This window comes from Corvus kubaryi, unplaced genomic scaffold, assembly GCF_017639235.1.
Source record: "Corvus kubaryi isolate FWS band 111438036 unplaced genomic scaffold, C.kubaryi_AGA036_p1.0 37397, whole genome shotgun sequence".
NCBI classification, from domain to species: Eukaryota; Metazoa; Chordata; class Aves; order Passeriformes; family Corvidae; genus Corvus; species Corvus kubaryi.
In genome coordinates, this window is record NW_024581136.1 from 3,115,278 (window position 1) to 3,187,366 (window position 72,089).

At 37.8% G+C, this 72,089-nt stretch overlaps 1 long non-coding RNA gene across 2 annotated transcripts; it reads left to right on the plus strand.

The window, feature by feature from the left end:
• The first annotated feature begins 16,194 nt into the window (after positions 1-16,194).
• Positions 16,195-29,563, plus strand: LOC121671167. Of its 2 annotated transcripts, none has more exons than XR_006018409.1 (2): positions 16,195-16,910; positions 24,892-29,563. It is a non-coding gene; the product is annotated as an uncharacterized LOC121671167 (long non-coding RNA). The 2 variants fall into 2 exon arrangements; XR_006018408.1 differs by lacking the exon at positions 16,195-16,910 and adding an exon at positions 20,083-22,958.
• The last annotated feature ends 42,526 nt before the right edge of the window (positions 29,564-72,089 follow it).

The following is a 72,089-nucleotide window of genomic DNA, read 5'->3' on the forward strand; positions in this document are numbered from 1 at the left end:
TGATTTGTTTGGTTAAGTTTACAGGTATAGATTGTATGCACTCCAGATGTTTGCACACATTCCCAGAGTCCTAGGGCCCTTTGTTTCTTCTGAATCCACTCTGAATACTCCAAACACATCCAGTCAGTAGGCAGTTGTTGTCAATGAGTTACTAAAAGGGCTCATCTGTTATATTTATGTGCTTTTCATCCAAGAATGAGTAGTTTTTGCTGTGCTGTTTCCAATCCCAGATACAAGGAAATATGCCAGAGCACAAGCTGCTTGCTTTGTTTACAGCTACATTTTTGGTTCTGACTTTTAGTATATGGGATGACAAAATGTATCTATTCCTCTTTCTTGGTATTGAACCTTTACCTGGATTTTTACCACAGATCTATGTATCTATAACAATACACATCTATTTCTGTCTTCTCATGTGATCTCTGACACACTTCACACACATGTTCTGGGAGGAGAGGAGGTGCTATTATCCCTGTCTGAGAGATGAGGAGATGAAGCACAGAGAAGGAAAATTAAAAATCTTCTTTAAGATCCCACACAAAGCTTATGGTGAGTTTGGGATAGAACAGAAGTCTGTTGGAAATTCACTGTGATTCTGGCTTTGGATACTTCTCAAGCTCAAGAGTTCAAACCTGCCACTCAAGTCCTGCTGGTGGGAGTGGTTTTATCATCAGTCTTGGGGAGGGTATGGTACATGCATGAAAATTTAAAAGCATCCTTGCCCAGGTTTTTCAGCATCCCATTGTGTGCTTTGGGTCCTAAAGTTTGCTCTGTGGTGGTATTCCTGATACTGTGATTACTTTGGCACAGGTGGATTAAGGATGTGACCCTGCAGTTTTTTGTGTTTTCTCCATGGTACACCAATACATGTAGAAATATCAGCCCACAGTGGAGGGCAGTGGTGTGTATCACAATATTTATTTTGACACTTTCATACCCTTGAATAAAAAAATGTGTTCAGAAAGCTTCTTTAACTAGCTTTATAAATGTGACAGGCTGAGGGTTGTGATGTACCTGTCTACTAATATAATATCTCAATTGCCTAAATATTGGGTTGCTTCTCTTTGTAGCATATGAAATCTCAGCTGGCTCATATAAAGATCAAGATTGACTCAGATTTTGCAGAGTATGAACAGAAAAAAAACCACCACAGGAACAATTGCACTAATTTATTGTCACAAAGTGATAGTTAACTCTGTAGATTTCTAGGATTCTCCTTTCCACCTACTTCCAATGTATGAGATTCTGAATAATCATCAGAAATGTCACTTGATACTGGGGAACCCCCAGTTCTACTTTTCTAGACTCCATGAATCCCAGATGAAATGTCCGTAGTTTGGTGGAGTATCATTTATTGAAATGATCTCCGTTGCTTAACAGCAGCATGATTTGTCAGCTGTATTAGAAAATTATACTTTATGTGAATTTAGTAGAAATGTGTTAGAAATATTAAATCTCACTATGGAAATGGAAATTAGTGTGTGAAGGTTCACATGGGGGGCAGGATGATATAATAATGCTTTACTAAGCCAAATTAGCTTCTCACACTTTGTAGAAGGTTTTTACAGTTAAAGGATTATTCAATATTCTGCAAACTAAAGTCTCTTCAGGGCTAAGATGTCAAACCTAGAATGAATTTGTATCACCAAAAAGAAGATTTAAAATCAACAAAAACCAGGGAAGTAGAAATTAAAGTTTGAATTCATTTTGACATTATTTGAGTAGTTCACTGCAAAGGAATTTCTGTGAACAATTACCACTATTCAATAACTAAGTTAAGATTTGAAAATAACCTTAAAAATAATTTATTTTTTCAAATTATTTGTGTTGGAGTGGGTAGAATATCTCATACATAAATAAAATGTGTATCAGAAGAGTTTAATTCTGCCAGTAAATGCTGCTCAAAAAGAGAAATGGAGCATTATTTTTCACACTAATTGGTACTTAGAGGTCTAAACCTGAACTTTAATTTACATAAGTGACACTCTTTTGCAAATGATAAACATAAGCAAAATCAGTCTTATAGATTTTTTTTTCCATAGAAATGAAGATTTATGACATTATACTGTTTGTGAGTGAATATAGGAAGAGATGTCTCAGATATCTTTGCCTTAAGAACTTTTGCCCTTTTAGCTGATCCCAGACAATCAGGTCTCAGAAATGCAGCAAACGTTGTGGAATGAAAGTATTTGATAGAGAGGGATATCTCCAGTGTATCCTATTTGGGAAAATGTAAGAGTATGTGTTCAGTCCTTATTAAGCTTGAGACAGCCTTTACTGATGTCTAAACAATGGGAAAATCTCTTTGGAGCTTTTACTGATTGGTTGCACATTCTTAGCAAATTCAGTCAACCTTCACCTGTTCTGCTTCTTATAAAGCTTCTTATTTCTCTTTGGATGTTATTTGAGCACAAATATTCCATGTTCCTCTTAAACTCTAGGCAGACCTGTTGGCAGCTGTGTGTATCTCACCCTGGCATTGTGCTTTCAGAGGAAGAAAAATAGGAAGAACTGGTAAGAAAGGATATTCAGTTCTCTGCACAATAATCAATACAGACACCTTGGATATGAAGCAATTGTTAAATAAGAGCCAACATAGGCCTTGTTTTTCTAAAGAACCTTTAGTCTGCAATGTCAATTGAATACCAACTTGTAGATGAATACTGAAAAGCACTGAGACTGGTCTGAGCTATAAACAAGACCTGAATTCTGCACAATTTTTATCACTTGTCCAGTCAACAGCAAAAAAAGTTATATGAGTCAGGTGGTCATTAGGAACCAACATATTCATTTTTACACATTTAAAATTTGATTGAACATTGTAGGATATTTGGTTGATTCAGTTATTACTGGATTCACATTCTCTTAGAAGGGGCTGGAAAGAATGACTACAGGAAGATGTGAATAAGGAGGGGGGAATTCTTATTTTAGCAGTCATGGATCTCAGTCATGCATATCAGACAGCAGCAAATAATGCACTGCCATAAGTATCTATGGAAAGACAGCAGTTGTATAATTGGAAAATTTGCTCAAAACCTGCAAATTGCAATTGGACAATTTTTTATTTAAAAACAAGCAAAACAAAGTAAGAAAGTATTCTGTTTCTTAAATTGTTTTGGGACATCTTCTTGAAGTCCAATTTGTTCTTTTTGAATTTAGATATGCATCATAGGATTTTATGTATGTGCCTTGCAAATCATTGTCCTAGGACAATTTATTCCTGAATGTAGCCACCAAAAGACCCCTCTAAGAGAGAGAGCTGCACCTCATATTTTTTTACTGTACTTAGTATTTTAGAAGCTCTGTTTGCTCAAATAGAAGGGCATCCCTCAAATATAATTTCAAAAAGGGCTTATAGGATTTTTCTTTCTGCTTCATTACAATTGTAGTCTGCAACCACGTAGAAAATGTCACTTGAAGTGTAAAAGGAGGAAATATTGTCTTGAACAAGAAGATGCATTGAGCAGGCTCTCAAAGCCAGTCCTCCTTCAAACCTGAATAATTTGACTGAAGAGATTTAGAATTGATTTTCTCTCTTTTTCTTCTCTCCTACTTTAATTTTCAGTGTTGTAGAGTGCATTCATGTTCCTCTAAATGGCACAGCAGTCTTGGGCTCCATGCTTTTGTCTTAGATAGTTGCTAGTAAAACAGGTACTTTTTTTGTTTAGGGATCTGCTGAGCTAATCCCTGAACTGATCAGTGGGAGACAAAACGTGGGGGCCCCGGAGGGAAAGACTGAAGGTGTGGGATGTGGAAAGCAAGGAGATGTCCACAGAGACAAGGAAGAGGGAAATGCTTCCAGCTGTTTCCATTGCTAAAGGAGGGATATTCTGTGAAAGATGACCTTAGAAACAAACAATTGCTGAGACACCAAAAATTGTGTCCTGCCTTCACAGCTGCCTGTACCTGTGGGTGGCAAGGAAGGATGGAGGTAGCTCCTTGTTCTTTGCTGTGTCCCAGAGGTCAATTTGGCAGTGATAAGACTGTCAGCAGTCACTGATGTATTGCAGAACAGCAATAATGCATTACCATAAGTATCTATTGAAAGGTAGAATTTATATAATTGGAAAATTTGCTCAAAGTCTGATAATTGCAATTTTTTCACTGAAAACATTGCATTGAGGGCATAAAATCATGGATTAGAAGCTCTTAAATCTCTAGCTGCCTTGATTAACAGAGAGGCATATCAATGTATTTTCAGATTTTATAAAAATCACTAGATATTTTTTAGTTTCAGGGAGCTTGAAGGAATTTTTAAATACATTTCAAATCCTGTTTAAAGTATTTTAGACTAAATAAAAATATTTGCATTTTATTTTAGCTTCATTTTCCTAATAGAAGAGATTAATATAGTGAATTTTTGTTCATCCTGTGCTTGTTTACTTGTTACAACCAAGTTTGACAGCAGTATATTTTAAATTAATAATTACTTTGAGGATAAAGAGACAGTAAAGGCTAAAATTTCACTATGATGCGAGTTCAAGTCAGCTATTCCTCATGGCCTGCCTGTCACAGAGCAGGCAGAAGGACAAACAGGAAAGAAGCTGAGAAGACGAGGAGGCTTTGGAGGATGTATTGAGATCCTGTTGAAGAATGGAAAGGTGAATTCCTGGGTGTAAATAGAGCCTACTGCTAAAGCAGAGGAGTGTGGGGATTTCAGGCACAAAGCCACAGAACTGAGGTCTCACAAGTTAAATACAAATACTTGCTTGCATAAACACAGAAACAACACTCCTGTGTTTGAATGGGAACCTGTTCAGCTGGCCTTTAAGTCCTGAAGTTAAAACTGGCTGATTTGTTGCCCAAGGGAGTGAAAAATAATAACACCCAAATACTAAAGTCTTCATGGAAGAAAAAAAATTGTCTCCATCAATAATACAATGAGTAGCAATGTAGCAAGGAAATCAGAACAAACCTCTTCTTCTTTTGTCCATATTTTCAGCCTTACAAAGAGTAGCTTTCCTAACAAGTCTGCAGAAATCCTGCTGTGAGGAGAGGGTGAGCACCGAAAAGTTAGGGCCAGTGTGTCCTTCTGAGTTACAGAAAGGCAGATTTATGAGTTGGGTCTGTCCTTATCAGGTAGATCTGTTTTTTAGCTTGAGTATTAAAATTACTTGCTCTGGACAAATCCTTACTTTTCTGAGAACATTAAAATGTCAGAGAGTTTAATATAGAGTAATTGGAGAGAACCCTACTAGAGAAAGAGATAAAGTGAAATTCTTAAAACAGATTTTAAGACTGCTGTGAACCCTTTTTGTCTGTCTTGAATAAGTGTGTTCTGCTTTAATGAGATTATTTTGAGGCTCCCATCATGTTTTATGCACAATTTTCTGCTGGTTTTCCAACAAAGGCTTCTTTCTGTTTTTCAATAGAATTTCCTTTCTATTGGGTTAACAGTAATGTCTTTATAGCTGATCAAAAGCAGTCAAGTTAACTGACACGCAAATTATTAAAAGCAGTTATTGTTCTGATTCATACATTTTCACATTTATTTATTTAAATTTATATACATATCTCAATTATGTCAATATTTATTTTGTTCTTTGGCTGCCTAATCTAATGCTTGCAAGAGCATTTCCTTTCCCCGTCTCAGGGTAGATGCAGTTGTACATTTTAGGAGTATTATTTCCCTGCTGTTTCCTATGTGAGGAAAAAGGAATGAGAAAGCATTCAGGAGGAAGGCAAAAAAGAGAGGGGTAAAGGCAACCTACAGATTAGCATCATTTGCATACCCCATGAAATTTAATTCAACCAAGTCCACTCCCTGTTGTTATGAAAGAAAAATAACACACATCTTAATTTTGTACTTCAGCCTTTGTTTCTCCCTAGAGAAAGGGGGTTATTGTAATTCCAGCTTAGTGGAAATATGTAAGGCTTTTACTCATCTTGTGCATAAAACTGATAACCCATGCAGTTGGGACTGCTTATTTATTTCTTATTAATTCATTTCAGTTTTTATAAGTCAACCGAGCATTCAGCATTTGTAAAGTGATTCTGGAAAATTATTTTGCATAAGTAATAGTAAACACTGGCATTGCTTCCTGGCAGGGAGTGAAAATGATTCATGCAATTCCCAGTGGCCTAATGAGCAGAAACAGGGACTGGAGCCATGAATAGCTCATTGGCTGAAGTTTGGCAGAAGAAAAAGCCACATTGATCAGCTGTGCCTTCACCAGCAGGCATCTCCTGAATCAGTGGGAATTGCTCACTGTGAGGCATAGAGGGGCACAGAGGGAAGATTTGGCACACAAATGTGGAGCAGGGGGAGATGGAGAAAGAAGAAAACCTCATACCTGGAAAAGAAAATTAGTTGTGAACAGTGTTCTGTTTTCTCCTATTAATTTATCAAGATTTGTAGCAATTCCAAAAAGTTTTATATTCTGTGGAGCACTCCAGCAAGCTTCCAAAGTACGCCTAAGATTTTACAGCCTACGCAAATTCAGTTCTCCTAGGTCTGCCAAGTTCTTGGTATTTAAATGGGACCCCATTACTTCAAACAATTTTGCTGTCAGCCATTACACGGGAAATTCTTCCTCTTTCTCTTGTTTGTTTTTAAGCAAATCCAGTTTCAACTTAATTGTGATTTAGACTTTTATCTTTAAAAATCAGCAAGTGAGCCAATGAAAGCACTCTATAAAAACATAAATAACAGAGGTAATCAGATACTGAAAATAAAATACATGAAACAAAATCTCATCAAGTAATGAACTGACACAATTTTCTTATTTCTCTTTTTGTTTCACAACAGCTAGATTGTCAGATGACTCATCTGCTTTGATTTAAAATAAGATCTGTTTCTGTAGAGTCACTCGTATCACTGCCTTTTGTCAGTGAGAATTAGGGAGATTTTCACAAAGCTGTACAATTTAGAACAGTTTACAGTTGCACTGTTGAGATATTTTGTTTTCTTCACATCGAGTGTTATTGTTTCAGTATTTGTGCTGTGATGCAAAAGTCGTTGCAGAGAATGTGTTTCCATTGACAGCAGGAAACTTTCTGTCAGTCTTTCAGATTGCTTTGGCTCATTCTGCCAACTTCAGACCCAGAACTGGGCTCTTTTACCCCTGCTATATATCCTGTTTGTGGTATCTACAGAATCTCTTAATTTAGATCCAAAAGAAAACAAATAAATGCTGATGCTTAAGCACTTGAGTAAGGGGAGGGCTCTGGATACACAAGGTATTTCTGTTACCTGGGGCAGATTTGGTTCCCTCTAATCCTCAGAAAAATAACGATGCAAAGAAATAATTTTTGCATAAATTATTGCATCATTTCAAAGGGAAATGTCAGTCACATTGTGGGTAATTTGAAGGGCTAATGAGCCTTAATGAAATAAGGAATGGAAACAAATAAACTGAACACGATATTATGAAAATAAAAATATGGAATAGACTGGATAATGGGAATAAGCAGTGAATAACATAGAGTAAGGAGAAATAAAACATTAATGTAGAAATTTTTAGACTGCCCTGCAGCCCAGGTGGTTGTTTCATGTAACTCTGTAGGGTTTTTTACCAGTAAAAATGAACAACTGTACTATAAAATGTATGGCTGTGCACATAACTACCACAAAAGCTACAGGAAAGACCATTAGTAATTATTATGAACATTAAAAAAATCCAAAACACCAAAAAACCCCTATGCTTTTGCTATCTGCACATGGTAGTCATCTTGGCTCAGTGAGCTCATTAGAAAAACAAAATGGTTTTGTTTGTTCATGATGTGAATGATACTCTACAGGGACTCCAGCAAGTGCTCACTAAGCCAAAGCCAGTGTGTGAAGCCCATGTTCTTCTCATAGGGTGGGAAAACAAAAATTAAAAAATCACAGCACTTTATATACCACACCTTCCAGTTTGTCACTTTTTAATGTTGCAGTGTGGAAACAGTTACTCAGAACAAGATAACTGCAAGTGTGTGTTCGCAGATTAATTTTTACAATGGAGTTATCTTGATTTATTGGGAAGACAATTATGTTTAGCTGGGTCCATTAATAATTAAACACTTCCATTGGTTTTCCCAATCATTGCCAAACAAATGTGGAGGCTTTTAATTTTCCTAACTTAAATGACTGCTTTGCTGTTCCCAAAGGAGTTCTTTGCAGCTTTCTTGGACTTCTCAGGATCTTATTCTTCAGGTTTTTTTTTCCTTTTACCATAGTCTGCTCTGTAAGACTGCCTGTTAGTTTATAACCCCCAGAAATTGAAAATGCTGCAAATAACCAAGCTAAACATTTGAGACCACAAAGAGATCAGTAACATTTGAAGCAAGTTATCAAGATTAAACCAGCATGAGGTCATGTAAAATTGCTTAGAAAATCATAATTTATCAATGTTAAAACAGAAGGTGGTGCTGAGAAGCATTTCAATGGTTCAATTTCTATTCTGCCTATAAAATTATTTGATAATAGCAGTAAAGATGTAGATCAAGTAGAGATACATGGGTTGTGTTTGCTAAATCTGTATAGACACCAAGCAGGCAGTGAGTGCAATTTGCTGTGTTGCTACAGAGAAAATGCACCATGGATTGTTTAGGTCCTTTTTGATTCTTTGATTACCTTTTGAGGAGAAAAGGTCTGGACACAATTTTAGGTCATGCCCTACAGTGAGCTTTGTATTGAATAACGTGTTTACAAATGAAGTCAAACCCAGCAGTGAACAATGGTTACCAAAAATAAAGTAAAATATCTTATCTTTCTCATGAAGTAAAGCTGCTCAGGTGGACCAGAAAGGTGTGCTCCTTCCCTTTAGAGGAATATTGAAAATCTGCATGATATTTATTGATTGCTGAGCTGGCAAAAGTTATAGCTAGCAGTGTGCTGGAGACTACACATGAGGTCAGGGACATTTATGCTAACTTTAACTTGTGGGGTCACTGGGTGCATCTTTAAAATAACACCTACTGTCCAGACCTTGTCTGTATTACAGCACAGAATCTTGGCTTCTTAAAATGCAGGGTCGATCTGTCTGAACCACAGGGTAAATTGTAGTTAAAAAACTTTAAATATTTGCATTGTGAACCTAACTCTGGTCTCATTCAATTTGTTGAATGTATTTTATCACAGCAGAAATACTTTTAAGGATCAATACCAAATTGCCTCACTAAGGAAATATTATTCTCTTTCTTGGTGTCTCTAAATTCATTATCAGGAGTATTTTATGGGCAACAAGGATTATATCCAATAGCCCCAGAAAGCAAAACAAACCCAAGTCTGAAATGGTTCCGGATAATATAGTCAGCAAAACCTGTTTGAGATTTCTGCACTATAATCATACCTTTGCAGCCAAGCCATTTAAAACCAAAATCTGTTATTGCTTTGCTTTGTTTTTGTTCAGGAGAACACAGCCATGTAGATCAAACTTCAGCTTCTTAATTTTATCTCCATCCTCATATTTCAGTGGAAATTAACTGTTCCCCTGTTCATTTGAATAACTTAGGGATTTTATTCCCCTTTCTATAATCTTCTCTTTTTATAAATATTATTTTGTTTATTAAATAGCTAAGCTAATATAACAAAATAGCACACAGAGAGAGAGCTGAAGAATTTTAAACAGAGAATGATTAGGAGATCAATAAACAGTTCAGTAATTCTGAGATGACTTTGAAGTGACCTTCCAGAATGAAAGAAGCTCAAAGCCGTAGGACACACAAATCTTAAATGATAGTTACTGTGCCAAGAAAACTTGAGTAGGTTGGTAACGTTGATTTAGCTGTCATAATTGTGTTGAGCACTGCAAGTCATAGAATAAAAGAGCAGTGGTGAGAACAAAAGAAGCACACACAGTAAAGAAATACTCGTGGAAAAAGAGAATGAAAGAAACAGTGAAAGTGAAATAATAAAATGAAGTAAGGGGGTAAGGACTGAACACGATAAACTAACATCATGGCAATGTTCAGCTAAAGCCTCCTCCATAATTCCAGGTGAAATGGAATTCCATTCTGAAGCACAGCATTTTAGCTGCCTGTATCACTTGTAATGAGGCTCAAAGCCAGAACTCTTTCATAATGATGTGAGAAATGATGCCTTCAGCCCCTCCAGTATAAACTTCCCCTATGAAGCTGTGTGATTTTTTATTTATTTTGTTGTATTTTGAGGTCAGTTGTGTACAGAAAAAATTCTTGTGCTTTCATTTAATTTTCCTGTAACATTTAATGTTTCCCCAAGACTGGCAGAAATATTGCTTGATTTTCTTTATATTTTGATGTTTCAAGAAACTCAGTCTCACACATGCAGAAAGGGCTTTCACTACACTTACAGTATTTAGTATATAATGTCCCAAAAGATCTTGTTTTATGGAACATACAAAACTGTGGGAGATGACAGTGGAGTGCTGCAACATATACAGAGCCATGTTCATGTTTCTTGTCAAATTCTTAATGCTATTGAAATGTAGATCTTTGTTCAGACACTGCTGCTCAGACAGGTCTACTTTCCTTTATTCTGGAAAAACTTTATTTTATGAGGAAATTGCTATTCTTCTTTTTGACAAATAGTTGAGAAGTAGAGACAAAAGGCTTTTTAAAATTTTTTTTGATAAGTCTAAGCTTCTCCAGCGAAACCACTTCAATTAGGGAATCTCAGCATGCATGTCAAATCAGCTCCAGCTTGAACTTCCAGGTAGGAATAGCCTTCAGGAGGCAGCTTAATTGCTACTGTTTCACAGTGTGTGGCTGGGAGTTGGCATTGTTTGACTAGGTAAGCTGTTTTAAAAATTGCTTACAACACAGATATTTGGGAAAGTCATGAACCGTTTGGCAACCGAATGGAAACAAGAGACCAAGTGACTGAATTATGTTTCATTTCTAATTGTTTTCTAGTGATAAGTTTGAAGAAACCTTCTCAGCAGAAAAAAACCCCAAGGGATTAGGAAGATTATATCAGCCTAGAAAAAAAAAAAAAGAAATTGGTAAAGGTTTGCTTGTTTTTTCTTTTTGTCTTAGGAAAATAATACTGGGCGACCACTACTGTGTTTCCAACTTCACACCCCAGTGAAACAGCACATTTCTTTTCATGTCAGATGACATTTTCTGTTAAGCCCATGACAGTTTAATTTCAGTTAACCACTGCTAACAGCATGAACATACAAAGAAAGGAGACAGTCCCACAGTCATTGACTGTATATGTAAATTAAGTAATCCATTGTGTTGGGTCATTGGGGAGGTTGTTGATTATTAAAAACTAAAAAAAAAGTTCTTCCCCCATCCTTGTGACAACCTTTCTGCCTGACTGACACTTATAAAACATTTTGTCTATAGATATGCAAAACTACCTGCAATAAATTGAAATGGTAGAAGAATGAAATATTAAGCCATAATCTTGTTGTTGATTTAGTGTTCCAAGTGTATGTCTGTTAAGTGACTCTCTTCTTAGGTTAACTATCTTTTTAATGTCCCTTTCATTTTTTTCCTTTTCAGATGATAACATTAACAGTGTTAGTGTTATTGAAACACATTGTAATTACCGTCTTATTGTTTTTGGAGGTGGATAGGATGTTCTGTATGGTGCTAGAAAACAGGAGATTCTGGAATGCAATGCACTCCTGAAAATCCTGTTGTGCTATAGGAATGGTCAATTTTTACATCTTTTTAATTACTATCATTTTAAGTGCTTTATCCAATATTCATCTCATAGAAATGTCAGTAGCTGTCCTCTCTACTTATGGGTAGAGTCAAGCACAATTTCCTCCTGAAATCCTGTCAGTGTGAGATCCTCTGTAACTTCTAAGAGACTTATTGATCATAAATAGCTTCCAAGACCTGTAATAATTTATCATTGGTGGAAACATACAGATAATTTCCACAAATATTGAATATAGAATTAAATAGGGATACTGTGTGTTGATTTGGTTTTGCTGCTGATCTCAATTGTAGTCATGATTCCATAAATGCTCTCTAATTTGCACTTAGGCAAAGAAACTGTAATATAAAATTTCTCTATAGGTTAATGTAAGATAATGACTTTCTACTGGCAAACATTATTATTTATAGATAAGGAAAGGAAAAGTCTCCACGTGCAAAATTAGGGAAAAGGAGGGTAGGTGAAGGAAAGGAACAAAGAAGACAAATCAAAGGATATCCTGCACTTTTACCAGCACTTTTTTTCTCTCAGTTGGACAGAACCTGCCTGTACTAATGTCACACGGCTGTGTTTAGAAAAATTAGGAAAAACAACTGGAGGAATTTGATATTTCTATAAAATTAAGTACCATTCATAAAAACACTGGAAAAATGAATTTGCCTCAGAGGAACGCCTTCTGTCATTCTCGTTCATGCTTGGCATCCTGAGCTGAAATTAGTCCAGTGGAATCAGTTATTAAAATCTGTGTAAAGGCTCCCATTAACTTCGCATTGTGCCCTACAAATGCGTCTCTTAAATGTATAGACTGCTCAACAAATGCTTGGCATCTTATAAATAATATACCAGTCATTAGAAACATGCAATAATATTGTTATAACAATATGATTGTTGTAATGCAGATCATTCACTGGGCACTCCATGCATATGGGAATTGCATTTGTGTGGCATAATCAAAGTCACTGACAGTCTTTCCCTTGATTTCAATAGGCTTTGGATCAGGCTATTTGAGAAGTACCATTAGCTGTCAGATGTGGTTTTGAGACTATATGTATCAATCTGATTAATTAGTAGCAATCTAAAATGTTTTCATGAATGGTTTCTTCAAATTCAGGCTTGCATAAAGAGCACTGTAATATCTCATTATTGTGGTTCCTCCTACAGCCTTTGAAGTTCCTGTTAATTCTCACTTGATAGTAAAGTTAACCTCCCTAGCAACGTAATTGATTAAATAACAGGGATCGTAATGAAATTCCAGTAATTCTTTCTGCATGCAAAGCTGAAAAGGGAATAATTACTGTCAAAGAAACTTCTGGATTCATCTTTCTCAGATGAATTTCTTAGCAAAGTAAGAGTTCTTTTAATCTTTTAAACTTTTTTAGTTTGGTTGTGCTGTGTAAATAAAAATGCTCTTGTGTTATTTCCTTTTTAGAGTGAGGCAACAATCAGAGGTGACCCTGATGTTGGTGTGTTCCCCTGCAAGCCTTTCCAGGCACAGTTTGTACCCACAGCAGGACTTGCTCTTTCTTCTGGCAGGGCATTTAATATGCTGGGGATTGACAGCTGTGGTGTTCCAATGGTAGGGCTGAGCAGCAAACAAAGTTTAAGTTTTAATGCTGACATTAGCGTACACTGGCATCAGCATTCATCGTGTCAGTATTATTTAAGAGGAGCTAGAGCTCCCCAGGTTTAAATAGCTGTACAATATTTCAATTTAATCAGTGTTTTATTACAATGCCTCCTTTGAAATGTGATCTTAAAATTATCCAACAAGCAAAGCAAAAAATCCGATTAGAAATAATTTTTGCAGAGTTTTGCTCTTAACTTATTGCTTATTAATTGCAGCAATGAATTCTGTAGCTTTCATCATCAGCCAATTTCAGCCGGCTAAGAAGCATGAAATTTTATCTTCATCAATAAGTTTTCCTTTAAAGAAGCTATATAAAAATTGATTACAATGAGTACAGTGTCTTTGGCATTAAGAAGGATAGGTTTGTTTTCATCATAAAAAAAATTAACTACATTTTTATTAACTGTTTTCTTAAACCCCTGAGGCTGATCATATTTTACTTATATTTTAGCAAAGTACAATCATAAAGAGAATGTGCTTTTTATCTTTCAACTGCTGAGTTAGGCTAATAATCTTTGATTGTAAAGTCTGTCCTTGCATATTGCATATTATTTTTTAAGCTGTTGTTAGGTGTACTTGATATAATGCTTATATTTGCTTACTTCCATGAGTCTTTGGCTAATTTGTATATGAGTTAAGGTGTCACAGACAAAATATCTAAAAGAATCTATTTTTGTTCTAGTACTGGTTTTCAGCATAGCACATTATGAAGGGTTTTGCAGAAGGTTATTACAAAACTTGACAAATAAAAACATTAAATTCTTTGGAATGATGGGAAAATTCTCATATTATTTACTTTTAATGTTTTCTCCTGAAAGGACATGGTTCCACACTGTGGTTTTTCTTTTGATTCTTCTTCCCTCTCCCCTGGTTTTGGGAGTTACTTGGATTTTTTTTTTAAATTCCATCCTTTGTCTTCCTCATCTCCCTCCCCCCTCAATACTTATATACACCAATGCCCTCAGAACCAGAAGCTGACATAGAAACTACAGAAATTTAACTTAAATCTTCTGGAATCCTTGTCATGCCACCTCTGACAGCCTGATGGCTCCAGTCCTCCCAAAATTCTTTATAGAGAAGGAATAAGAGAGAGACTGTGCCTCCTTAGCTGGGTTTCGGCTAGCAGTTGCTCCTCTGTAGCAGCCATGTACCCTTTGATAGCCAGGCTGTGTGAGGGGCTATTTGGGCTCAATCAAATAGATTTGCATCATTTTTCATCCATCCTGTAAAGGACTTGCTTTACAGCTGTTCTTTCCTGTCATCACCTCAAAAAAACCTGCCTCTGTAATTGCCTTCCATGATAATATCAGAGATCCCTGGTTTTGACAAAGAGGTTTATAAAATAACTCGAATATTTTTGTTACTTTGTGCCTCATCCTCTTGCCTTCTTTTCACCATTCCTCTAGCTGACAGATATTTGTGTGCTTGGCAAATGCTCCAGGCCTTTTTTGCTGACTTTGAGCAGTTTTAAGTGTTGTATATGCGTTTCCTACTTTCTCAATGAATGCAGCCTCCAGAATATCCTCACAAACCTTCACTCTGCTCCTCCTTTCATAGTATCATAGACAATAAATAGCTGGGCCCCACAGTCTATTTATGGAAAGCAAAAAAAAGCCTCTCAGTGGGATGCCAGTGTCAGTTTTTCATGGAGTTTTCAGAATGTCATTTTCTTGGCATAAATGTTCCTGTAATTAAGTATTCTCCACGCAGAAAAATTGATTCTCCATTCTGCAGTTTATAAACTTAAGCATTTCTTTGAGAATACCCAGCTCATCTGCAGAGCTCTGTGCCTGCTTCCCTCGGCATGTTTCAGTTTCATGTTACTAATAGAAGCTTATTTAAGAGGAAAAAAAGGCTATTGAAATATAATCAGACACTGTGTGGGTTGTTGTTATATTAATTCTATTTGAATTTTGTTGGCATCCACATGACTCGTGCTGAATCTAAAAATAATTTTGATAGAAATAATCCTCTCATAGCGTAAAAAGGAATATGCCGAGAAAGTGTATGAATTACTATGCCATGTACCTGAGTATAAATAAAAACATATTTTAACTTGCATTATTTTTAGTCAGACAAAATAGTAAAATGAAGATGTCCTTAGTGAAAATTGCTTCCTTCCCCAGGTATGTATACAGAGTGTAGGATTAGTTCCACAAACCTGTGTTTATGTAGATCTTCTTTTTCTTGGTTCCATTCACATGGACAGATCACAAGGAGAATATGAGGGCACGAATATATTTTGTATGTATTTGAGTATATTTTCCTTTGTCAGTATAATCAATTGATCAGATCTGGCCTATAACATGCACTCATTTTTTACATTATATTACTTCATTTCTGACCATCGTGGTCTCACTACGGTTTCTGATATCACGGAATGTGCCAGTTCTCCCAAGCACAACAACTCTGAGCCAAACCTGCTCTTAGAAGTTTCTTAAACTGCTTCATAATAACTATTGAAATAAAGTCACGTTATAGAGATAGGAGAAAAAAGCTGATGGCTGCTGATGACTTGTAATAATTGGACTGGTTTTACATTATTGTAAGGGACTTGGAAAAGAGAAAGGAGGGGAGAGAATATTTGCATGTGCATGTGTTCCCACATCTTGCACAGTGCTGTGTTTTCAGTGCCTTTTAGTGGCATAAATAAAATGTATACACTGGGTAGTTACTTGATATGTCAGATATGGATTTGAAAGTAGAGTGTGATTTAAAGTATTCCTATGTATAACCAGGGCACTGATCCTAGTGGGCTGTAATAATTTGTCTCCTTTTCTTCCCTTCTCTCTCCTGATCCTGCAAATAGTATATTGGCAATATTTAAGCTATTTCACACCTGAAAAGGAAACTCAAAGGAAAACATATGTGTTTGCTTATTTGTTTGTCATTTGTTTGTTCATTTAATTATGTTTTTCTAGCTCAAAATTACCTAGATACTAAAGTCCTAAAAATCTTATTTATGTAAACTGTGGGAAGAGAGGAACCTTTTAAATGCTACCCCATTCTCCAGCTAGGCCAGGTGAAAGGGCAGTACTTATCAGCTGGCTATCAATTTTTAAAACTGTTTCAATAGGTGATATTTCCATTGTTGCTGATTCTGCTTGGTTGTATTATTTTTCCTGCTGGGAAAAAAACACTTTCTCCTTCTTGAGGTTTTTATGATGTATGGTAGCTAACATTGACTAGTACATTTCAAAGAAGGAAGGTTTGCTGTCCTTTATTGCTCTAAATGTAGCATGGTAATCCATGTCAATGGTTTTCCTTTTTTTTTTTTGCATCATCATCCAGGCCACATCCCTTGGACAGAGGGATGCGTCTTCATGGGCCAGCAAGGGAAACTTACAAGGAAAATACTCATAAATTTCGTTTGCTATAGAATCTCGTGAATGGGAACCCCCAAAGGAAACTTTTTATCATGGTCTTGCAGCTGTGCTGTTCATCTGCTGGAAGAATAAAAAGACTGATGGTCTTACTCTTTTAATAGACATAAAAATAAGGGCAGTTTCAAGTTCACTTTGTTGGTCCAGACTGAACAAGATGGGACCTTGCAGCAACTATCAACCTGTCTGCTCACAAAAAGTCAGAATGCCAGGATTAAAGGAAAGAAAAGTGAAGGAGGAGAAAGTGTTCTTGTGACCTAATGAGACCTAAATGCAGAACAGCAAACAGAGAAGACAGCGGGGAAAATTCTACCCTCTGAGGGTAAGTTTGCAGTAAATGCAAACCATCCACCATTGTTTGGTCTTGCCTGCTGCCAGTCAGGCAGTAAAACTGGCTGCCAGTAAGGAATGATTACAGCTTTAGTTCCGTGATTGCTCCTCTTTGCTGGAGAGTGTTCATTAGGAGGAACATTACCAGTCCATTCTTTCTTTTAGCACTGTAGGATGCTACTTGATTTTTTTTATAACTATTGGGGAGGCAGAGGGAAATCTGAGAATTCGTTGTAAGGAGGTCTGTGGTAGTTGTTCTTTTTAATTACATACTTTTAAAATGCCTTGGAGTCAACAAGGTTCTTTTTCTCCAATCTCCCTAACTTTTCTAACGAACTATTAAAACTAATCTTGCTTCTAGGCTTGTGAAGCACCGTGGGTGGGAAAGCCAATTACATCAATATTTTATTTTTAAAAATAACATATATTGTTCCCCCATCAAGACCTGTTACATTTCCAGCAGCATTCAATACAATAGAGTACTGTTAAATATACCGTTGGCATACAATCAACTACCATTTATTTTACTGTTGAGTGATTTGTTATGGTAGATAGAAGCCATTCAATACCATTGACAAACAACAGACAGTCCATAGCTCTGAATTACTGTTAGACTATTTTTGTAATGAATGGAGACTTAATTTCAGCTCAGTTTTCTTGGGGGTGCCAGACACAATTGTGCCGAGCAGAGCAACAGCTTTATTTATTAAGGCTTGCAATGCTTTTGTCTAATTACTGCTGACTTGTCAGACAATAGTCAATGACCTTCATCAGGAAAGGTGAAACAATTCCTCTCACCTGATTCCTCCTGGCCTTTTTAGCTTCCAAGAAAAACACTAGATTGTCTAAGTGATTACGTAGGAATCTTACAGACCAGTAGTGTTTGAGAGGCCTTGGGGGTCCAGCTGTGTTTTAGATACAGACGTTTCCCTTTCTATCACAATACTCTGGCAAAAATCTAAAGGCATTGTGAAGTTTTTAGTCATGCCTGTGTTAGGAGACTCAAGGGTCCACTCTGAAGTGTTGATGTTGTGCAAAAAAATTTATTCACACTAATGACTTTCTGAGATCAGACTGAGCATTGTATAATTTAGTCCATCCATGCTCTGTAAAGCAAAAGGTATGAAGCACACTCTGCAGGTAGATTGCCCTGCCACACCAAGGCACATCTGGCACACAAGTGTTGGGTGCCTTTTTATTTCTTGGCTAACAACCCTTGTTTACCCAAAATAGATGAGGGGAAAAGAGCAGGCAATAATACAGTTCTCATCTATGTGCTCTAAGTTGTACACTAGACTCTTTTATACTGACAAACCTGTACAGAACAGCATCAGGGATTCCTCTGTACTTCTTGTCCCTACCTCCGAACTCAAAAGCTTTCCGTAAAAACTCAGATTTACTATTCTCCATCACAATTCATGCAGAAGGACTCCCAGCTAAGTCTGGATATTCTTTCAGAATAGACTTTAGCACTGAGTATCTCTTCGCAAAAGTCCTTACAAAGTTTACAGAGTCAGTTTATAACACTACAATTATCAGTCAGCCTCAGCAATAAGAACTTCTTTTGAGTTCATTCTTGTTGGGGAAACTGTAGACTGTCTCCTCTTGTGTTATGGGAGAAAGATCCAGATGTTGTTGACAAAGACTATCTCTGAAGCTGTGGAATTTTATATGGAATGGAATATGGTACCTTACTAAAAGACCTAAAGCGGTAGCATGTGGCTTGGGAATGAGATTGCTTTTCTTAAAAAGGAAAGATGTGCCAGCTGTGTAGAATGAAGACCTGTATATCGATCCCCAGCTGAAAATAGTTTGTTAATTCACAGCTATTGAAGATATGTTCCACAGATAATGATAAATTAGATCCACAGCCATCCAGTGACCATTTTCATGGCTTTTTCAAGTCAGCAAATGCAACAAGCATCTTTATTAACCAGAGAGACAAAGGTGCTCTGATGTACTGTATCAAAGAGAAGCAGGATAATATGGTCAAAGCTGTAGAGTAAATAGAGAACCCTAGAAATGCTGGGTGAGCATAAGTGTTACCACAGCAGAAGCTATTAAAAAGAAATTTAAAAGTTTTAATTGTTCTGCCTAAAGGATTACTCGATCAAAAAAACATCTTATTGAGCCTGTAACCGTAATAAGGTTAGAGTCCATTATAAATTAAAATAATTTTATTCTCTGAAAATATTGTTATTTCAATATCCTGTTATTCAAAAAAATCCTGTTTTTGTAATAAGAAACTGAATTTAAATATGTTATTTGAATGTAATCTGTCAAATCTTTTAACACCTGCTTCTTCAGATTATTGAATGAATTACATTGACTGTTGAATTAATAACACTCATAAGGATGGAAGTAATTGGAATAACTGAGGTTCAATAATTTCTCACCAGTAATATTTTCTTCCTGAAGAAAAAAGCCAAGGAGATTTAGGCTGGATGCTCCGAAATATCACCACAGGGAGTTTGCAGTCAAAGAATACTTCCCATCAAAATGTGGTCAGCTTCAATAGCAGGATAGTTTGGGGATATATAACCACCCTGAGGGGCATGCTGGCTTCACTAAAATGACCCAAAACAAGCAAAAAAGGAAATATTTTGTCCTTTAAAAGAAAAGGAATTTAATTTATTCTTTAAACTGTGGAACAAATGGAACAATGAATGTAACTGGAGTTTTAAATGTTTTTGAATGGTCTGTAACTATTCATACAGTTATAAAAAGAAAATTTAGCTACTTCCTATGTCTATGCCTGGAGCCCAAAAGCCTTCAAGAATAACAGCTTCTCCAGCTGTAGCATTAAGGGAGAGCAGGCAGCACCAACTAAATAACAGATTTTGTCCATGTTGTGATTCTCCATGGGTATGACGTGCTGAGCAAGTACATTTCAGTACGTGATGACTGAAACATATATGAGCAAATTATAAAAACACCAATAAAAATATTGTCAAATGGAGAAATAACAATTGCATTTGGTAAACAGTTTCTTAGAGATCACATTTTAGAATATATATATATATATATATATATATATCAGTTTATACCTATTGGGCTTACCAACTCTGGACAGTAGGAGTTGATGTAAATAAGAGTGAGATCCTAGAAACTCATCACAGGAATTGAGAGGTAAAACCACACTTCCTAAATGTTTTCAGGTAATTTTGTTTTATAAAAGCTTTGACACAAAGAGGTACTCAAGAAACAAATGTTAGGAGTGGAAAGTCTCTTGTATGGCCCAAGTTATTTCTTCCAAAGAACTGTAAGGGATTTTGAGAAGTTGCTGTGGGAGTGGGAAGATACCTGCTAAGGGAATGGTCACAGTGAGACACATTCAAACATAGTTCTGTGGAATCTACAGGGGACAGTTCAAATCCTCCTGACTTACAGTTTCTGTTAGAAAAAAACAAACAGTCAGAGTTGATTTGGCAATCAAGGTGCAGTTTATAGTCAGGCTGTGAGTACAAGATAGGGCAGGTTTAATGTGAGTGGTGTTGAGAGCTTGCAGAGTGCTCTGCTGCAAGGCATCAGACAACATCTGGAGATGCAGTTGCTGGACTCCAGCTGTGTGGATTTGGGTCTAGGCCCTGCTATGGGAAGGTACAGTGTGGGGTCCACTTCGAAACCAAAGCATTTTCACCTTGTGTGTAAACTTCTATCCAAAGAAAGTGAACAATTTTTCTTTCTTCTCCTGTGGGTAATATGGGGAAAGATCAGGATCTGTTCGTTATAGCTGTGGCAGATTGAGGTACTCAGGCTTGGAGAACTCAGTGCACCAGGGCATCACCGATGTGGGTTCCCCAGACAGGCAACAGGTTTTGGAACCTATGCTTTTCTTTAAAAAAAACCCCGCACCAAACAAAAACACCACACCCTAATCAGCTTTTGTCTAGTTGTGGAGAGGAGCTGTGACTGTATATGCTGTATTACTTTGATGAGACATTTACTAATTGAAATAGGGAGCAGTAAAGGCTGAATAAAACTATTTATCATTCTCACTGGACCCGGACAGAGGAGGAATAAAGGCTGCTGGCTTGCATAAGAGAAAATTTGAAGGCCTCAATTCAGGCGAATGGCTGAAACCCCTTCCGGTGAGATGATCTTGAGCTAAACAACCACATTTCACATGGTGTCACATACTTTTTCAGTCATGAAAAAAAGTGTGGCTTTTTAAAAGAAAAACAAAATGAAAATACCCTGATTTAGTAACTTACATGGGTTTGCTTTCTTCTCAAGGTCAAGTTCAAAGTAGAATTGTCTGCTGTTTGTCTTTTCATTTAATAATATCCTGGAATAAGTAACTGGGAAAACAAAAATAGAACATACATCAATGAAAAATACTGTGTACAGCAAATCCATTTTGGCAGGATAGGAATTTGTAAGCAGCTCCATTTAGCACCTACCTACTGTTTCTCATTCATTCCTGCTGTCTCTGTCCAGAGTCTAACAGAATTTTGTTCATACTGCTGCTTTGTCTAAAACACTTTCCATGCCTCATTCACTTGCCTCATTCACTTGCCATCACTTTTCAACTGTAGCAGACTCAGTTTTTTCCTCTCCTTGATCTCTGCCTCCAAATTTCTTTCTCTCTATGTCATTATTTAAGCTGTATGAATACTTTGCCAACTAGTGAGCTTAAGGTTTAATAAGATTTCACTTAAAATATAAGGTTAAGTCAAAAGTCAGCGGAAATAAGAGCCTAAATTCATTAAAACTAGGTATTTAATTGTGCCATTTCAATGCAATATGTACAAATAGAACCATATATAAATGATGATGACCTAAAAAACAACTCCCAACATACCTGCGATTAGGGATCTTATTTGTAAAACTGCAGTATTGTTTGTTTCTTGTGTATCATCCCAAAACAGAGGTTAAAATTTTGTTTTAGAGATTCAAAAATTTAAAATGCATTTTAATTTCATTAAATGAGACATAAAAATGTTATAATTCTCCTCAAAATAAATTAAAAATAATTGTTGCAGTTTGATAAATGAAATAATCTCTGCTCCTCCCCACCCCACCCCTCAATAAAAAGCAAAGGTAAAAATGAAAGCCTCCTTAGAAAAAGACACTAACATTTTTTTATATAAAATAGGACGAAAATAGTTCTTTTTAAAGCGCTGTGAGTTTCCCTTCCTTTTTCAAGCTTCAGCTCATTTGCAATGTATGATCAATGTTTCCAAGCAGCCATCAATTCTTCTAAAGTTCTCTCTCCCATTTTCAACTGATCTGCTTATTTTAAGGACAGGGAAGTGGAGGTGCTAAAATGCAGTACCACCTCCTTGGAAGTACTACTGGATCAAAAAATAAGATGATCATCCCTCCATATTAGATGAAAAGTCTTTCTCCTCATTTAATTTGGCTTTCCCAGAGAAAAATCTTCCATGAGCCCTCCAAACAACAAGGATACGTCCAGTATGTCATGTACCCCCTAGAGAAGTACAACCTACCTGTAACCTGAGCTTTATATTTATTTGGACCTCTTAGCATTCCAAGGAGCTTGAAAAACTCTTTTTTGAAGATTGGACATAAATCAGTGGAAGACACTAGGTTATATCTTTTTTATCCATATATTTTTCATTTCCTTGGTTTGGTTTTATGGTGGTGTGTGTTTGGTTTGGTTTGGTTTGTGTTCTATCTTTCTTCAATCTGACCAGACTCTTCCCAATTGATTTTGTATCAGAAATACCAATGGTTTCAGATGAGGAAAGATCAAAAATGAAGGCAATCTTTTTGGTAAACCACCTCTTTAATCTGCCCCTGAGCCCACTCCTGTTCTTCATCATCTTTCTTGCAAAGTGTCCAGCTCATTCTGCCCACTGGAGTGCCACCAGACACATCACAGTGCCTCACCACAGAGGCAGCAAGTTCCTTGTCAAACTGCATTTGGGAACCTGTACAGCCAACAGCAGGTGGAACAAGAGCTTGAACAAGCAAACTTGACCCTTTCTGAATCTGGGGGACACTTTGCTGTCAAGAAAAATCAAGTTTGGCTGCTTCGTGCCTCGAACATGTGAAATGGCTGCAACAGGAAGAGGTAAATCTGTCCAACAAGTTTAATGTCAACAGAGTATAAACCATTAAATGCACTAGCTGGGATTATAACGCAGTCAGTATTGTCAGATAAATATGATGCTTTAGAGGTAAATTTCTTTCCTGAGTGTGGAAGTGCAGGTCTAGTAACGAAATGGGACACCTTTAGCAAGATATAATCTAGTGTTCCATCATACACCTTCATTATTTCCCCTATAATTAGGATTTTAATCCTTGTATTTGTTCTTTTTAAAAGTCTATTATCACTGCTAGGCATTTCTACTGATTTATTGATTTGTTATGTATATCATGAATGACTCCTGAGGAGTATAATAATGAAGGAGAATGTTATTTAATTCTATACAAATATTTAGGGATGGAGCCAATATTATTGTGTAGTTTTATTATGAGAAGCCCTATTTCTTCTAATATCAATATCACCTTACAAAGCTCCTCATCTGCTATGAAGAAAGAAGGATTATTAGAACTGACATAGTACTTGGCTTTTCAAAGCTATTATATTTCTTGTAATTATTTCTTTTTGAATTTCTAGTGCATCTTCCACTGAAAGCCTGTTTGCCCTGTTGGTCTGGTGGCAGTTTAAATAAACAAGTTGCTTCCTTCAATATTGAATTATCAAAATAAAACTGCTAGTAGATAGACAAGATACCTGATATCCATTTTATTCTTCTAAACTGGCAACAGGAGACATTGGCAGACATCTTCATGGGGCCTTCCATTAAGAATGAGTATTAAAGACGTACATATAGTACATATATTTTCATCAAATTGAAACCTCTTCTTCCTGTCTATGCATAAGGATTTTTTTCATAGTCAGTTTCAGGGTGTTCCTGGTTTTGGAAAAAATAGGAGTATTTAAAAAAGAAAGGAAAGAAAAAAAAAAGAAAAAAAAGGAAAACCTACAGAGAAAAAAAAATACATTTCCAGTGGGCTCACAACCAGTGCTATGTTTTCCTATTCACTATATAATTTGGCATTTATCTTTTACAAGAGATGCTGCTGTTTTTTGTAAGCATAAATTGCTTTCTCTGGGGTTTTCTATTAGAGGTAAGGAAAGGGAATAACATGAAAGCAGCACTTATGTTTTATAAATTATGTGGATTTTTTTCTAAAGAGAGCTGTAATAACCTCCAGTCTCATGTGGCAGCAATGCATTTTCCATATGTTTAGTATATGTGTGTATATATGTGTATGTTATGTATATATAATTTTGTGGTTGTTGTTGTCGTATTTACTTTTGGGTTATATTCACATCAAATGTCCAGAACTTAGGCTGAGGAGATTCTCTAAGGAAAATGCAGGATGCCACAGGAGCTGATTCAGTGGGTGGTACTCTTCCTTTGGAGTCAGAACCAAACCGATGCCTCAGAATGTGGCTGTGGAAGGAAACATCTGAATGAGCAAGAATATTCCAGACTGTCAGTAGGCAAGTTAGCCATGTTGTAATAAGCTGAAAACATGTCAGTAATAGCACTAGATTAATTTAATCTTGTATAAACACACACTTTAAAAGAGGTTTTTAAATCTCTTTGACTGGAGGGATGGTTTTGTTTTGTTTTGCTCAAACGAGGCATCAAAAAAGAATTTTAAGAGTTTGCAACATTGTAAAAATGTCAATGACGTTCTGTATTTGGACTGAATGCTGGGATTGTAGTTTTAATTTAAAAGAAGCTAGGAGCAGATGCTCAGATGCAAGTCCTGGTGTGTTTGTGATAGAGGGCAGAGGATTGTTTTCTCAGAGCAGGGGACATCTCAGAGCTTTCCATCACTCTGATCCTGGAGAGTGTCTTTACCATGCAAATACTTGCCCACGGGTCTTCTGATTTTCTTACAGAAACTCAAAAAGTGCTCAGCAGCAGCTGCTAAAAATAATTTTTGTGTAGCTGTCACTAAGGTGGCTTTTCCTGTCTTTGCAGATGCGGAGGCAGCCATGGTAACCTGTGCATTCATGATGCACATGAGCTGGCTGTGAAAATGATGGCCTTGCAAAAAGTGTCCAGACTTCACTTTGAAGAAACACATCCAATAAAGCAAGACATAATTGTAACACTGTACTATCTGGCATCAGACAAGCTCTGTTGAAAAATAAATTAAAACTTTGGGAGTTTATGTCCAAATACCTTCTTTAGCTTGGTTTAAACTTTGTTTAGAACTGGTCTTGAAGAAGGGATCTTTATTTATCACATTAGACAATATGTATGAGGTGTGATCCATTAAGATATTATACATATTTTTCTTCAATTTAAACTATTTCCTCTGAAGGTATATTACTAATAAATTACTAGTAAGGAAATCTTTGCCTGAGGATGAAAATTTCAATTTGCATCTTTACCACAACTTTTGTCATTAATAATTGTTATGGATCTGGCAGGTGTCCATATTTTCACAAAGTCTACATTTAGACTCTAAACAGAATTCATGTAATGTTGGCAGATGTTCAGATATCAAGGCAGAGAGTGCAGAGGCAGCCACAGAGAATGATTGATCTGACAGGATATCTGTGAATTGTTGTATGAAGGAAAACAAGCCTGTTTATCAAACAAGGTATTTACCTTCATGTTCCAGGCAACTTTCTAGAAATGCTGAAATTCAGTATAATTCCAGGGTGATACTTAATACAGTGAATCAAGATATCACAGTATGTGCTGGCAGTACCTCATGAAAGTCAATGTGTTGAGCTCAAGTAACCTTTCCATTGTACACATGAACTGAGTATCTGCTTGCTGTGTTTAGTGTTTGTCACATCTTTGAAAGATGAGGTGAAACTGAAGATAGACATTTTCAGGTCCTCTTTTTCCTGTTATCATTGTATGTAATAATGAGATATTGAAATTGGAGCCAAATCTACATTTCCAAACCTAAAAGGGAATAAATCAGGCTTTTTAGCAAAGTAACTATGCCAGCAAAAACTCTGTGGTGAAGGTCAGAGAAGGCTTTTCTGGATTAATAATCTTAGACATACAATTACCACAACAAGATGTATAGAAAAATAAGTCTGAGAACATGGTATAACCAGGTATATTTGTGTCACAGCTACTCAAAATTAATCTTGATTTGTCAAAAGGTCTTCTGATTTGCTTGGACGCACAGATTGCCTTAAAGGTAACTGAATATAACTGGTGATATTTCAGTGGATAACTTGACTAGAGTTATTTGACATTTAGTAGGAGGTTTCTGTGTTTTTCTAGGAGAAGAAGATGTGTACATCTGTGCTGCTAAACAGCTCTGATCTATGCCAGTTGTCATGGTTTGTTGAGTTGAATAGAATCTTAGCTCACTTGGTGCTGGCCTGTTAAAACTGGAGCCATGGATTATGTGCAGAGTGACAATTATCCAAAAACTCAGAGGGTTGTTTTATTAACCCAAGCCATGGAGCTGAGTGTTTTCTGCAGTGCACATTGTATCCTGGAACAGTCACTGTGCTGCACGAGCTGAAGATTCCCTTGTATTTTATGAAACTGAGTGAAATTTTAGGAATTGTTTCTCTGCACCTCCAGCTTGATTCTGCAGACACTTTCAGGCAGTTTTGTGGGCTGTAATGCCTCTTTGCTCATTTGGTCATTGCCCAGTTTACTGTGTTCATGGGAAAGGGAAGAGACAAAGGATTCAGTGTGTCAGCTTTAGAAGGTGATGGATGGTGCTGATGCATCAGCCTGGCTGGAAATGTCTGCTCAGCAGAACCTCAGCAATCCTGCAGTGGATGGGACCGAAAAAGAAATTGTGAGAATGCTCCTTTCATGTTAGCATTTAACTTCCAAATGGATCTCAAATATGTCTATGGAATGTGACAAGGGTTCAAAGCAGCATGTAATGGATTCTGTAACTGGAATTCTCTATTACACCACTCTTTGACTTCTTCCAGCGCCCTGTAAGAACAGTTCTACAAAGAATGGAATGAGTCACATTACACTGACTTTTTGTTGTTGTTTGGTTTTGTTAGGACAGTTTATACAAATGCTGTGCCTGAAAATCTGTGCAAGGTCAACTGACATGGAAAAAATGGTGGTGGTGGGGTTGGGCAGGAAACAAAAAAGTTGTTTAAATTAACAACTTCTGGACTTAACAGTATTTTTGTGACACTTGATCAGAGTGTAGCCAGAAGCTACAACACAGAACCAGCAGGTTTGAATCTCATGAAAGAAAAGACTAAGATCAAGTCTAATTAGCTTTCATTTATAAAGAGGAAAAGAAAGAAAGAGAAGTTTACGGACACCCTCCTTCAGGACGTTCCACACTGAAGTGTTTACAGCCTGTAAACTAATAAAAACAGACAGCTACACACAAGGCCATCAATATAAGGCTTGTTGAGTGGAGAGGGTAAAGCTTATTTCCCTCACTCTGAAATGGATTGAACCTTTTTGTTGCATTTATTTGTCTGTCTTGGAGAGAATATAGTTATATTCAGCTCTCAGAAAAGGCTTATATGGGTTGCATGTGGGATGGACTATTGTCTAAGCTCAAATTTTATCTTTGTCCTCCTGTTTGTCTTTAAATGGTCTGCAAATTTATTTGAAATTTCCTGGGTTAGCTGACAACAGCATCTTCCAAGGAGATGATCTTTCCTTACTCCAACTTCATCTAAAAATGCTGCTCCCTCTAGTCAGCTTGAGTAAAAAAATGACAACAACAAAACCTCCTCCCTGCCCCAAAAGGCAGCTTTTCCAGGGCTAACACACAGCGAGGGTCTGACCCTTTAAATGGAGAGAAAAAATATGCTGGAAGGTGGAAGAGGGAAAGTGCAGTTCTTTCCTGCATGGTCTGGTATTCAGAAGGTGAAAGTTGGTCCCCAAAAACTATACCACTAATCCTGCTATTTTACTTTTCCCTTTTTCCAGTCCAAAGCAGGAGGAATTTTTACACGATCTTCATTCCCATACTTCCCCTGTGACCAAAAGTACTATTTCTTTTCATTTTCTGTTTCCAATAAGGTTTTCTTTTTATTTCCCAGATCTCAGCTTTGAAGTCAGACTTGAACACCCAAATCTTGACCAATTTTCTTAATGCTTTAAAAAGACCTGCCATTTCCATGAAAAACTGTGCTACATTAAATATGAATACTTCTGCATCCATTTCCTGCAAGCAAGTCACCTCAGCTGATGCCCCTCAAGTCTTGGCATGAAATTGATATGTCTGTGCATTTTTTAAAAATTTACTCTGAACATTTTTGTAAGCTGGAAGGGTGAGGTTTGGAGGGGTAACAAGAAGGTTTGAAACAGAAGCTCTGTTAATGTGATTGAGTTTGTTTCAGACTTGTGTGCAGTTGCCAGTTAAATGTAGTGCTTAGGTATCTTCTGCACCAAACAAGACTAGGACAAGAGAACCAGTTTTGTTTTTTGTCCCTAGATTATATGTGAGATTTTAATCCTCTTTTTCCAAACATTCTTTTTTTTCTTCTCACTGGTTCTTTATAATTGCTTTCAATATATAGTGAGCACTATAAACACAGAATCCTGCTCAGTGTGTGACAAAAGGACTTCTGATCTGCATGTGGCAACAATTCACAAGTTGTAGTTTGCTCCTACATACTCCCATAACAGAGGGACCAAGAGATTCAAACTCAGCTGGTGCTGTGGCTCTAGAAATATTGTATTAGTGCTAAAGTGTCTTTGCATTGCTTTTATTAAACAAATACTGCTTTGGAAAGTAAAGCTCTCATCTGCTTCCCACTGGACAAATATAAAAACCATTTTCTTCCTTTTCTCTGAACTCTTACTGTGCAAGCCATGTGGTTCTCCCCACTGTGGTCTGTTTTGCAAAAGAAGCCTATTAATTGAGGATGTTTTTCAGTATTGCCTAGAGGTCACTACAATCAATTATGGAGAATATTTGTAAAAGAGAAATCTTGCCTATAAAGCAATATATCCCGAGTGTCTAATTTGTTCACTGTAATAAGGCCATGCCTAGTTATTGATTAATCAATCTTTGTTGTCTGTTTGCTGATTATATCAGGAAGTCTCTTAATGTAATGGAATATCATATACAGATTGGTTTGCAAAAATATTTATTTCTCCTATTATACTGCATGTGTTCAACCTGAGGAGATTATTTTTCCAGGATAGATCATTTTGATTTGTTGTGGCAAGCCTAGAACTGAAAATGGAAGCATATTTGGGTTTGAAACATGAATAGAAACATGACTAAGGTCATCAACACAGAATTTTTTCTATTTTGATCCGATTTGTAAATCATTACCTGATGTATTCCATTCAAAAGTCTTAATGTTATGCAATTATACTGCATCAAGATATGCAGTGCAGGAGTGTAATTGATCAAAATGAAACTTATGTTGTACGCCAAAAAACTGGTTGTGGATACATTCAAAGTGGTTCTCAGGCTATATTTAAAAATGTAACATTTGGCTGTTTTTTTAAATCATAGAAAGGAAGCCAAGCATATTAAAATTAATTCATGTTCATGTGCTCGATATAATTAAGGTTTTTATCTTGTCATGAATCTTAGTGTGATTTGTAGGACACAGAGTAGTGGCAGGAGTTATGTACATAGAAGATGTTTTAAGTTATAGTATAATTATCATTATCTCTGTTGGCAGGAGTGCATCATTTCCATTAAATAACATGCCTTGTTTCACTGTGAGTCCACGATTCATTTCTGATCTTTTGTGCTGTAGTTGATGTATATGAGCCACATTAACTGCCCCCCTGCCTCACTTTGTGCATATTTAAGGATTTAAAGTGTCTCGGGAATCCATTATCACTCTGTGACAGAAAGGTGAGAAAAATGTGTGAAAAACTCAAAAACAGGTAGAACTAGATCATGTCTATATATTAACTTTTGACAGGTGTGAGACATCTAAGATTTAATCTGGAATTTGTGTTGGAATTCAGATAAAATAATGCATACTTTAAATTGAGAAGAAATAAAGAATTAGTGATGCTGATGTTCTGTGTTATTACAAAGAAACAATGGTTCTTAAAACATTTAAATTTTGCAAGAAATTAGCATGATCTCAGTGGGACCAGAGAGTCAAAAGGAGAAACACAAGAACACATAAATAATTTTCCATTTATCCTTTCTTCAGTATTTAAAGTGCTGAAGTTCAAGTGCCTCTTTTTGCTGTATAAAATGCTTATAACATGATTTATCATGATGCACATCTCATTGTGAGTAGCAAAACTGAAAAAATAAAAATAGGCTCCAATTCTGCAAGCAGTTTTGCACACATAGATCCTATTTGCATTACTTTTGTACACTAAAATTTACTGTGATATATAAGGAGTATTAAAGATAACGAACTTCAATGAGAGGACAGTTTTTATAAAAGCAGCGGTACCACATCTCATAAAAGCCAGGCTTGGCATCCACAACATGTGCCATGTCTGCAGTGCTTTCAAATTACAAAGCAATCTTTTTACCAGAAGGGTACTTAAAGTCACAGGTTCTACTAACACATCCACTGAGAATAAGAATATAACAGTTCTCTCTAAAATTTTAATATGTATATTGATTCTCAGTGCATTCTGGAATGTGGACTCAGCTTTCCCGGCTCTGGAAATCTAATGTTCAACATATGGCCACCTGCAGTTAGACCATGGTAAAATTTCTGTGCTTTTCCCCAGGGAAAAATCAAGGTATCAGAGATGTTTTTTCTGTTTCCACATGCTATGTAGATTAAATACGTGACATGCAATTTAAATCCAGAAGATTTTTGGCACTGATAATGATGACTTGAAAGATATCATAGCACAATTTTTAAACTCATTTATGTGGCAGTCACTGTTGTTGAAAATACAACCTCTTTATTGTGGCATCAGGGCTTCATCTCTGAATCGGTGACAGCCAAAAAACTTCTCAGTACTGACCCACTTTGGGAATGTTGCAATGCTATCACATTCCTTAATCCTAGGGAAACTGAAGTGGTGAAAGGGTTGTATAATTCTGCTGTCATTACTGCCAAAACCAGGACAAATCGTCAATGTCTCCATAGAGGGAAGAAAGAGGAAAGAAATACCTTCTGAATTTTTTCAGTAAAGACTGAAAAAAGAGAATTAGAATAGTGTCACTAAAATGCCCTTCTGTGTCTTAGCACCACTAAATTTCTTCCAATGTTTAAGTGGGGATATAAAATTTACATAAGTAATATATAATGTGGTCCACAAAAACAACCTTAAAGAATAATAGAATAAAATATGTCTTCCATTGCCAAAATACTATAAAATTCAGTTTCTTAAACATAACTAAAGTATGGGAAAATAACGTTTTGTATAATAAACATAGATTAGTCCCAATAATTCTTTTAAGCGAAGTGTTGGGTTTTGTTTCATTTAAATTATTTGTCTACAATACCATAAATAATAATGAAGTTTACTGCCATGATCTATTTAGCATTTCTTATCTTTCTTTGAACTGTTTACTGTGTAGAGTTCCACTACTTTTTTGACACTGCCTTGAGGAGAGAATGTTGTTGTGACAATTCTGGGTGACAATTCCCGGCAGTTACATGTAACAACATCCTTGACCCTGGTGTTTATGCTGACTTAAAGGAGCTTTTGGAAATGCCTGTCTCTCTGAGTGTGAGTATAGGTAGTACACACACAGGCCTCAGACTGACAAAGGAAGTTGGTTACCTAAGGAAAGTTCTCTAGTAAATGTGGACAATAAGATGCTCGTGCTCAAACTCTCCTCTTGTGGATTCCCATGCAAGCCAAACCTGGGGTGGTCAGACTGTAACCCTGAGTGAACTCTGGTGTAGGCTGGAGCAAAACCAGGTTCAGACTGTGGGCACTTGATATTAGCAGAAACTGAAGTACAAAGTATGCACTTGACAGCTCCAGTTACTCAATTACAAGTTATTGGAGAATTTATGAGCTGAGTGCCAAAGGTGAAAAATGATGTTCTGTGTGTCACTGAGAGTGCAATAAACTGTCCTGTGAGCTCAACGTGTGCATTACTTTGATGCTGAGCGATTTGAATGATTAATTTATCTAGTGGCATGTGGTTGATCTTGAAACCAGTTCGGTCACATACATGTAGGAGTATTTCAGGTGTTCCCAAAGGTGAATAGCAACATTTTACCACTGTGCAGCATGGCAGTGATGACAAATGTGCTGTCTGGCTGGAGGAATGCTGACAGTAGTCACATTCACCAGGGTGCTCTTGTTAAAATGAGAGTGGGCTTGGATGAGTCCATTGATTTTAATCACTCAGAATGAAGTGAAAAAAGCAAGGATGAACTGTATTCCACATACAGAGGAGACCCTCTTCCAGGGAAAGAGGTTCACAAGGTCCTACAAAGATCTTGCAGAAGGTTTATACCTGTCTTGCAACAATCTTATTGAAGCTGACATCCTGTGGATGCTGAACTTCCACTCACTTCAGAGGCTTTTTTCCAGCTGTATTGAGGAAGGTGGCTGTAGTTCAAGGTCCTAAGTTGCCTTGATATTTTGCATTTATTAAGACCTCACATAAAGCCATCAGTGTTGAGACTGGCCCATCCACACAGGAAGAGAGCTTTGTTTAACATGTTTTATAATTTTTTTAGACAATCACTACATGACAACAAAATAATTTAGTGTCTTTCCACCAAATTTACTAATGATTTGGTCAATGTGTAATACTTAGGAAAAAATTTCTATTTTCATTGTAGTAGTACCTTAAAGATATTAAAAAGATAGTCTTAAAATCTATTTTTTCCTGCTCCTTATTGCATAGAAGGGTTACATAAAGTAGCAATGCAAAGGGAAATAAATTCTATTTGTCACCAAGGCCTGCAGTCCATTTTCAGAATATGTTTGTGTGCACAACTGAGGAGGTTAAGCAGTCTCCTAAGGTTTGACTGTTGCTAACCCAGGTTCTTGGGCATCTTGCTGGAGCATCTGGCATAAAGTTATTAATGGAGAAAGGCCATGAGATTTAACAAAATCAAGTTTCACTCAGTGTAATAATTTCTTTGGGTTTTTTTACTTTTTTTTTCAGAAGAGGTAATTAAAGGTACACGACACAAAAGAATATTGGCATCCTAGTTAAACTTTGCATGTTTTGATAAAACAGCCTGACCTTGTCATATTTTTTTCTGATTCTAGTTAATTGAGCTTTAACCTCAGCAAAGTAAGTTGTGAGCAAAATCTGAATCAACAGCAGCAGTAGATTTATTGATTTTTTTATCAATACCTTTGGACAACTCCTGAAGAACTCTAATTATCTTAGAAAACAAAACCTTTGCAAATGGCAATTGTGCGATTGATTATTTGCCACTCTTACCTTAGAGTCTGAAACATGAATCTAAGGACTAATTCTGAAGCTGAGCCCTTTGAAAGAAGTCTTTGAATATGGATTACTCTTTCAGAACAACTTCTGAAGCAGAAATGTTCAGAAGCAGAAGAATTTCATCATTTCCCCAATCAAGGGGACACTTGCATGTGTCCACTCATACAACTGCACCAAATTCTTGAGGAATTCAAAAAACTTGATTGAGTAAAATATAACTCTACCACACTGCTTTTTCCTAGAACTGCATACAGACCAGAAGTGTTTGTACTCAGGGCAATGGTTTTCTGAAGAGCCCACTAACTCTCTCAGTCTCCAGTGAGAAAACTGCTTGCAAGACTTATTTCACAAACCTGGGTAGGCTGGAAGATAAGGATAAAAATATGTACTTTAACTGAAGATTTCTCTGAGATGATAGAAGATAAATCAAGCCACCAATGACAGCAGAAAGTTGAATTCTCAACTGGTTTTGCCATTAGGAAGTAATTTTTTGTGCTGTTGACATGATAAGAATAGAAAGCAGACAATGAAGCAGAATTATTAAACACCTATGGGTGAAAAACTAGATTTCATCTCTGGTTTTGGGACATAGTTGAGTTCCACTTGGAATAAAGAATCCTCAGGAGTAACATCATGGAGTCTTGTAAATCCACTAAAATATCAACTATGGTAGAGGTTAAAATGGATTTTTCCCTAATTTATGGCACATATTAACATCTTTTAAAAGGTTCACTTTGCTTTGGTAAGAGTTACAGTGGAAGATAAAAGAATTACTTATTTAATCAGAACCCACTCTTGGCATTGTAGGTGCTTTTTCTGTCTGTCAGAACATGACAGAAGGAGTCAGCTTCTGTCTATAAATGGGGAAAATGAGACAAGTGCACTTGTAGAGATTCTAAATTGTCAGCTCTGGTGGAGGGTGGGATGCTCCCAGTCCAGTTAGGTGACAAGATCAGTGTTATAACCCTCAATCCACCCCCCAAGTGTCTGTGGTGAGCTCAGAATAGCAGACCCTGGAATACAATGCAGGTAAGCTCAGAAATCATACAGACAACTCTGAAAATGCTGCCATAGAATCATGTTGTGCCTTGCTTTAGTGTCATTTGCTTTATATAGTCAAGACCTGTCAGTTGGAGTTTATGGAAAGTATATTTTACAGAAAGGTACAGGACAACTTTCACCACAAAATAAAGCTTTCTATGTGAAGAAGAAATACACTTAATTGATAAGGTAAGATTTACTTGGTTATACTCTCCTATCTTATAGACAACTTATTATTGAAAAAATGGAATGCATACACTTGACAGTTATAAAAGGGGAATTTGTGACTCATTCATTTAATCTTACACTTGGTAGTTCTTGACCTCTCCCTCTCAGTTCACTGGCAAAAATTACCATTTATTATCTGCATAGCAGTTATTATAAACCAAAATTTATCCATTTTGCCAAAAGGAAAACATTTTTCAATGCGAAATATTCTTTTCAACTGGAATTTTTATCTTAGCATCATTAATTGTGTTAACGTCTTCCAAGTGTCCCACTTTATTAAAACATTAAAGGAAAAAATTATTAAGGAGATGGATACTAGATTGTGGCACTTTTTTTTTTAAACTCAATAATTCCTAAGTTAGCTTTCATGATCTATTTGAGCTGTGAACTTGCAGGTCAGAATTCTCTTCCTTGTTGTGTGTGGACAGTATACAGGGCTGAGCTTGCAAGGTGGGGAACGAATCGCAGGAGCTACAGGCGGGGAGACATGACAGTAGTGCTCATGGTCTTTAATTAAAACTGAAAAAAATGAGGAGTAACCAATTCTGAAAAGGCTGAACTTTTGGGGTATTTTGGGTTTGCTTTTTTGGTGTTTTTTTGATTGATACAAACCATAGTGATCTCTGATGAAAAGTCTGAATTTAGAGGAGAGCTGCCATGTAAATTGTGAAGTTTGTGAGCTGTGGGAAAGCTGATTTTGGCTCCCTGGCTCCTTCTCAGTCCTCAGCCTGTCAGCAGTGCAATAAACTGCACCTTAGTTGTATGTAAACAAACAGCAGCATCGCAGTCCTGTGTAGCAGCAGCCTGTGAAGCACCCATCAGGCCAAATGGGTCAAAGCTGTGCCTTTGTCTTCCAAAGCCTGGCCTAATCTCTAGTACTAGCAATTTGCTTAAATCCTGAGTATAAAGTTTAAGTGATTTCTCATGGCAATCTCAAGCCTGTACTCATTTTCAAATAGACAAGAGTTGATAGTAGATGGGCTGGGGAGGCTGTGGGGCACCAAAGGGCTGTCTCCTCCCTCCTGGGCTTGCACAAGGCAGGCTTTTCCCCCGTCAGCTTTCTCTGGAAAAATGAGGTTCACAGTCACCCTCCCTGGACCTCAGCTCTGTGGATGAATGGCAATCTGTGGGATCAGGTGCTCCAGCAGTTTTTCAGGTTTCCCTGAGCCATCCTCTCTCCCCCATGGGGAAGCCCCCAGAGGAGCCCAGAGGCAGTGGGCACACTTGGGGGACCCCATGGCAGATGGACACGGCATGTGTGGGTGGAGCAGGACTGTATAGGATGGCTGCTCTCCAGGAGAGGTAGTGAGGCGCTGTCCCCTGTGCTTTTAAACTGGTTTTTCCCTCTGATTCACTTGGTATTTTTGAGCAGTGTTGGGTGGGATCATCTTCCACCTGCTTTTGGCTTTTATCAGCACAAGGGATGGCATGAGAACAGTGTTTTGAACATGCAGCCATTTTAAAGGAGAGGACTGTCACCCAGTCAAATTGTATCATCTTTTCTTACGTGTTGAAAGAAAAGGGCAACATAAAACAATGCCAGCAGGGTAGCCCTGTGCCTGGCTGGGCTGAAACAGAAGTAGCAAAGGGCTTGTGCCGGCCTCGTGCTCCCCACGAAGGATGTTTGAGGCTGCCCCCCATGCGTGGGGAAGCTGCTGGCCCCAGGACCCGCAGGGGCCGGGCACTGGCCAGGCACCCTGGCTGAGTTCAAACCTGGAAGAGTTGGAGGCGTGTGGAGACGAAGAGTAAGAAAAACACTGACCACCCCAGCATGCTGGTAAGGAAAGAAAACACTGGAGGGCTGTTGAAATATTCACAGAGGATTAGCACAATGTTACTGTGTTTAGCACAGGTGTTTCTGTAGCTGTGATACATTAGGAAAATTTACAATGTTCAGTGACTCACACTTTCTCCATGTAGGGTGGTAGTTTATTTTCCTGGGCTAGAGTACAAAGTGAGGAGGAACACCTGCTGGTATTTTGGCTTTCCTGTAATGTCTAAGCTTTTGTTTAATCTAGGTGTGCTTTTTTTTTTTTTTTTTTCTCTGACTACATTGAAACATTTTAGCACATAATATTTACAAGGAAACTGATTTCACCAGAGACATGTAGAAATATTCTGTTCTTTACCTCTGTGGTATTGCATATCATAAACTACTATCAGTAGGAAAGTATGGACATTGCTCTCAATATCTTTTTGGCTTTACTTTTAGGCATAAAGTTAAACAGCCGAATTTTGAAAACAGATCTGTACACTGTGTATTGCAGTTCCTTTTAAAATTTTATCAAAAACGTCTGTTTCAATGTCATATAAAGTTGCATATGGTCCAAACTAGTTCCACTGCAGAAGCAGAGCTAAGAAAGATCCTCCAAACTGTTATAAATTCAATATTGATATGAAATGCTTATTTAAATTGTTTCTCATGGTAAAATTCTTAGTAAAACATTAAGGAAGAAAATTGAAACTCCATAGAATAAATGCAGAAGCTTAAGAGACATCATCTTTTTGTTTAAGAAATATTCTTAAAAGGAGTAGATCTGGATTAATACCCTCTAACAAAATTAATTATTAATTTCTACAAAGAAAACAATGAGGTTTTTTTCAGAAAGTATACAAGATGGTCCACAAGCAATTGAAAGCAGTCTCTCTTGGATGGGCATTGCTGCTGTGTGAAGGAATGAAAAACTGGTAAAAATATGAAAAAGTAAGGGAACACATCTTGATATGCTGTCTCAGTGGAATATTCAAGACTGACATTGAAGGGAAAAACCAACCAACATTACCAGAATTTATCAACTAAACACTTTGATCTCAAAATTTTTGAATGTTCTTCTAAGATTAAAACTGCAATTTAGGGGGTCTATACAAGTTGTAACTTAATGACTCTGTATTTGCCCTGTTTTCTCTCCTCTAATTTCTTTGTTACATCTCTTCCTTATTAAATTAATATTTAATTAATTAAATAAATTAATATTTAATTTATATTCAAAGGAGCAAAAGAAGAACACTGGACTTATGACGTGGGTGAGTTGCAGTAGCACCCTTATCTTTAGAATTCCCTATATTGTGTGCATGATTTTTTTTACTTTTTTTATTGGATATGCTGTATAAAGTACACTTTACATGTTTATTTTGAGTTTCCATACCTGGATTGTATCTCCTTATTTTGCACTTTCTCGCTTGTTTTCACTTTCATTCTCTTGAATCAATTAATTCTCTTGAAGCAGTTAAGGACATTTTTATTAGAGTACATGGAAGCTGGCCCAGATTTAAAAATGCAATTGCTCTTGATTTGTGATGTCTGACAGCACTTTGTCCATAGGGCCAGACACCTAGAGGGATTGTTTATAATTTTCTGTAAGTGTATATATAAGAATAGCTTATAGGGGACAGGCAGGCACTTGTGTTCAGATGTGTTCCACAAATGTTCAGTAATCTTACTTATATGAATAATGCCTTTTATGCAACAAATGCAAGTGGAGAGAATTTAAGAGAAAAAAGTTTTCCTTGGGCTTATTTGGGGGTTCTACAAAGCAAAAGGAAAACATAACAGATGCAAACTACATTAAAGGGGATCAGAGACATACATTAAATTCCTTATGTCTTTTTAATTACACAATTGTGAATTATATTCCTGTTGCATTTGTAATTAGAGGGCAGAACAGATGGTAAAGGCTTGTTCTAAAGTAATGTGTCTATTAAAATTATCCACATAGCTAAACTGACTGTTGACTATAACAGGGTTTCTTAGCCATTAAAATACCCTGTGCAGATATGTGCTTGATTATTATAGCTCATTACATATGAGCACACACAGTAGATATGCATATATACAGAAACAAATCTAATCTATATTAGTTATATGCTGTATATGTCTTTAAATGTCGTTTATTACAGTTGTGAAGGAAAACGAATACTGATTCTACAAAAAGCCTCCCACGTGGGTAGACAAGATGTGCTGTTGTATGGTCATCATGTATCGTTTGTTTTCTTTATCTCCAATTTTATCTGGAGCTAAAGTGTGAAGATAAATTTACGAGATGAGGTGTTCCAATATAGGACATGACACAGACAGCTATGATATGGTTGTTATTACTCTGCAGAAGCTTGCTTTATTTTTAGTCAGTATATTTGACCTATTATCTCTTGTTTATGCATTTTTCTTATCTCAGGATCTGGAGATACTCGTGTTGGCAACCATTTCTTTTCATGCCATCTGTAATGTTTTCCAGTATAAGCCATGCACTGAGTGAACCAATATTATCTAATAATTTGTGATGTCATAAAATTCTCTCCTGGCACCAGACCCCCCACATTTTAGGGAGTTAGGAAGGTACAAAATGAGTGAGAGGAGATGATCCTAGTTTTTACAGTTCTTATGAATAAGATATTTGTTCTCTAAACCAAAATTATTCTGACATCTGTGTATTGACTTAAAATGGGTTCTGTGCAACATCCCCGAGTATATTCAAGGCATGATGGCATTTCTCTGACCTCTTTAAAATATCTGAATTCCTGGTTGCTTTATTGACCTGAAAGCCCCTCTATAATAATGGGTATAAAGGAAACTCCTTAGGGAATTTAATTTCAAACATTGAATTTCAGTGAATTACTCTATCAGGGTGTGATGCTTTAGTTCAGAGCTGAACCTGTGTGCTTGCATGTGGTTGCACATCGTTAAGATCATCCTAGCTCCATACCAAAGTACAGTACCTGGTATTTCCATCATGCCACTTGTTCCAGCCAGAGGTGGAAGACAGTGACAATAAATGTCAAGCCCATTCACTCAGGAGGAGAAATCAGCTCAGAAGATTTTTTAAAATCAGGATTTGACAGGCAAATGACTAAACATATTTCTTTAGTGATTCAACACATCTTCTTAACGAGGCAAGTTGTCATTGACTCAGCTTGTTGTCTATAAATTCTGACTGACTCAATCTTCATAATGTCAGACTGGTCAAAGGCATCAGTAAATTACATGAATAAAACATAATACTTGGTAATTGTCCTTAGCTGCTAAGATACTGTAATTCCATTTGCTCAACAGCATTTGTCCAAAATAGTGTTTCTTGAAATGGCCATTACTTTTACTTTCCTAAAATGGATGCCATAACCTCTGTAAACACCTTATCTACTTAGGTTTTATGCATTATGATGTTGCAAAGATGTCAGAGCTTTTGCTCCTCTGATTCTTTCCCCCATCCTGCTGTGGGGAAGGGGGTGGGGACTGAGTGACCATGTGGCATTTACTTGTCAAGTAGGGATAAACCACTGTGGCAAATTGAGCACTTTTCTTTATCTCTGGAGACTTCAAAAAATTAGTTTCTTGCATCTGGCAAATAAAACAGTAAGCACAGTTTGCTGTAAGGAGAGTTGACTCTTGCCTTAGTCTCAGGTACCGTAGAATCACATTGTCCTTGCATGTGAATTGGATCCCCTACTATGTCCTACTCATAGAAAAGCCAGAACTGAAAAACCAAGAATGCTCCTGGCAATGCCTTCTGGCTTTGGGGACAATGTCTGGATTCATGCATGCATTGTGCATAATGCAGTATGTCCTTGAGAAAATCAAAGTTAATTTCTGTGGTTTGGGTTCTTGTTTATTATTATCTATATTAAAACAAAACAAAACAAAACAGAAAACTGAGAAATATTATTGTCTGCCAGGAGCTAAGTCGATTGACAGCATTTCTTTCTTGTCCTTAGACCAAGCCTCTCACATGCAAATATTTTAAATTACATCTGCCAAATAAAACTGTTGTGAAGCAGACCTTTTATTTTTCTAGGTTCTTTTGAGAACATATCATCTAAACAGGCCCTCTGACAAACTGCCAGGAGAACAATTTTTGACACCAAATGCTGTAGGAAAAGAAATGAACCTATAAGATCCGCTTACAGCTGCTTCCCTCTGTGCTCTTTATTCTGCACCTGGAATGTTCTTCCTGGCTACATACTTAAGTGCTTTACGGTAATGTACATATCCTCTGGTTTCAGAAATATGCCTCGATGCATCCTTTTCCAGTCAGGCAGAAAAAAATGTCAATCCAACCCTAAAGAAAAGAAATCAAAGCTAAATAGATGACAAGCCACCTTTCTAATTGAAGGACCTGCGAGCAATGAAAATGTAAAGCAAAAGAGAGTTCCATGTTGATCATTTTGCTGGACCAGCAAATACATCAAGCATCTGACCAAATTCCAGCAATTCATTCAATATTTAGAAGGAAACATATAATCAGTCCACAGCCTGCAGTGAGAAGGAAACATGAAACTAATACTGCAAAACCAGGTTTGTTGGAGACCTGTTCAGGCAGATGGAAATCACCATCCCTTTCTCCTTAGGTGGATATTTGATACCCCTGTACATTTACCTGTGCTGATTCAGAATTGCCATTTCAGTCTCTGGTCAGATTCTTATGGGGTCTAAATCAATTTAATTCTATTTATTTGTGTGATCTGACTCATTAAAGCTTAACTTGTCCTGAGTAATGCTTCCTTATTTTGACCCAAAATATAGCATATTTTTTCTGGTTAACCACAGACCACAACAATTAGAAATACTCAGACAAAAATCTAGACAATGCAGTGAAAGCAGTTTCTCATCCTTTGCAAAAACTAGTTTAAAGTAGGATAAACTACAACTCTCTTTATTCTGGAACAAGTATTTATGATATTTTCAAAATATCAGGTATATAGTAACTTCCATTAATTTTCAGTCATTTTAAAAATGCCTAAAAATAGTTATCTTACTGCTTTAGATAGCTTGACACATCTGAGTAGGAGAGCAGATGTTTCTGAGTTTGCAGAACAAAGGGTGACTAATAGGAAACACCTTTTTTAAAATAAATGGCATGTTCATGCAGTAACATTTAGCCTAAGTGCTGCTCTTTCATCTTGGGTTTTTTAATTTGATTTATCCACCAAAGTATTACACTGGAAAATAATGTGGCTCTGTTGTTTAATTATTGAAGATTATTAAGTATTATAGGAATCTTTTGATCAATAATAATTTTAGACTTTGTTCAAAGCCTCGATAAGTTGCTGTGGTTTGACCATTCCAGAGCTTTAGGGAAAGAAATTGCATTAGATCAGAGAGTAAATAAGCAATTAGTACACAAAATAGCTGGAACCAAGCTGGCATTCAATGAACTGGAATGGATTCAATGATTGCATGTGTCACCCTGATTTACAGATGTGTTAAATATGTTTTTTTTCCAGTTTCTGTTCTTGGCTAATAAGCTAAGATTTTAATCAGAAATTCAGAACCTATTTGTTCATTCTTCAATGTTTCTTGTCATATGCTGCAAGATAAATTATCCCCAAATTATATTTGGTATTTGAAAAATTAAGTTTTTATTCTATTTAGGTATCTATTTGTCTAAGAACACGTCCAAGCTGGTAACTTCATCTTCACACAATGGTGCACTCTTTTGCAAAGCAGAATCCTCCCTCTTTTAATCTTGCATTTTCCTCCCTCTTTTCCCTCTTTCTCTTTTTAAGAATTAACTGTTCCCTCCAAAGGCACCACCTGAGTCATGTAGTTCAGTTTAAAATGGCAAACAAACAAAACCTACATTCACTCTTTTTGTTGTGAAAGAAGGTGGAACAAAAAGTGGCTCTACAATGGAGGAGGGATTCAGAGTAAACCAGCAACTTCTTCCATTTGTTAATATATTAAAGCCCAAGAAATGAGGAGAATGACTGATATGCTAAGACACCATTGGGTAAAATTTGGCAGAATTGCTAAGGGGTTCTGTTATTGTTAGGTCCAAAATATACCATCAATCCATCTATCATGATCAGCTGTGTTAAGAAGGAACTTATTCATGAAATATCCCAAGTACTAGAGTATATTTAGTGCATAGCTGACACATGCTGCACATTTTTCTGTGATGTCATTTAAATAGTTAGTTATCAGTGACTGAGTCAAACAATACGTCCCAGAAATAAGTGGTTGCAAGTTCTGAAGGGCAGTATATGGACAAGATTTTCCTGATAACACAGCTGTAGGAATGTTCCATGTATTTCACCTAACGTAATCAACTTGATTTCTGAGAAACCACACAACTTCCTTAATGGAAAGTAAAAAGGCAAGAATGGTCCAGTGGCCAACATCCTGGTAATCAGCTGGGAACAGGTTTCACCTTTTTCTACAATAATCTACCCAGGTCTGCTGTGAGCTGAGGAAGTACATTTAAGGCTGTGGAGAGACACTACAAAGGGTATGGCTTTGTGATTGAAGAAAGTGCATCCCAGAAGTGTGTGGACACCCTCAAGTGCTGCTGCCAACTGCAGCTCTGAAGTGCTCCAAGGGATCTGCCGATGTTTCCAATGATAGTGGCTAATGGGGCTGCAGTTGGTGGTCCCTCAGGAATGGAGGGAATTTTGTCTTTCAGCTCCAGGAGCTGGAAGCTGTGCAATATCAGGAATGCAGGTGGAAGAGAGGTTCCTAGGAAAAGGGAAGTCTACCAGGCACATGAAAAAGCAATGTTTTCTGCAAGAATGATTAGGGAGACAAGAGAGTATTACTGGGGAGAAAACACCTTGATATTTTCCATATGCAGCAGGGAGAGGCATAAATCCATTTTTCATTTCTTTTTTGTGAGATTAAAATAGTAATCTCTGCTGATTTCATTCCTTGAAAGAACTTTTCCAAAGGATATTATTATCTTTCTGTTTGCAAAACTTTTTGTTTTGCATATGACATTACCATTGCAGTTAATTTTTCCTATGCTGAGTTCTAATGAGAATGGAGACAAGAGGATAAATGAAGCATGGATCATCCTGCTGTTCATCATAAAGTTCGAGGTTCTGGCAGAGTTTTTCAGAAGTTTTCACATTTAAGAACAGTGAAACTAAAATTTCTAATGCAGAATTTGCCTAAGCAGCTTAAGTCTTCTGCCATATAATTTTTGAAGTTTTGGTGTTGTTAATTACTATGACTTCCTGAAGAAATTCACAAATTTCTGTTTCCTGCCTACAATTCTTTGGTTCCTAAGCCACTGTGTAACTGCACAGCTGGTTAAAACTGTTCCCAAGAGAACTGTTTAGTGCTGAAGAGACAGATTAAATAAAACTGGAGCTCTCTGAGAAGAACATGTTGCTGGTCTCTTACCAGCCTTACAAGAGCTGTCAAGCTGCTTTTGGTCCCTTGATTGTAATTAATATCCCAGGAGGCTGAGATCTGACTGGTGATCTCAACTGACTCTGGCTTTACCCATCTTATGTTCAAAGGTATCGTATCAGATTGCTTGGATTTGCTAAGTGTATGAATTTCCCACAGGTATTCTCCAGGTTCTTGTTCCCAAATCCTACCAACTATACTTACCATGATCTTGTGCTTCTTGAACATACTCTTCCCTTACTCTGAGGGAAAAGATATGAAAAAAGCTAGGAAATCCCGTAGCCACACCTACATCAAGCTCTTTTGTTGCTTTTGCCTATGTTCATAGCAAGTTTTAAGATTCTTGTTGACTTCCACAAAAAGACTTACAAGGAAGAGCTCAGGAGACGGTGTGTACCTTGTCCTGTTCAAGCTATTTGCTGGGACCTGAAAGTTCAGCTTCCAAAGTGGCCCTTAGTAGTGAGACAAACCTTCAGTACTGATGACAATAGTCACAACTGGAAGCTAGAGATCCTCTAACAGAGATAGAGAACCTTTCTCAGATATTCAGAAGCCTTAAGGACCCAAGCAAATAATGGGACTGGTGTGGAATAAATAGGCCATTCAGGTACGGTCTGCAGTCAGTATTAGGTATGCCACACAATAAGGGATTGTTGAAGTGGCAGAGCAGATGTTTTGTTTTACAGAGGTCATGTACAATTTATCTGTGAATTGTGATAGTTCTCCATAGCTGAATAGAATGCCACAGAACCTAATGGAGCAAATTGAGTAACTGTGTCAGCACTGGAACAGAAAAAATTGGGCTCTTGGAGTAGCAGGATTATATTTCTGCTATTTAAGTTATCTTTAGGTAGTGTTAATTGTTTTGGATTAATTTCTGAAATTCCATGTGGTATTTGTACAGGTATTTCATCAATTATCACTATGAATGCAATTATATCAGACTATGAATTTTGTCTGTTCAGGTGAAACAAGAATGTGGGGATTAGAAGAGTCTTTGACTAAAGTGTTCAACATCTCCTCTATTATTTCTACAGGTAATGTCAATAAAAATCTCTCAACTCTTAAGTCCTGAAAATGAGCATATGCTAAAATACTCTGCTCTCTTTGGAGTCTTTGTAAACATTCATGATTTGTTTTCTGTCTCCAGTATCTCCCATGTAAGTTTGTATTTATGATCTGTTTTCTATTTTGAGACAATCGAATTAAAACTTGCTTTGTTTCATAATTATAAACATCCATTTTGCCTAACTGACAAACCTTGCTGGTTTGTCATTTCATTCATTCACCAAGACACAAAGCAACAAAATTTATTAGGATTCCACCCAGTTTCTTTAAATTTTCTTTGGAATTGTACAGCATCTATTAATTTACATCACTTGTCTCTCTTCTTTCCTATGTGATTTAAGGTTTATTGATTGTTTTTCTGCTTTTTCCCTACTATAATAGAACTATGTAGAGATAGGAAACACACAAGAAAGCTAGAGAAGTGTCTTCTACTTCTTACTAGTTGCTACAGAAATTTTCCCTCTTGTAAAATGACCTTCATAGTAGATGGCAGAGGGTTTTATTTTTTCTAAACCTTACCTCAACACAGGAGTTATATGATTAGGGACAGATTGTCATTAGCCCCTGGAAGACTCAAGTCTTCAGCTCAAGAGAAGTGAATACAAACAGGATTATGTTTACAGAGAACAGGTACATACAAAGTTGTCTGTTGTCTGGGTCATGCCTTCTCATTTGGTTCCCTTTACTGGGTAAGTGTGAGCAGGGAAGTCAAAGGTATTGTGTAAAAAGTGAGAAAAACTTTAATGGAGAGGAAATTGCAAGACAGTTCCTTGCAACAGCAGCTGGAGAGGAGCATCACAAAACTACTGCTCTTTCTGATGTGCTGAACAGTTAACTGTCATCTCCTGCTGGTAAAAGCTAATGTGGAGAGGTGTCCTATTCCTCACATCAAGACTCCTGAATCTCCTCCATCCACAGTTTTTTCATGTTGGTGAAGAAAAACTTCACTTGAAATACTGGTCTCATTCCTGCTGAAGGGTTGAAATCCCCTCTTGTATTCAGGGGCTATGACTGCAGGTTTGCCTCTCATTCCTGTCCTCACAAGGTAAGAGACACTCCAGGTTTTCCAGTCACGCTTTGAGAAGCTCAGGAGTGGAGTACATTTTAGTCAGGAAGAGTACAAAAGAAACAGCATGAGCTGATGAGTTTAAAGGAAAATATGCTTGGCTGACATTCTGAAGTGTTATTTGAATATTCTTTCTTTTGCATGCAAGGTACACATCTGAAATATGTGAGTCTGGCATCCAAAACACTAGAAAGAATGGGATTAGAAGAATGTAAGAAAACCTCAGATTCTAGTTTAAATTCAGGGTATATAAAAATGAAGTGTAGAAAGTCAGGTGGAATGTTAAGGGATTTACAAGCCAACTTTATAGCACCTGATATAATATTTATTTATATTCACTCTCTTTTTAGATCTCATGTGTAGCAGTGAGATCTGAAACAGTTCCATGCCAAAGCAATTCTAACTTAAGACCTACAGAACATTTCTGAATGGGCTTGCTTGAATGAGAGGCTCAAAAGCCTAAGGAATAGAGAATTAATTCAAAGTACAGATGAACTTAGTTGTGACAGACATCATAAACAGTCCTGAGGATTTAGAATGGCACGGACTATATTGAGTCCTTGTGTGAATGAATTAAGAAGTGATCCTATTCTGAATGGAATTCAAATGCAGCATTTGAAAAGCCACACATTTTTGGTATAAGCTAACTTGATGTATTTTTCTTTAATTGATTCATTTTACTTTCCTTTCTTTATCAAGTTTTAAAGTTCTGTGGCACAGGTTTCCACCTTTTTTTTTTTTTTTTTCTTATTTTCTGCACAAAGGATATAGAAAAAAATCTATATGGTAACCTTACTAAAAGAATATCTGTAGAGCTGTTTTCTTAAAAAGAGTGTCATATTTCAGCTGTGGAATTTGAAGAGCTTTGGCAAAGGCTGTATTCCAGAGGTCTAAGCCAGTGTGGTAGAAATCTGTGCTTATAGTTAATCATGTTCAACAGTTTTACCATCCAAATGAAAAAATTGCATTTAACTGAGATAGGCCATATAGAAACTCAGATTCTCTTAGCCTGAGCACTCCCTCTTCCCTCAAAATATGGGCTACCCCCTATACTTTTTTCTTGCTGGCCTGCTTCACTTGCTTGCAAATGTTTAATATTGATCAGCTCTGTCCTTCACTCTGGGACGTCTGCCAAACACCTCATGCCAGCTATTATAGGATTAGATATATTTTGTCTAACTGGAGGAAGATTTTTCAGTCTCTGCTGTTCCCTGGCATCCAGCTTACAAGGGTTGCTTTAATATACCCTGCCCAGGGCCAAATCACCATTGCTAATAACAAAACCTACAAGAAGGCCACCAGCAGGGAATGAATTTTTGTGTGCTTTAGGGGGATGAATATTTTAAACATCTTCTACCCAAGAAACCAAGAGTTGGAGTGTGGGCTGCCACCCTTACAGTGCCACAGAATAGCAGGCATCCTATTAACCCCCATCCTTAAGTTTCTTTTCTGCCTCACTGCGCACCTTTCTTGTGCCGTGCTGATAAGTGCAACACTTGCTTGGCCTCTCAATTACATTCCTGTGCCCTTCCTGGAAGGTTGGGGCCATACAGGTATCAGATACCTTATTACCATTTGTTCTGTTGCCCTGGTGCTCCTCAGCTGTGCCTCAAGCAATATCAATGTCATCTGGGACACCTGCTCACATCCAGGCCTTTCCATGCTTGCTTCAAGCCCTTCTAGTGACCCCCTGACCTGGACCAATCTCATCTGGACTGGTCTGCTCATCCTGGATGAAGAAACCTGGCAAGGATATTAATCTACTTCTTATTAGCCTGATAGCAATTTTATATACTCCCCCATTTTCACAGAGAAGGAAGGATGTAATCAGACTGTTCAAGTTATGGGTGGAGTAGTGAGTCTTTGGGTCAATAGGTAGAAATACACCACACTAAACTACTACTCTCTGCCATAAGAACGTTGGCTCTCAGCCAGTGTGAAGAAGAAAAGATTACAGCCTTGCCTAAGCACTCAGCTGCTGCTCTGTCCCATAAAAGATGAGGTATTTCAAGCAAAGACAGTTCTCATTGTAATTAAAGGCCCTGATGTGGCAATTGCCTGTTATGTGGAGTATCCTGCTTCTTAAATGTAATATTTCTGTATCCTGGCACAGAGCTGTCAGATTGCTATTTATTTAGAGCCACAAGATCCCGTGTGTGGCTTAAAGGCATCTTTCTATCTTGTAAGAGCACTCTGCTCTTACACAATGAGGATTGAAATCCAAGTGTTACAGTACTTTTAAATGCTGAACTGAGAAAATAACTTCAAACCTTAGGGTCTTAAGGAATTGATGTGGGATTAGTCCCCACATCTGAAACTGTGTGGTAAGTCTACTGCTCCTTGCAGCCAGATGGACCTTAGAGCAAAATCGTACCTGACATTCTTCTAGTCAAATCCTTGGGCTGGGAGCTGTTCAGGCATCAAAAAATTACCAGTAGGAATGACTAGAGGAAAGGCACCTTACACTGTAGGAGTTGCATACCTTTGTGGAAGGAGCCAGCAGGGGTGCACGAGCCTGATTTTTACCCTAGAATTTTCTAATTTTTCTCATAGCCATTCCTTCTTCTGCTCACATCCTTTATGGCCCCTGCAATGTTTCAGCATCATGGAACTCATCATAGGCTGGGAACAGGTCATGGCCATATGCAGCACAAGCTGAAGCAGGGCTGTGACAGCATTGCTGTTTTGCAGTCCCCTTATGAAGGACAGCTGGAGCTCTCTCTAGGGCACGGCAGCAGGGACACCCTGGAGCAGAGGTGCAGGTACACCCTGAAATTATTGGGTGAATGCATGCCTGATTCATTTTCCTGTCTCCATCCCCTCCAAATACCCATTTCCTGGGAAATGTTGCATCATTTCTAAGCTCAAATGCATTATCAATAGGATAATACATTCACCTTCTGAGGTCCTCAGAGAGCCAAAGAAGAAGTAAGACTTCAATGTGCTTCCAGAAGCTAATTTTCAGCAGCCAAAAATCTGATCCAGATTAGTTTCTTTCACTATTAACAGTTTTGCTTAGCCATTTTCATTTCAGAATTATGTAAATGGTCTGAACCTGAAGCTACTCCCAGTGACTTAGAAAGGTTTCTGACTCACTGTGCTCAGATCTTGGAAAACAAAAATAATCTGAAAAAAGACAATTTCTCAAAGGTTCTTCTTGTGCACTGTAATTGCAGGTGAGTTTTAATTCAGTGTTTGTGTCTGGGTTTCTTTGGTTGGTTGGTTGCGTTTTGGATGTGGGTATTTTTGTAGTATTGAATTAATTTTACAGCCTTTCAGACAAAAAAAAATCCTGCTTTGTGTAAATATTCCTCTCTAGAAATTATTTTATCTTTTTTTCATATATTATTTTCTATTCCTAATAATCAATTCTACTCTTCTAATCTCATTACGTATCTATTATACCATATATTAATTTTTTAGTTTTTTAGGTAAAAAGTGCTGTTCAGTTTTCTTGAAGTCTTCTTTATTTCTAAAAGCTTCCTTCTTTTCTCTTTCTTTTAATTTGCAGATGTATCCTTTCTAAGTTTTGTATCCCTTTAATCTTTCTTCCATTTCATTGCTAGTGTATGTGGGTATCTCTTGGATATAAAGTCAAAGGCATCTAAATATTTATACGATATTGTATCAGTAAATAGTCACTTCAAAACTGGAATGAAGCAGCCATTTCAGTTCCTCTCTGAAAGGTTCGGCCCTAAGTCATTGGATGTAAGGAGTACTGCACAGAGAGTGTTTTGCTCAAGACTAGAAATGTTATTTGTGAAGACAAGAGCTAATTCCAGAGTATATGTGGAGTCTAGCACCAGAATAATTTTCTAGGGGATAAGGTAGAGTGTGAACTTTATCTTGACTTCATTAACTACTCAGCTTTATTGCCTATGTGCATATTCTTCTGTTTCAGAATTGTATTGTAAATATCAGGGGGCTTATACTTTTTCATTTCTTTCATCATTTGCTGTTGCTAGGGAATAGCAGGAATGCTAGAAGGTCACTCAACAGCTTCCCTCATGAAAAGCATCTATGTGCATGTGAAATGTGCCTTCCAATGGTGAGATCCACAACTTGCATGTGCCTGTATTCGGGGTGTCAGTGCTGAGAACAAATATTTAAATGATGTTCCTCTTGTCTCCGTTGTATTTATTAGTGTGTGTGTGCATATGGTCTGGTCTGTGTACTCTTCTGGACTCAAGAAGGTGAACCTGAAAAGAGAATCAAGCAAACACATCTTCCTCCCTTTGCTAAAAGTGCTTACTGAGTTCAGGGGCACTACAGAAGACAACAGAATATAATGGCATCTATCTGTGTTAGGTGACATTTGAAAGCTCAGAATTTGCTTTCAAATTTGCAAGGGTACACGTCTTTTTTGAGCCCCAGGGTGCCATGGCATGAGAGAATACCAGCTATTGAATTCTCTCTGTGTAGACAATTTGACTTTGTTTCTTATTGGAATCATTATCGTCACTGGGTACAAGTAGATGTATCTTGACAAATTAAATTCCACTCCAGAGGTGAAGAAATAACAGAAATATTTTGTATCTTTTTCACATTAAAAAAACTAAATATGGTGGTCTTTTGAAGCTGATATACAAGTTTGAAGGTAAAATATTTATGGAGTTCATTCTTTGCATATGGATCAGACCGAGTCCCAAGAATATGGTAAATATAATCACACCACATGTACCATGGTTACAGAATTTCTCAGACTAACAATTTATTTTTCTTCCTGACTGCTTTGTAAATGACAGTACAAATAAATTCTGTACATTTTTAAGTTTTATTTTTTACTTCAGTACTTTTGCTGCTGACAAAACAAGGAGTGAGAAATTGTTTCTAGGCCTATTGCAGTCAATAGGGACAAAATAAGATTTTCTTGGCCTAAGACCAGCCCCAAAGCAAAAGAATAACTTATTTTGTGGTAGGAGTTAGCTTCAGTGGCAATCCATTCCTTCCCCACGGGTAAAAACACATAGTGTAATTAACCAGATAAAATGGGTACTTTTAAATTCAGCATGGAATGGAGGGCAAAGCATGCACTCACCCCATGAATTTTGGATAGTTATAGTCCATATTTACATTATCAAGGAGTGTGGACTGATAGAAGTAAATCTTTAAGCAAAACTTTGTGGAGAGGCCTATGGTTTGTGACATATTCTTACTTGGCCATGGTACAGCCTGTGATACTCAGTATGAATTTATGTGACTTTTTCAGCAATGTGGTAATACAGCCAAAAGCAATATAACCCTAGAAATCATGGAAAGGACTGGTATTTCTGACAGATGTAGAGAGAGGAAAGTGATCTTACCTCTGTCATACTTGCTTTACCCACAGGCTGGCCACTGTTCCTGCCCAAGTATGTGAGTGAAATTGAGCATTTAATAAAACACTAATTAAAGTAAATACCATAAAAGCATTAACCTCCATAAGGTGTTTAAATTGAATTCCTGGGTACTTTGGCATCATTCCAGCTTTCAATAAGTTCCGATCTAACTGTATCAGATCACCAATTCAAAGACTCTGATTTTAGTTTATGGAATATTCCCGTTAATAACGATACCTTAGACATCCATTAAGTCTGGAACATTAATTTTATGGAAAAGTTCCAATACAACTCCATTAGATTTTTTTTTAAGCTAAATTAGCAGCATAGGCTTTTAACAAATGTCATAAATAGCTATATTTAATGGAAAGATTACCCAAATTAAAACCAGACCAAAATAGAAAATACAGCTCCCTCTGTTTAAGTCTTGACCTTCAGAATCCACTTAAAAATTGCAAGCTGAATGAAGCCACGGGCGTTTCAAACTTCTTGTTGTTCGTTTGTCTTGTGGCCTAGAAAAATAGCAGTTGACTTAGGAAACACCAATGTGCTTTATGCATCTCTGGTAGGTGAAATCCTTTACTTACACAGATTGTTACAAAGCTTTTGAAAATGCAATTGGCTTATAAATGTGTAGTGTATGACACTAGCCATTTGAAATACCATGACAATCTATACATAATCCAGACATTCTATCTTCCATCTTCCTTATTTTTTTTTTGTTTAATTAGATCTTTTGTAGGATGGTTTTCCAAACAGAATGATTCCTAAATTAGTAAGTGTAAACTATTCAGCTTACCTGTCTTCTACACAGATTTCTGGCCTGTAAGTCACGTTCAGCCAATGCGACAGAAGAGCCAATGCAAGGAGGAGGAGGAGGAGGAGGATTATACCTTCCAATTTCATGAGAATCTGTCGGGGTCCCTTCCCCCTTTGCCATGGAGCCCTGGGAGAGGGGCCCTGAGGGGAGGCACGGGGTTTCCCTGCCCCTGCTCAGCTTCGTTCCCCATTGGTTGTTTTGTGTTCCCCTGCACGGGCAAGGACCCTCGGGTCCCGTGATTGCCGCAGTTCCTGAGCAGAGCTTCAGCCATGGGGCTGGAGAAATAAACATCTCTGAAACATCTACCAAGAATTGGTCCATATCTATTTCTTTTCCATGGGCCTCGTTGTCTGATACACATGTTGCAGTACCTCCGCTGTAACAAATGGTAGAGAATGCACGCAGAACGATCCCCGATCCCTAAGGACAGCGACTGATTTGTGAGTAAACTCCAGATTTCTCTTCTTGTTTTTGTTTTGCTGTTCCATCGCTAAACTATGGAGGAACCGTGGAAAGACTCTTGGCTCTCAGAGCTGCATATGGACATTTATCTTAAACTTGAAAAGATTCTTGAACAATAATTTGTAAATTTTAGCTTAATTCAAGCTCAAAACGAACTGAAACACTTCCTGGCATGGTTGTTTAAGAACTTTTTCTACGTTTCTTGGGATTTGATTCTTACCAAAGACTTTTGGAAGACCGTTTGGACACAGTTAATTTCTGAGTCAAAATATATGCCGTTCGAAGAATATTTTCCTGAATATTATTTAGTTACCGAGACTGTTGAACAATGTCAGCTGTGTCCTTGCGAAGTTAAAACTGCTTCAGGGACCGTGCGACCCAGGCCACGTGGACCGAGCACCCTGTGAGCAGCAGCGAGGCAGTTCCCACGCGTGGGCAGAGCGACGTGAGCTGCAGTGTCGGCAGTGGAGCAAGGCGTGGCGGGAGCCCGCGTGGCCCTGTGCAGCGCATGGTGGAGCGAGCCCTGTGAACGCCCGACTGAGGGGGTGGCAGCTGGTGGCGGTGGCGGTGGAGCAGAACCATGCCTAGCTGAAACGCGCGCTGGAGCAGGGTGCAGGGGGGCCGCCACTCAGGGGCCCAGCCGAGACGTGGGTTCAGCCCCAGGCAGTGGCAGTGCAGCTGAGAGCGGAGGCGGCGGTGCATGGGGCCCCAAATACGATCCCGGGAAGAGCGCGCAGGCACCAGCAGCCCCAATGGCCCCGGCAGCATTGACAACCCTGGCAATTCCAACATGGGAGCAAGCGAATGTGAAAGAAAAAGCAAAAACACAGCGAGACAGAAAACAGCAGCCACTTGGAAAATGGAAAAATCATTGTAGCTAAGGTTTTAGGAATAGTAAAATGGTATAATGTTAAACAAAATTATGGTTTTATAACGAGATGCGACAACCAGCAAGACATGTTCGTTCATAGAACTGCTATTAAAAAGAGTAATCCTGAAAAATACATCCCAAGATTAGGAGATAGAGAAGTAGTAGAGTTCAAAACTGTGCAAGGTAGAAAAGGGTTACAAGCAGCAGAGGTCACTGGGCCTGATGGTGTTTCTGCAAAAGGCAGTATATATGCTAAAAATCGTAGTCGTGTTAGACAATATCTCCATTATAAGCCCCCCCTACGGTCTCCCTTTCCTAATCCCACCTTTCCCTTTTATCCTATATCCTATTACCCCCAGTGTATTCCCAATCTGTTTTTTCACCCATGGTTTCCCTCACAAAACCATGCCTTTGCCAATTGTTTCCCCAAAAATCCCTTTCCAGTGCCGAGTGGGGGATGAAGAGGGGGAGGGAAGAAATTAACTATTGTTGTTTAGAGTTCCAACAGGTACAAATGGAAGAAACCCTCTCCTGCCTCAGTTTCCCCACAAAGCATGCCCAGAGAATCCTGTCTCCCTTCTGTCAGCCTTAAGATGTTCCAGAGAATCTGTTTGGACATTTAAAGACTCAGGAGGGTGGCTTGTTTTGTTTTGAAACTGTCCTTGTTATGTTTACCCAGTTGTTTTCAATGTTAAGTTTTAAATCTCTTTTGTTAAAAATAAACAGGTGAAATGTCAGGGTCCCTTCCCCCCTTGCCATGTGGCCCTGGGAGAGGGGCCCTGGGGGGAGGCACGGTGTTTCCCTGCCCCTGCTCAGCCTCGTTCCCCATTGGTTGTTTTGTGTTCCTCTGTGTGGCCAAGGACCCTCGGGTCCCGTGATTGCCGCAGTTCCTGGGCAGAGCCCCAGCCATGTTTCATCTCTGAAACATCTATCAAGAATCAGCCCATATACATTTCTTTTCCACGGGCCTCATTGTTTGATACACATGTTGCAGTATCCCTGCTGTAACAAGAATCGGCTCCTGGGGAAGAGGAGCGCTCTTAAGCCAGTGCGTGCTGAGGAAACACCAAGGGAGCTCAGACATTCTGTGCTCTGTGTGGCAGAAGCTGCATGGCCCAGCAGCAGACACAGAACCCAGCTGGTAGCAGAGCTTTAGCCTACAAGGAGCTTCTCTTGCTCACCAGGAATGCTGTGGAAGATGCTGGAGTTACCTCAGTAGTGGACTGAATGCAGCAAAGGACACAAAAAAAGACAGAAAACCAGGTTCCAGTCACTTCACTTCTCCCATCTTCATTATTATCCCACTTGAACCACTGAGCATTTTTCTGTTAAAGGGTTACTCAGAGTGAAGACATTCAAAACAGTCCAAAATGTTTTAATCCTGTAAGGTTGAGCCACTGCTAAATTTCCACCAGCTAATATTAAATGTATACAGGACTAATGTTATTAAATCAAATTCCTCCAAACTGGACTTCCTTATTAGATCTCAGTGAGATTGAAACTTTAGGCCAAAAATAGAATATGTTCCTTTCACATGTATGTGTGTCAGACTGCGAGAAATGTTAGTTAGAATTTTCCTTATAGTGTAAATAAATAACAAAATGTAAAATAACTCAAACCATGTGACATATTTTAATGTACAAAGCAGTTGGGGCAGAATTAACATTGAACTTTTGGCTTTAACACTGCATTTACTAGCTTCCAAGAACCAGCTTTTTGTGATGATGTGTTCTCAGCTGTTGCATGCTCATTTTTCAGTCATAGGTTTCTAATAATACTAATCAGATATAGAATTTCTTATTTTTGCATAATGAAATGTTTTCATATATGTCACATAAAGCTTTCTTTTTTCTTTTTTTATTTTTCTTTTGGAAAAAAAAAAAGGTTTCATAGCTCTGGTCACTGTCCTTTACCTATTGTCAAGGCTTTGATATGGAGAGAGACACAAACTGAAGTCATTGTATCCATGCAGCTTTGGAAAAAAATTGTATTTTTTGGTGTTATGGGGGAAAACCAGAGTCACTGGTATTGAGTTCCTGCTTACACAAGTTATAATGATTCTTCCTTCATTGAGTGTCTTAATAGCTTTCCATCAATTCATATTTCCCAATACTGGCATCAATATTCCTATTCCTTAGGAAAAAATTCTCCATGAAAATATTTCTTTAAATACTTCAGTGAAATAAAGAGTTGCTTTCTTTGAAATATGAAATCCCTAAAGTGATATCCCCCCCATGTAGGGAATTGTGTTAATGTGAACCACTGAGGTAATCTATTTAAAATTATAAGCCACATACTCTGAAGACAGGAAGTCAAACCTGATGAAAACTGGATAAGAGATTTTTTTTTTTTCTGTGTAAACTCCCTGACCACAGCTATACTTTGTTCCTTGAGTTACTGGATAATCAAGATACACAAGTTGAGGAATCCATTCCCTCAGGAACTTTCAGTGTTTGGCACTGATTCTGCCTTTCCTAAGGGAGATGATTTATTTTTGCACACAATAGGTCATTTCCCCCACTCAGATCACAGACAGAAGACAACTTTACACCTATCATTCTTGAGACTAAAAAGGGGTTGAGAGTGCTGCTTGTCCCTCATACAAAAGCACACTAAGCAGAAGGTCCTTTACAGGATTAGAGTCTTGAACGTGGTAAAAAACACCCAGGTTTCAGCAGGCAAAATGAGTAAACAATAAATAGTACATACAATAATTTGAAGTCCATAAGGAAGGTTTTTAAACACACAGGTATTGTGTTATTTTTTATTAATATGAAAATCTGTAAGGTGAATGCTGCAAATGCTAGTTTGAAAAATTTAATTCACTTTAAATAGTGACACCAGATGACCACAGTTCTGACTGTTCTTCTATGTACAGTGGCTCAAGTAAACCTTCTGCGGTTCAATGAACTCATCAGAAATATGGCAATAGAGTCAACACCTCTAGACTTCAATAGAACAAAAAAGAGGTTTCTCAGAGACACTGGATGAAGTTTCATAGCTAACCCTAGGTTTCAGTGTCTTTTGGGGATGCATATGCAAGTTTTCTTATCAATAAAGAAACACCCAACCTATGTGAGACAATAAATCTTCAGTATTAGAACATCATGTTGTACCTCAGTACCTCAGTACCGGCTGTATTGCCGGAAAGTTCTCTAAACTAAAGCTTTCAGTTTTATTTCAACAGGAGGCTTGATCCAGATCTCAGTGGAATTAACAGGAGTATTTCTGTTGACTTAGACAGGAGCAGAATCAGGGCCAAGGTCAACAATATTAACTTGCTTTAGCTTCAGGCAAACTTCCTCCATTTTCAAGAGTAAATCTTCACTCCACCTTGCTTGAAATTCAACGACCATGTGTAAAGCTTGGAAAGTTACACTTTCTCCTAATGACCTCTGAGCACCTAACTTGGGTGTGCGCAACTCCTGTCCTCAGACAGACTTCAAGGTCACCTTGGATAGCATTTATTTCTCTGTAGATGGGATTGGGAAGTTCTTTGGGCTAGAACTTGATGCAAAGTATTTTGTCAACACCTTTTCCTTTGGAAAGTAATTCAACATTTTTTGGCTTATCCACAAGATCTTCAGTAGGTGCTTTGCATTTCTGTAAATATAATTGCATAGACAAACTAAATTGCAGAACAGAAATGACAAAAACTTTTTCCTGCCAAACTTTCAAATCTGGTTAAGGTTCTGTCTGTCTGCCCTCCTCTCTTTTTTCCCTTCAGCCTTCCTTTGGATGCTGTCTGCCTTTTGGCAGACTTAGAGATGCATAAAACAGTACCTTCAGCACATCAACACAAAAATGTTAGCAAGATGGTGACAGATATTTCCCAGTTCCTCACATTTCAAGGCCCTGGTTTGTTAATTTGTGATTTTTTTTTTTCCTTGTACTTCATGTGTCTCTTTGGTCCCTAATACAGAAAACTACCAGTACCACAGGTTATTAGTAGAACTCATAAAATTAAGGTTAAGCAACGACCAACAAATCTAAGATAGATGTAATCACAATGTTTCAATGGGGATAAAAGCAGTAATTATTCTGTAAGTTGGTAAATAGAAGGAGCATATTTTAAAACCATGCAAGGTTCCTAAGGTTAAACATAATTCTCAAGGGAAAATAGTAAAGGACCAGGGAGAGCATTTCTTTCTTTTTACACTCTGTAGGATTTTTTGTTAAAATATTGGAAAAATACACCTTGAGAGTCAAACTTGGTATTGTACTAAATGTTTTAATATGTGTGAATATGTACTTTTATAACTGTAAGTGTAAAAAATATTATTGTCACAGTCTCTGTGAGTCTACAGCTATGCCACAGGTGCCTGATTGAAAGTCAGTGAAATTTAAGTTCCTCAGTTAGATGGTTCTGAAATTTTCTCTTTGCTTTTCACAGAATATTCTTAGGACCAGCATTTAAATTTCCATGACTGGAAAGACATGCAATGCCAATGTCTTTGGGTAAAGATAATGAGCTCTGAAGAAGTTATGAAAAAAACTGGGAAGCGAGAAGGGGAAAAAAATACCAGAAGATGGCCAAGAGGAAGAAAATATAGATATCAAACAAAATGTCTGGCAGAATTCCCGGGCAGAATTTTCCATACATATCAAGGTCAGGCATCACAAGCTTTTCTGAAGATAAATCCTGTATATGAAACAAGGTATCTAAACAAGCAACAGAAGATACTTCCTCTCTCTTTGCTGTGGATATTGTAACTGCTAATTAGAGCTTTTGGACAGTGACTGAGGCAGCATGTGCCAGTTAGGAAGTTACAGAGTAACAGTGGAATTGGCAAATATGGAATCAGCAAACGTGAGCTGCGGTCGGCAGGCTCAGCGCAGTCACCCGAGGGAACCCTGGCAAACCATGAAAAGGAAAAGGCACCCTGTGACCAGAAAGGCTTTGCAGTTCCATGTAGGGTAGTCCTGGGCAAGAACTTAAACAATAAAACAAAACTTTCATACGGTAGGAGCATCAGCTCAACTCTCCTATGCTCTCTAACACTCTTACATTTAATGTGTGGAATTAAAAATTCACTTTAAATAGTGTAAAAGTTAACAGAGATCCCACAGAAGATGAGAGGTTTATAAGTATCATGTGAATTGTCCTTCTTCATGTGTAGCATCCTTTTTGACAGGTCATGTTTGCATGTAACATTTTATTTCCTTCTTTATTTTTTAATAAAGTAAGGATCTAAGCATTTATACAGACTTCATATTGTCCCTGCCTTTAGGAATCCCATTCCTTGAAAAAGTCAGGAAATGAACCTTTTCTGATGCATAGCAATTCTTCCCATCTCATCTCCGTATTTGTGGTACCCTTCAGAACTTTGTCCTTTAAAGTACTTCCACAAAGAGTCACTTCAAAAGTTGGAATCAGCCCGTGAAGTACAGATGGAGGAGCTTGTGTGAATAAGCTGGGGAACAAGGCAAATGGTGGCTCATGCTGTCAGAGAGCAGTAACTATTTTTGAGGGCCGGAAATTATTGAAATTATTGTAAGAGTGGTTCATCTTAGCATTTATAGCCTAATAACTGGGTGATAGAGACCTGATTTGATCACAGTTTGCTTCGAGTAAATATCATTCAGTAGGATTAAACTAGACTGTGGAATTAAACAATATAGGAACTGCTCTCCTTGTTCTGCTTCATTATCCCCTTGAACCCTCTGTGAGCTCCCTCTGATGTTCTCCAGTGCGCTTTGCTTTTCCTATTCCTGCCTTTTTCTATAATAACTTAATTCATATAAATAAATTCCACTCTGATTCTCCAAGCCTGAATGCTTGGGAAAGTCTCTTACAGCTTGAATGCTTACGTTAACCACCTAAAATTTTAAACTTATCTCAGAACGTCATAATCTTTCTGATTCCTCTTTCACAAAGATTTCATCCCAAACAGATACATGTAAATAATATATTTATCCATATGCAATTAGGAATTTCACTCTTCCATGTTCAAACAGTATGTTAGCATATGTTGCTACCTGTTGGCTGGGTGATAAGAGGTGTGCATTGGTTTGTAGAAGCAGATTCACATAAGGCCAATAAATAAACTGTCTCCTTAATATGATAGAGAAATCTGAATTTGGATATTGTAACTTAAAGTACTTCACACATGCTCTGTGAAGTTAGAAGTTTAGGGTTCTGAAAGATTCCCACTAAATATTGCTGGGGGAATGAGTGGCTCCTTGCACTGCTGAGGAGCAGAATGCAGCTCTAGGGATCATTATGCAAATGATCAGAGTGTGAAAATCTGTCTGCATTAAGTTACTGCTGGATCTGACTTCTTAAATATCAGTCCTCAGTTTGTTGCCTGCTGGCAAAACTATCTTGATAAATGCAATACTTACACCTTACAGTCTCTTCTTCAGTCCTTGAAATTATGTGAGGTGTATAATTAAAGTATAAAAGTCAAAAACATGGCTACAGGACCACTCTTTTCTGGTTTATACAGAGATTGATCCATAAAAAAGCAACCACAAACTGATCTGTAGCTTGCAATACTTTTTGGGATATTGATCTGGTTTCTGCTTTTACTTTCCTAAGTATTATCAGTGCCCATGAACTCTTTCCAGTAATGAAGGAGTTAATGCAAGTTACAATTAACGTGGTAAAAAAATTGGCCCAGCTGTAGAAGATAAAAGATGAGGAGCAGGTGAGGCAAATTTTCCTTAGAGAAGCACGGTTGGAAAGAACAGAAGCAGTGTGGTCTGGTTTCAGAGGAACCTTGTTCTTGCAGACTTACACGGTGGCATTTACAGGATCTGGAAAAGTCCTACTGAACATGTTGCACTTGTAGCAGCACAGAAGTGGTGGTTGCTGAAATACTTGAGAGTGCCTGGAGTTTCAGAAGCTAAACTGGATGATTCAAACTAATTATAATATTAGTAGAATATGTTGTACTGTGCATCCTGAGGGAGATTAGGTCCTCTAAAAATCCTTAAAATCTCTACAGGATTCCTGAAGGATCAGATGCAGATTAAGAGCTTTGAAGTTAACTGCACATAAGAAGCAAAGAATTGATGGTAGCTAGACAGCAATTTCTGTTTTAAGAATAAGACTGCTCTTTTAGGTGTAATTTTTAGAAGAACTGTGGACTTGTCACTTGAGTTTGCTGCCTGTTGTTCTTAGACTTGGTTGTGGTTTGCTCATGGGAAGCTTTTCTGGGCCTGTTAACTTTTGGAATGCTTGGCTCTCTGTTTAGTAACTGCTGGCTTTGTGTTCCCTCCTTTACTTTGCCAATAGTTGTTTTAAAAGTTAAGCTTTTGCACAAAATGTTGAAGTTCAAAGCATTTTTTGTCAAAAATTTTCTAACCAGTAGTAAATGTAGATTTTTTTTTTTCTGTTTTTCCATGTGTCGGTATCTTATGCTGTAACTTGCAGGACTGAAGAAGTCCTAATTACTTCTAATTTTCTAGAATGACTAGGTTCAAGATGAAGTCTCTGGTTTTAGTATTCTCTGGACCAGGAGTCCCACAGATGGATCAGGGTACTTTTTCTTGAGAAATGCTGAATAACTCCATAACTGACCAAACTGAAAACTTAAAACTTAAGTTTTGAACTGCTGCTAGCTTCTGTAGCATATGTTTCTTGCGTGTAGGTTACTCATGAACATCTGAAACAGGAAAGGCAACAAGTAAGTGTGGTAACAGTAGTGTTTTCTAGCATAGTTATTTATTATATAGAAACACTTTTTCATAAATCACAGAGAGAATTTTTTGTAATTTTTTTTTTTTTGCATAATGTCATTATTTTTAAAATATTTTGAGTAAATTTTAGCTTTTCAAGCAAGAGAACTGAAAGTAGTAGTGTCCTGGATTTCTGATTTTATAAGTAAATTATATATTTAGTCTGTGACTTTAGAAAAGTTGCTTGAGCTACTTGTGCTTCATTCTACCCAACTGTAAAATTGGGTGAAACCCAGGGCTGAAAAACCCCCGAAATGCTGTAGTGAAGCTTAATTTAGCTGAATACTGTGACATGGTGCACAGGTAACCACTGTAAGTGATCAGCGTTCCAGTGCACTGATCCACTGAGCAAATATGGCACTGCAGTAAAAGCATTAAAATATATTTGCAATACTTCTATATAACACCCCTGTATTCCAGTATTATTTCTCAAATGAATCTAACACCTTTGGAGCCAGCCCTTTATGCTTTTTCTCCTTCCCAAGACCTTCTTCACTAACAGCATCAGAGAAACTTTGTGCACGTGTTACCATAGACACAGAGGTGATGTTTTCACACACGTAGAAGCAACTATCTTCTGCAGAAAAGTACCTCCAGAGAAAGTGCAAATGCAGGATACAAGTTCCTACATGTTCCTTTATCTAAACAGACATGCACACAAGTAAAAAATAGCTGATGTTTTTACGAAGAATAGCACATGTACATGTGAGTTCAGCCATCATTCTTGCCTTCTTCTTGTCTCCTTTTGATTGCCATGGTTCTTTAGGATAGCCATAATAAGGCTCAGAAAACAAAAGATTATTCTTTTCTCAGCTCCGTTCCTTCTAGGGCTCCATCTGAACCCAGCTTTGTTGGCTGGTGTTTTTAGAAACTTCTCACAATGCTGAGAGCCTGAGACCCAGACAGAGCTGTGTGCTGTATGTGGGAATCGTGTAACTCACTCAGTGGGCAACAGGGAAGCAACATAAAACAATAGCTTATCCAGGGAAGAAAGCTTCAGCTAAAAACCGTGCAATAGGATCCTTCCCTGGAGACAGCAGAAGCTAGAAGAAATATCTCTTTGCACCAAAGATTGTGGGGAGGAATTAAAGCTGTCCAAGTCACTGAAGCACTCACTAAGCATTATGAGTGCTTAATCTTCAGTGGGATGTAGCTGAGGCCTCCTCAGCTGCCAGAGCTGTACAGCTCAGGGAACTGCCTGCAGGACAGTCAGCATGGCAAGCATTTGGAGATACAGTCATGGCAGAGCAGGACCAATGGCAGATTTGGGTAAGGAATGTTTGTTATTAGCTACTGTTGCATAGCTGCTGTAGAGGAACATATGCATAGGGAGCATTGACATTTTCATTTACAGAAGCAAAGAAAACAGAATGTGGGCAGATCCTCAGCTGTGTATTTTGTCACTACCCAATCAGTTTATACCAGCTAAGAAGCTGCTCCTGAATTAGTCAAAGCAAGACTTAAATTTCCATATGCTTGCCCCACTGTCTAAATGACTCTATCAGGGCTGAGTTTTTCACGGCTGATGGACAGGGTAGTCTTGCTTCTCACTCCCCTAGAACATGTCATATGAAGATAGTACCAGCTGTCACAGTCGTGAAGAGCTTTTTACTACTAAAGACCTTGCTCTGTTCCATAACTTAGTTTCCTTGCTCTGGCTCTGTAGGAAGCTGATGGAAACAGCATAAAAATGGGAGTCTTTTTATTCACCTACAAAATCATAGAATCATAGCATATCCTGAGTTGGAAGGAACTCACAAGGACTATTGAAGTCCAGCTCCTGGCCGAGCACAGGACAGCCCCAAGAGTCACACCGTGTGCCTGAGAGCAATGTCCACATGCTTCTTGAACTCTGGCAGGCTTGGTGCTGTGACTGCTTCCCTGGGGAGCCTGTTCGGTGCCCAACCACCCTCCGAGTGAGACACCTTTTCCTAATATGCAACCTAACCCTGACTCAGGCTCATACTGTTCCCGCAGGTCGTGTCACTGGTCACCAAGGGGGCAGAGATCAGAGTCTGCCCCTCCACTTCCCTTCATGAGGAAGCTGCAGACTGCAATGGTTTCCTCTCACTGTCCTCTTCTCCAGGCTGAACAAACACAGTGATCTCAACCACTCCTCATATGGCTTCTCCCCCCCCGCCCCCCGCCAAGGCCTTTCAGCCTTTCACAGCTCTTCTAACAGCTTTATATCTTTCTTATATTGTGGTGCCCCAAACTGCCCCAGCACTCGAGGTGAGGCCACTCCAGCCCAGAGCAGAGCAGGACAATCCCCTCCCTGGCCCGGCTGCTGATGCTGTACCTGATGCCCCCCAGGACAGGGATGTCCCTCCTGGCTGCGAGGGCACTGCTGAGTCACATTCAACTTGCCATGGAACAGGACCTCCAGGTCCCTTTCTGCAGTGCTGCTGTCCAGCCTTTCGTTCCCATGAAGGTGAAGCCTTCCCGTGCTCCCCGACATTTGTGCTGAGGAACCTTGCATGATATCCCTCTGTTAGCCCAACTGTGTGTAACAGTTTGGCTGTTCCCAGCAGAGGAAGTGCAGATGGTGACTCCTGGCAGGCAGTGTTATTGGAAGACATTATGCTGTATGTGTACAGGTTGTTAAGCTGACAGTTTTTATGCAGTATAGGCTGCTGAGATTTTAAAAATCAGAAAATTACCATTTGCAAGTCAGAGGTCGGCTGGTTCTTAAGAAGACTTAAATCTCTTAGTCCCGTAGCAATGCTGCCATATGGTTCTCACTTCTTGTTGCCTTGAAACCATAGTGGGGAGGCTCAAGAGCCAGTTGTCTGTTGTAATCAGATTGCAGTGAAATATGGATGCATCCCTGTGAGCCTGTTAGGTATACAGGATGTAATGCAGCACCAAACCAGTCCAAATCTCCCCTAATCGGTACTTGGGAAGTCAAAGGAGCTTTCTGACTGTGAGTGATCTATCCTGGTACAAAAAGAGGGAATTTGATGTGCCTGTTCACAGTCCATAATTGAAAGGCACCTCCATTGGGGATGAGGTATTTCAAAGGCGTGCTGCTGGTAATGGGGTTAAATCCATTTTTGTGATTAAAAAGAAGTAACCAGCATAGTAATGACACTTCCAATTGAAGAAATTGCAAATAGCCCTTTGGATAGAGCAAACTCATACAGTGAAATTATGAACGTGAGCACAAAAGAACAAAATGGGATTTGTGAGAAAGAGGAGGATGACCTGTGCTTTAGAGGAAATTATCTTTTGCACGGATATTCTATGGGAAGAAGGAAGCTGACTACTAACAAAGGCCGAAATGAGGGCTGCTAGTGAATGTATGTGATATGTGCTAGACCTCTTTTCAGGAGGAAATATCATCAACAATGTGAGCAGCAATTCCTTCTATTTCATCTTGCAGTGTGCCAGAGCCTGCAGCTGAGTGCACTGAATATGGAAGAGGACAGTATCCTTGTGGCTCCCCTTATTTTTGAGAGGAGGAATGCTGGTGGTGAATACCACTCATCATCCTTCTCATATCCTGGGAAAGAGGAATGATTGCCTCAAGTCCTGCTTGGCCCAACATAAAGTGAGACACTATGGGACCTAGGTTTTAATAAACTGAAGATAGTAACTCTTAATTAAGATGATAAAGAAACTAGAACAGATTAAACTAATCTTTTCAAAACTGTTACTTATACTTTAGATATTAGAGAATATGAATTTTATACAACTATTTGAAAGGTATAAAGTTTAAACAATGCCAAAGGGACAGAACTGAAGATGAAATCTGAGATGGATACTAGAAGATTAATATGCAAAATCTACTAAGGACATGGACCAGCTGCTTGAGGAACAGGATGGAAGAAACCTATTCTGAAGACTTTTCGAATGAAATAACACTAGCACAAAGCCTATTTCAATATACACAAGTGTGTGAGGAAGACAATAAAAGGACTAAAAATCTGTAATACTGATGATGTTTAACTTCTAGTGTATGTAGAGAATTTTCATCCTAATTTTGAAACCGATCCTTTAATAATGTTTATCTTCACTACAAATATAGGAAGCTACCATCTGATAAAGAAATCAAGTACTTATGAGATGCAATACTTGACCATTTGTTTTGTTTTTCCTCCTTATTTATCCTGATCTATTACTGAGCATGAAAAGGTAGAACACAAGGCACATATTCTTCCATTCATATATCTTTATTTAGGCTCTGAAAAGAAGGAAGAAATGTTTCTCTCCTGCTGTGTCAGTGGCAAATTCATAAATCGGTGGCTCTTTGATAATAGGCTTATGTCAAGTAAAGCAGGTGTGGAGAAAGCTGGCTGATGAAGCAATACCTGAGTGATCAGTTATTAGCTCTATAAGAAGATGCTGCTGGTTGAAACAAGAATTTATTTCCAATAGACAATGTTGGTTTATGTAAGTTGTATCTTAACTTGTATATCTTATAGATCAGTTTGGGGGTTTTTTTGAGGCTGATTGATTAAACACAGCCTCAAAATTGTCTAAGGTCATGTGAAAAATCACAGTGAAAGTTACAGAGGCTCCTGAAGCTTCCAGAGTTTGCATTCTAATCACTACCTGCCAAAAAGCTTTTCCTTCATACGAAAAGTATTTTGTTCCACAATTTTTGATGAGCCCCAAAAATATTTAGGCTATTTATTCTCCTTTGCAGTGATACTGATAAATTCCACCTATGCCTTAGAGAGTCTGGTATAATTGGCTTACTAATCCAACCTGTTATTAAGCTGAAATTCCATTAAATAGTTTTGGTACTAAGTGGAATACAGTGATAGAAATTTTGAATAGAATTCGAAATATTTAGCCTAACAAAAGTTAAAGGTTAAATAAGTCTGATTGTTTTTCCTCACTAGTCGCATCTTCTGAGTGAGTGAAAACTCCCGTTTCTGTGCTCTGGACTCATTGCTGTTGGGCCACATTTCCCTTGGCAGCCAATATTCCAGTGGAGGCCTTATCAGCTCTGAGAAGAGCCAAAAGACATTGTGCATCTGGCAGGCTGTGCTCATGTTTATACACCCCACTGCAGCGACTGCCCTTTTGCAACAGCATGACATTTGCTTCTATTCCCTGATGCAGCTACTCAAATAGACACTCCAAGAAAATATTTGGGTTGCTGATAATATAAAAGAACATGATTAACTGCACTCCATTTAAAGTGTCTATGGACACAGGGCCTTCAGTTTTTCAAGGTTTTTTATGTGCAAGTTGTTATCTAAATGACTCGAGACATTATGATTTCACCCTCTTAATGACCAAGTATTTTTGTATGTTGGATGCTGCCTCTGACTTACTTATTGGAAAGAAATTTAAATCTATATTAACCTAAATCATTATGTGCAATTCATAATATTTGAATTACAGTAATCTAAATGAAGATGATCTATAGTGGACTAGACCAATGAAGAGAGGCAGACCCATGGCAAACTCCAGCCATGGCAGGCAGAAAGTGCACCTCAGGAAACTGTTGGGAACTGGTACAGACTGTGCAACATCAACCCTGATTGCTTCTGGTGCTGAGGAGGGGCAGCAGTCAAAGAAAAAAATGGTAGCATTTTGTTACTCCAGTGAAAAATTCCATCACAACTATCCTGATGTAAGGGTGGAAGTTTGAAGTGTTCTTCATGTGTGTACTACTGCCACATTGTAGCAAGGACTCAGGCATCAGGGGAAGTACAGCCAGTGGGCTATGCTATTCTCCCCTCTTCCACTTTAATCCTGTGTTTTGTTTTGTTCAACCATCCCTTAGAGATCTCTTTCCTTCCCCCCCCCCATCCTCTTGCATGTAAGATTTGTTGTTCATATGTTTGGATGGAATGGGAGTTGAGAATCCATCTGGTCATTGAAGTTAGAAGCAGAATTAGTGAAATGCCTAGCACTGTTATCTCAATAAATGCCTTATATCTTATGTTAATTCTTCAGAGCATAAATTTATACTTGAAGAAAAAATGCATCATATCTGAAAAAAAACCCACTAAAATCTATTTCCACTGTATGGCCAAAGGGCAAAAATACGTATACACATATAACTTGACTCTTCCCTGCCAGTTCCTTATCTAGTCTACTTGTAGAACTCAAGGCAAAACAGGGCTCTCAATATATTTACTTTCATCCTCTCTTGGCCTTGTAAGATTAATTGGCTGACAGATTATGAGATTTTCAAATGGTGAAGCAATGGGCTCTGGTAGTGGAACTGAGTATAGACTGAATCTGGTGCTTCTTTTCTACACTGCGTTTTAGACCAGCTTCATTGAATTCTCATCACAAAAATGAGTTCATGGCTTCCCCCACATATTAGAGGAAAGAACAACCTCTGGTGCATTTAGAATATTCATTATGTGACATTATTAGCAGCATTCCCATTGTCCAAAATGCTTTGAAAATTGGTTAGAAACAACTTAGATAACAAAGAAGTCTCTCGTTTACTCTTCTTCACCTAACTAAAAAAAAAAAAAAAAACCAAAGCCATTCCTTTTATAAACCATTTAATACAGTTTATGGTAGCAATAATCCCCTTGAAATTGGTTATATTACTATAGTTTGTTATACTGTTAACTGCCCTTGTCTTCAATGTGGTCCATTAACTGAAAATCCAGCCATTAACTTATAATGGGATGATTTCTTCAGGATTATTGCCTGATTCTTAACTTGAACATTAATACTACTGAAGGATAGTGAAACAGTGATGAAATGTAACAAAAGTTCCCAGTTCAGCTTTTATGTGGTAGAGATCTATTTACACAAGATATGTGAGTCTTGCATGTAGTTTACTTCATTATTTGTGTCACCAAAGTTGGACCCATGCAAGCATCACCTTTCTTTATGAAAAAGAGCACTGGTTGGCCCAGATAATCAGTGGCAGAGGAGAGACAGGAAAGGCAATGTTAAATGTGACCATCTAATAATGGAGATGTAAAACTCACTCATTGTTGCTCTCTTCAGTGGGAATTTTGCCTATGGCTTCAGTGGAAAAAGATTCAAGGCCAAAAAGACAAGGAGAAAATGATTTCCTATCTCTTTGAAGATACCCACTAGATGTAAAAGGGGATGGCAGGGGGAATCATAAGCAAAAGGCTATTACAGCTGGTGTAGGTGATAGAACAGTTTACTTCAGAGACTGGAAAGCCCACAAGAGTTCCTTAAAGTATGTCCTTAGAATACTCCTGTGACCTACATTTTTGGTCCCTAAAGTAATCTCTTTGTTTGAATAATGCAATGCCAAATCTGAGAGAGGTTAATTATTAGCTATATAGCATTATTAATTAACCCTGCAATCCACTCCAACAAAATATACAGTTGCTAATAAAATTTTGGTGTGAGTTCTGGAATTACTTTTCTGCTTCAAGTTCATCTGACTTCTGAGTTTTTCCCCATACCCTTAAATTTTGTCAATCTGCTAAGAATGGTCAGACAAAATGGGATAAAATACACAGTATCAGTAGGCTGTAGGAACAACCTTTATAATAAATTCACTCTAGCCTCTAGCAGTGATGATTTGAGCTGGGCATGCTTTCCCTAGTACAGAGCTCCTGCTGTGAAAGAAGGAAAACTCAAAAAATCCTTTCTCCTACTTTGTACCAGGTATCAATACTCGACTACCTGTTCTCTGATACTAAAGAGAGAAACCTGGCAACACAGATCTCCTCTGAAGGAAGGCATCTGGGTTCGTTCTGCCACCCCCATATATAGCTGTTCCAGAGGTGTGTGGTGTTTTGAGCAGTCCATTAGCTTAAAAGGTAGTGGGAAAAGACCACCTAGGCAATAACAAGAATAAATGAATTGTAAATTTACTGCTTAGAGAATGTGCTACGAGCGATGCTGATAAGAATTACTGAGAGGGTGGTTGGCATAATTTAATTCCAGCAAAAAATTAGCAAATGGAATGGCAAAATAAGAATATCTGCTAATACCAACATCTCCCACAGGCACACATCTATTCCACTTCCCAAATGTCTGGGAGAGGGGCTGGTCTGGCAGCACACAATAAGAATAGAATCTTGATAGAACAGGAGGAAGAATACATTTCAACTTACAGATTCCAGTGGAGAAATGAAGTGTACACTATTATTTAAAAAGAAGGGACTGAATGGTAAACATGTGGTTTTCCTCTAAGCAGTATTCAAAAGTGAGGACAAAAGTGTTTTTTCTGGCAAAAGGAACCTGTTGTGTTAAAATCAACAGGTGGAGCCCAAATGAGAACTTTAAAACAAGTGATGATTCAGGGCCTAGGGATAAATTATCTGAATTCCCCTTTTCAAAATAAATGTAGTCTTGCTTTTGCCCTCTTTTGAGATCCATGAATGAGAAATATTTGTGTAACACCAGTCCTGGAACTTCAATAACTGTAAATTAAAAAAACATAATCATAAGTGCACCTGAAATTAAAATGATGAGATTTATAGCATCTACATTTTAAGTCTTGACTTTGGTTTACTGTGTGATTACCTCACTGGCACCTCACCTTGCACACGTCAGTGTTTGCTCAGTCTTTTGGAGGGTATAATAGAAATTCTCAGGGCTTCAAGGACATGTGCATTGCTACTGCTCTTTTCAATATGTCCCCTTTGAGTGGGCGAGCTGATCCTCTTTGTTATTCTCTATTGTATAGTTTTTAATGCTAACTAAGATCAGAAAAGAGGTGCAATGAAAGCTTTTAGAGCACTAAAAACAACCATGCTTAGCCTGAAGAAGAGCAGTCTCTTTTTTTCTCCTCTTCATTCTAAGCAATTTTATAGATTGTACTTCAAAATGAAAAGGATAAAATATTTGTAAGAATAGTGCAGAAATGACATCATGATCCTGTCCTTCAAGTCTTCCTCTTTCTGGAGTTCATTTCTGTTATAAAAAGATGGAAAGCCAGAAAAAAATATTAAAATCAATACTGATTATTTCTCTACTTAATTAAAATGTAGTTGTCATGGCTCATGAATAAGATCTAGGGTACCTTCAGTTTATTATGTAAGCACTTTATTCCTCATATGATTTGACTTTAAGATTGGTGTGTTTCTGTCTGGTGTGTTATGAATCTTTTTCACAAATGATATTGATTATGCATGACAAAACGTAATATTATATAACATAAGTATATATTTGTGTCATTCCAAGGAAAATGCTGTTCAATCTGTAAAGGATATCCCTTCATTTTCATTGACAAATTAGCACGTACATTCTCTAAGTTACACTGTTCACCTGTGTTTCCTTTCTTGAAACATGGCAAAATTATAAAAATCTTAAAAAATATTTCACTATCAGTTGCTTTCCATTTTTTTCTTACTCTCTAAATTTAATAAGCATATTTTCAAGGACAAGAACTTCTGTGAATTTATTCCTTCAGACAAACACTGGGGATACAACAGGTGTGCAAGGCAATAATTGCCACTGTCACAGTCTCTACATTGGAGGGAATGAAAAATCATTTACTAAGTTTGTATTTCTTAGAGGACTGTGAACCTCAAACTGAACTCTCAAATCCTGTTCTCAGCATGGTACTACTGAATACAGGTCTCACTGAGGGGAAAGGTGGTCTATTTTTAATGGTGTTTATTAACTTCCAAGGTTTAAATTTTGGAGGCTATAATAGAAATTCTATTCTAATTGTGTTAATCAGCAGGGGGTTTTTTTTGAGGTGATTCTGCTACAGTCTAGAAATCAGACAGGAACAAATGGTTCCCTTTAAGCTGTGTGTATTGCCAGCACCAGTGGTCTGTGCACCTTTTCTGAGGAAGGGCACAATTGAATTTCTCCCAAGGTACTCCATTTCCTTAGCAGTTGTTTCAGTGAGTGACTTTGGGGTTCAGTTACAAGAGCTCATCAGACAGAAGGTGACATGAGCTGTATTTTCACAGTAAAGCAGACAATTTGATTATTGATTAAACCACAGTTGCACAAGGGGCCCAACACAAGTGCAAGCATTTGTCAGTGTCTCTCCTAAGTGAGCCAATTCCACCCTTGGAGTTACCATTTACTCTGTGCATAACTATTCATTTGACCAGTACTTCCATATGACTGCAGGATCATAAATTTCAAATCACAATTACTGGTGTTTGGCTCTCTGATCTCCTAACTGATAGCAAGTGAAGTAATGAAAAGTATTACATATTCTCTTATGTGTATCATTTTCAATATTGTTTTGGTTGAAAAATCATTGTACCATGGCTGCTGCTTCCCTCCCCCCACTTATCTTTTTTCTTATATTTGAAAGGAGGCTAAATCATACTTTTAAAAACATGTTTGCTTTCTCTGTGTTCCTCTATAATCTGGGCTGCATACAGAATCTAGATGAATTAAATGCTGAGGGCATGAGTTATTTGCTTAAACCCACTCTAGTCATGCTTCATGTGTCAGCAAAAAAGAATCTCAAAGTATATTGCCTACCTGAGTTATAAATAGTAAGTTCATGACAACATCTTGTGCTGGGCAACAGTCTCCAGGGGTACTTTGTCTAATTGTCTGGAAGCAGAGATTAAAGAACAGGGGATTATATGATTTACTGTGGCATATTAGGTTTAGCCAAGTCCTGAGCTGGCCACTTATTGATACTTTAGCTCAGTAATTTTAATTTACATAGAATTCTCTCTTCATGTACTTTTCTTTCCTCTGAGACATATTTGTAAAGAATTCTGTCTGACAAGGAAACTGGAGCTGTTTATAACAAGCACCTCTCTGATTACTTTTCTAGTATTGCCATGCTTTAGTGCCCCAGAACAAAAAGCATTGTTTCCATAAGAAGAGATTTGAGGTTATGTAAAATATTCAGGCATATATTAATATTTTGGCTAAAGAATATGTTCAATCTTTCCTTGATGGCAGAATGAAAGCAGATATTTGTCTGTGACTGAGCTGAGGATTTATATGTGTGAGTCTGACCAAGGAAAATATGCTTCATGTATCTGTCTCTATGACCTGTTATTTTGCTCATGGTCAGAACTATCAGAACTGAGGACATAAAATAAACTTGAGATAGTTCTTCAAATGCTTATTAAGATCTACAGGGCTGCTGTTGGTCATGAGCAGTTTGCTCAGGTATTTGAATGAGGCTGCACAATATTCTGTGAGAGACACATCATTTCGCTTTGCAGGAGGACTGAACAGCCTGGTTTGACTGGACTGTGTGCACAGATGTATAGGAAGATGTAGTGTTTAATGTCACAGGAATAGCAAAAAGCAGATGCGGGTGTTATGGAAAATAGTATTGAAACCATTAACCTCAGTCAGACCTAGT